The sequence below is a fragment of the Cibotium barometz genome, chromosome 36 (assembly GCF_041138505.1).
Source record: "Cibotium barometz isolate CiBa-2024 chromosome 36, ASM4113850v1, whole genome shotgun sequence".
Classification (NCBI taxonomy): domain Eukaryota; kingdom Viridiplantae; phylum Streptophyta; class Polypodiopsida; order Cyatheales; family Cibotiaceae; genus Cibotium; species Cibotium barometz.
The window spans coordinates 34,613,745-34,685,833 of NC_141081.1; the positions used below are offsets into that span (position 1 = coordinate 34,613,745).

Consider the following 72,089-nt stretch of genomic DNA (forward strand, 5'->3'; position numbering starts at 1 on the left):
CGAAGAGCAGCCGAGGACAAAAAACCAACGAACGACGTTGAAAAAAAGCTGTGAATGGCTGTACAAGGCTTGAATGACCCGCAATGCCAGGCGACGCCGGCAAGCGTGTGGAGGTGAACGTCGTCTGGGAAGCTCGCGTCGTCGGCGTTGGGGGCGTCTTTGCCTGTGAGACCTGGCCTGCGTGGCCAGCCAGGCGGCGGCGGCGGCCATGGGCGGCCAGCCAGGCGGCGCCGTCGGCCAGCCACAATGCCAGCCAAGCCAGCCAAGCCGGCCAGCCATCAGCAGCAGCCAACCAGCACTGCAGGTGCCCAGAAAAAAAAAAGAAAAAAAAAGAAAAGGGTTAAAAAAACCATTTATTTTTTTAAATATATTTTCATTATTCATTTTTATGAATAATGAAAATAACGGGCGGCCAGCCCTTGATGCCATCACATATGGGCCTGCCCAGCGCACAGTTGGCAACGGGCGGCCAGCCAGAATTGTGTGGACACTCCCCACGGGCAGGCGGCCACGTCCGAAGCGGCGAGGGCCGGCCCGGCCCGTTATTTTATTTTATTTTATTTTAATTTAAAAAAAAACACAAAAACGGCACACCCCACGAAACAAACCCACACGGTCGTCGTGTCGTGTGGTCGTAGTGCCCGTTTTCCACAAAAGAGACCCACCGCACATGGCCGTAACGCCGCGTGCTAAGAGAGAGACAAATTCCACGGCCGTAGTGCCGAGTCCTTCGAGAGAGAGCCGTTCTATGGCCGTTGTGCCTAGTGAACACGTCTATGGCCGTAGCGCCGCGAGGGTAGCACATGTGGTGATCACACATTTGGTTCATAGAGACTAAATTTAAGCTGAGCATAGACTTAGTGTGACCATCAAAGTCACGTAGTTTGGCTATAGTGTAAATCTAAAACTGCGGTGTGTTTTACTTGGGCTAAGAGGACCGGCAGTGGCGTCAATTGTGCCCAAATTAGACGAAGTGCTTATCACAAGAAATAAAGGTAAGCCTAATTGAGCCGTAGTGCTCATAACCCTTCACAATCTTTTAACAGATGCTAGAAGATTGTGATAAACTTTAGCAAATGAGAACCATGTACAAGCGTAGTCTTGATGTGGTTATGCCTTGAGTCCAAACAAGTTGCTTACTGTTTGTAGCAACAAGAGAGCCTTGGCCCATAGAGGCAAGCTGGCCCTTGTTGGTAGTAACAAAATAGTGTCACTACTTGGGCCTAGAGAGTAGTGACTAGTTTGATTTAGTCACGTAGATTGCCTTGTAAAAGTAATCCCTAAGGTGTGTATTACTTGGGATAAAGGGGCTAGCAGTGCTGCTAGCAGTACTCAATTGAATGGTTTATCTAGGAGTACTAATCTGGGGGATTAGCATACGCCTAGATAATAATAGCAGATTTAGGATTGATTTGTAGAAATCAAAGGTAAATCTGAAGGGGTATAGTCTTGAGATGTAATGCTCAATGCCCTTATAGAATTTGATCGAAGAGAACTGTTCTTAAGCTTATTAGCATGGTTTTCTCTTCTTTTTATTGCCATGCATCGACATCCCACTGCTCGAGAGTTTGTGGTGATCTTTCGAGGGGGGAAAGAGCCTTTTTATATGTCATATCAATTGGTTTGGTGGTAATTTGATGGTATGGGACATCAAATTCTCACGGAATCGATTGTAGTCTTGGTGGAATGGGACGCCAAGGCTTGTGCATGTAACTTGACTCTTTGGCAGTCTCTATGTACACTTGTCTGTAGTGATAAAGTGTGCAAGATAAAATTTGAACTTTGAAAATTACCAAATATAGCCATAAGTTGGGATAAAACCCAGTTACAGAGTTCGGAGAAGCTCTAGGTAGCAAGACCATGATGGTGTACTAGTGCTAACATAGTGATTTAGTTCCGGAGTGATCTAAATCTAGAGGCTAGCAGTAAGACTAGTTTGGTTGGACAATTTCATGCATGGGGGACGCCCTATAGCATTTTGCAAGTGTAGTCTTGCCTATGTTCAACATAAGTGTGCGATTGTGAGCACATTTTAGTTGCTACCATATGAATTTGGGAAATATATTACTTTCCTACATAAGCAATTGTAATATTGCATGACAGGCTATTTTGCTTACAAAGTTCATGTGCGTGTAAACCCTATAAGTCGTATGACCCTTGGGGAATGAGTGGAGCATTTCTAGGATTTAATAAGGTTTTACATGGCAATAGTGAGAAGTATCTCACTCCAGATGAGCCTGGTTGTTGTTAGTATCGGATCCGACATATGTAGTGTACATAAACTCGGGCTGAGTTAGGATAGAAGGCTAAGCCGGAGAGCTTAGTGGTAAATCCTACTGTATCTGGTGAGTTTTGACTTAACCGGAGTGTTAAGAAGTAAACTCAAAGTCTGGGGCTGAACTGGAGTGTTCGGAGGCAGACATATCTTTTGTTAAATCAGAGAATTTAGCAAAAGATGAGCTTGGGGTGAACCATGGTACCCAGGAAAAAAGCTCTTCACACTAAAATAGTGCACAATAATTTTAGGGTGATAAAAATCCATCGCAGGAATGTTTTACAACTTTCCATAGATGATAGATGAAGACCATGTACTTTACGGAGTTAAAGTACATAGGTGGTGACTACGGCCCCACATTTTTTGTAGGAAGTCACCAGTGGTGTGGTTAGGTCAGCCGAGACTCCACAAGACCTATGCACTAGTTTTTAAGTTGACCTCTATGATAAGGACATCCAAAATTCGTGTTGTAATACTAGAAATTGTAATGCAATGTGCAATGGAGGGGTCAATTTGTGTAGTCACTTCTTAGCACAGGTGACTTAAACATCTTGTTATAGATGGTTGTATATGGTACTCCCACTCGGGGGAGGTACGCCATTGGGTACGGAGTTACTCATAGACTAGTATGGAGCTACTAGTGTGATGCATCTTGTTATAGATGGTTGTATATGGTACTCCCACTCGGGGGAGGTACGCCATTGGGTACAGAGTTACTCACTACTAATACATAGCTGCTAATAAAATTAAGATCCTCGAGTGAAAGATACTCTAGATCAACATTTTAAATTACCGAACCACAATCCATGAGTATCGCGGTACTCATAAATATGTTGACGTTGCTCAAATCGAGGGACCGATTTGTTCGATGGTATGGAATAAGCAAGGAGAGTGGAGTAACTTAAAAAGTTACACATCACTAGTCCTAGTGAGTTGACGAGGTCATCCGTAGTTTGATGATCCCCTCTACCTATCAGATAACATTCAATTTTGCAAGCCCTGGCATTTAATCCGTAGTGATTGTGTTTGGTGTGACATATGGTTATGAAGTTCTTACAAGAGTACTCGTTTATTTGCTTGTCATTGGTTATAGCTTGGTAGAGATTGCCACCTGTGATGGGTAGGTAGCTTTGCCGCTATAATGAGGAGGCAGCAAATAATGTTCTCATAGTTATACTTCATACCAACACCAAACAGGGATAGGATGAAATTCCTAAGTTCATCATCACGAAGTACTGTGATGTTTGCATTTATATTGAATGTATGATGTAATGAACATTGGGCTTGTGTAATTACCCTAGCAACCTATGCTTCGCAGCAAGCTCAGTCATTATCTATGGATTGATAATGTGGTTATTAGTAGTTTGGAATTTTTTTTGATAGATGGTACAACCCACCCAAATAATTCATAAGTGTGTAACCGCTTATGAAGGGTAATAATATGCAACAATGAAGCACTTTGTTACAAGTGTGAAACCACTGATCTGTTGCAAAGCAGTTTATCAATAGTACCACCATATGTGCGTAGACACTATACCACATCTTCGTTGAAAGATGTTTAAAAGTTTCTTGGAAGGACTCAAGAATATAACATATGATATTAAACATGGTCTAGCTTTATTCTTGGACCTATGACACTAGCGCGTAGTCCGCTTGAGAGTAGAGTTTTTGAGGACAAAAACCTTTCTTGAGGGAAAGGAGGGATATCCTCAAATATCACATAAACTCGAATAGTTGTGTGAGTCCAGACAATACTTGAAGGGATGTGTCTGGTAATAGCAACAAAGAGTTGTAAGTGATTGGATGTAACTCCAGACACCCGTAGTGGTGCAAGAATCTTTATCAAACATCTCCACATACTATATGGTCTGCCCGCATATATAGTATGGCATAAGAGATAGGAAGTTTTTTTGTTATATTTGAAGGGAAATCTTCAAAAAGTTACAACTACTCTGAGTTAGAGTGGCGTTTAACCATCCGTAGATTGATGGTAGTTAGAAACTCAACAAGATTCTAGAGCATATGCTTGTGCAAAGATTGGCTCTAGTTTATTTCTCCTATGGCCGTAGAGCTTTCCAAGGAGAAATTTTAACAAGTTGGTGATGCAACATGGTAGCGTAGTCTACAAATATCTAGTAGCAAGAACTTGCGCTACTAGAGTGCTCTCCAGTACATTAGCTTCTGTGCTAATGACATGATGCAAAATCAAGGCATGAAATTTGCCTTGGGGTTTTGGTTGAAATACCAAATCATGGCTTGCGTGAGTACTACTAGACATTTGCTTACCAATGACTTCCCCAGTTAATGGCACGTCAGATTACCCATAGATAGCGGCGGTCGAGCTCGACCGGACACGTGGGAGAAATATGCTAATTACTCCATTGACGATGACGGGTACTTACTTTACAAGGGTAGAGTATGTGTACCAACTATTGGTGACTTTCGAGCCCAAATTCTTAAAGAAAGTCATGATAGTCCAAGTGTGGGTCATCCTGGGATTCAGAAGACCTATGCACTAGTAAAAAGACAATTTTATTGACCTAGTTTGTTTAAGAACGTCCAGACTTATGTGCTGAAATGCAGTAAGTGCCAGGTCAATAAACATGAATGTCTTAAGTTGGAGGACTACTCCATCCGCTGGAGATTCCTCAAGGGAAATGGGAAAGCATTTCCATGGATTTCATTACCGGTTTACCCAAGACGAGTCACGAGGGAATGACTCGGTGTGGGTGGTAGTGGACAGGTTAACTAAAATGGCATAGCCACAAAGAAAACTGTAAAAACGCCGGAGTTGGCAAAACTCTTTATTGAACATCTCTATAAGCTATATGGCCTACCCGCGCGGATATAGTGTCGGATAGAGATAGAAAGTTCAATAGTCATTTTTGAAGGGAAGTCTTCAAAAAGTTACATACTACTCTGAGTATGAATACGGCAGATCCGGAGTCTGATGGTCAAATTGAAAGAGTTAACCAAATTCTAGAGGATATGTTGCGTTCTTATGTAAGTAAGAAGCAATCAAATTGGGAAGAATATTTGCCCATATTGGAGTTTGCCTATAACAACTCCAAGCATTCAGCGCGACTGGATTTACACCATTCATGTTAATGTATGGATTCCAACCGAGATCTCCGATGGCTGTAGGCCTAGAAAAGGAGAAGATTCAATCTGTCAAGGATTTCCTTGAAGATATGAATGATATGCTCAGAGCCGCACGTGAGAGCATTCGTAGCGCACAGGATCGCGCTAAACATTTGCTGATAAAGGACGCAGACAAGTGACCTTTGCAGAAGGTGACTTTGTATTTTTAAAGGTTCCTGCGCATTCAACAACCATGAAAACGAGAAAGTGTGATAAACTTTCTCATAGATATTGCGGTCCTTTCAAGGTCCTTAAGAAGATTGGGGACGTAGCCTACAAACTTGAGTTACCGGAGAGTTCTCAAGTTCATCCTGTCTTCCATGTTAGTAACATGAAGAAATCAGTTCACGGGTTAGAGAACGTAGTTTCTCTAGATATTTTGGTGGAATTGATCACTCCACCAAAGATACCACATGAACCGGAAAGGATTCTTGGGTATCGAGACAAACAAACCCGACATAAAGTGTACCAGGAGGTACTTGTTAAATGGATAGATAGGGATGAGGAGGTAGCTACCTGGGAATGCCGTAGTGCAATTTCCAAAAGGTTTCCCCAGTTTGTTTTCGAGGACGAAAACTCTTCTTAAGGGGGGGTAATGTCACGTAGGCTGTAACGCCTGTGTGACCGACGGCGGCAGACCGGATGGCTATGTCCGGGGTTCAGTGGGAGAGGACGCCCATGCGGAGTCATGGGCGGCCAGGCTAGTGTGGACGGCAGGCCACACACTATATAGCCTGGGGGATGAGGGGCAATCCTCATTCTTCCTCTATGGCTGGGTGGTGAGCCAGAGGCCGTCCCCTCTTGTGGTAACGCTCGTAGCGGCGTTACGGATATCTAACATAGATGGTTGGGTGGGCTCTGGGAACTTCTTCAAGAATAGCTGTTGATTGCGAGGTTTTGGCATCGAACTTCATAGGTGAGGATGGGATTGAAGGAGTAGAGGCTTTATCGGAGTTGGTTGTTGACGCAGATTGTAGGTCATTGTGTAGAGGGGCTTTTGTGGAAGAGGCTTGTATCCTTTTGCATTCAGCATCATAGATATCCATTAAAGTTGGATCCTCTTCCTGGCAATACGGTATTGTCAACCCATTGACCATCATGATGACTCTATCGCCACAGCAAAGCACAGTGGTGCTTGGGCAGCAACAATTTATTTATGCCCCAAGATTAAATTTGCTTCTAACACATACTCAACCATTAAAAACTTACAAGTGAGGGGGTTAGTTTTAATATACATTGTATGTTCAAATTGTATGTTCAAAGTACTCCAGACATGGCATGTTCAAGTCTTGTGTAAAGGTAATCCTTTTAGGACCGTGAGTGTTGGTTGACCTAACAAATTCCATAGCTCGAGAGTCATGAGATTGTGTTCTCGTGTTGGATAAAGCTGTGCTTGAGCTGTGGTGATTTTATTTGAAATTTCTAATCCAACAAAAATCTTAGGGATTTTTTTAGTAAGATATGTTGGAAGTTCCAGCTCCTGTGCAAGGTTTCTTCCTCCCGTAATAACAATTGTACATTGTATGCAGGAGTGTTCAAGGTGACTGTTTGCATGGCTTCATCTAGTGAATACAACAATTTACTTATCCAAGGTCCGCCAATGATGACATCATACTCAAGGAAATCTAGGGTGACATGAAATGTAAATTCCATATCGCCACCATCGATTGTTTGGGTAGTGTATCTAAAGTAACCTGGAGCTTCAATGTTTTGTTCATTGGTTCCTTTTACAAGACTATTGCTTGTCGGGGTGAGTTTAGGTTGTCCCCAATGACACCCAAGTGTCTATTGTCATGATGTTATGACTTGCTCGAGGATTAGCTCTCGAGGACTAATCAATGCGCGTTTGCGTTGAACATCATTACATGTAGGGAATCCAACCATACCATGATAGAGTCTTCCAAAGGAACCATGGGTGTTTCGATTAGTGTTTCTGCTTCAGATCCTATGTCTATTTCATATTCCCATTCACTTTCATCCTCTATTTGGGTCTTAGCTTTTTCAAGAGTACCCAATGCGTACAATGGGACACTTGGCCCTTTGACAATTCTTAATGAGGGTTGTTTGGAAACTTGCGAATCCTGACATTCCTATTTTTAGTTCGTTATGTCCTTGTATAACTCTGGTTGATCCATTAAAGGTGCAAGTGTTGATATGATGCTGGCTTTATCATGAGAGAAGAGCATTCCTCCGAATAAGGTTTTGAGAGACTGTTTTAATCTTGTAAGGGAATTATCAAATTCCTTACGTGCTTTCTGAAGCCTATAGTTCGTACAATCTGTCTCAAATGACTCTTCTGTAAAGAGTATGTCTTCCTCTTGAAAGGGAAAGCGGTACTCTTCTAGGCTTTGAATTTTGGTTGCTCTTTTAGGATTGGCATTATGAGGCTCAATCACAACTGATGACCCTATAAGACATTCAACCAAGCTAAGCATGCTCTCCTGAGCTTGATTTTTACATTTTGCATACGTCATGTGATCATTATTATCTATTTGGGGTGGTTGGGTGGGTTCTAGTTTCTTGATTGGTCTATGTGGTGCATTGAGCGAAGAGTAAGAACTTGTTTCATCCTCACATAGTGATGAACTAGAACTTGTTTCATTCTCTGACTTTCTTTGGTTTGTCAGGCTTTCATTATGTTTACCCATGCGACGAGATCGAATTTTCTTTTGGGGTTTTCCTATGTCATACATATGGTTGTTCAGGTTTGTGTGGTGATCTTTGATGTGGATGCTTCTGCATCATGTATTGTTTTTGGCTCTTTTGTGTTTATGTCCCCATTTGGGTTTATGTCCTCTACAGGCTCCTTTTCCCGGTCTTTTAATTCAACCTTGGTTTCGACAATTTATTGTCTTTTGTTTTTCTTAAGTTTAGAAGGTTTTGTTTTCTCTTTTGGGTTCTGTTTTAAAGCATGTTCTTCTACCCATGTTGAGGTGTTGTCTTTTACATTCTTTTTGACTGGTTCTCATGCCTTGGCTTGTAAGCGTGTAATTCAAGGGTACCGTGGACAATTGCCCGTTTTGTACACTACTTAAGATGTTGAGAGTTATATTTTGTGAGACAAATTGCATTGAAGCAACTGGTCTTGGGCAATCTTGGAACATGTGATCAATGCCACATCGTTTACACATTGGTCTCGCAAGGTGTCAGTGACTATGAGCATGGAAGTACTCCAAACTATGCAGTCTGCCACCTTGTGAGGCACGATAATAGAAACATTGAAGTGTCCGATTAACTGCTTCCTGAGCAGTTTCTACCCTTTGGACTATTTCTATTTGGTGCACGGGAGATGGAGGTTTTGAGTCCATTGTGGATGAAGCGGGACACTTTTTACTATCATGGTCAAAGGTTTTACAATATGTGCAGTATAGAAGGACAGGTGCCTTGTATGCATAATGTCAAAGGTTTTACAATATGTGCAGTATAGAGAAGGACAGGTGCCTTGTATGCACAATGAGGATTGGGATGGTCGTATTGATTGCATTCAACACAAGGCATAGCAACTGCTCCTCTGCGGCCTCTGCCACGCCCACCGCCTCTTGCACCTTGGTTGATAGGGGTTCCACGGCCTTGATTTCCTCTGTTACCTTGGGCAAATGATGTTGCCATCTTGGGACAGTTGGCTCTAAAGTGTCCCGGCTCATTGCACTCAAAACATAGAGGGCCTTCTCTGGAAGAAGCAGCATACGAGCGGGGGACAAAAGAGTTGCCTTGTCGCCCTCTGTTGTAGTAGGGAAAATTCTGTTGGGGATTCTTGTAGGGTTGATCTTTAGGATTTGCCTCAGGGTAAGATCTCTTTTGATGCTTAGGTTTGTCAGTCTTCATTTCTTTCACAAGGGGCTTTGCTCGTATGAGAGCATCCTATAATGTGCTTGGCCTCATTGCTTCAAGGCGGGAATCTAAGGGTTCATTTAGCCCTTGGTAGAAATGAGCCACTTGCTGGGAAGTAGTCATAGATGGGGCATACTTCCTGTTGAGAGGTAGCAATTGCGGTTGTGCAATGCTACATTGATATGGGTGTGATGAATGATGGGTGAGTTGTGGAACACCTCGATTAAGAGGGGGTGTTGAGAGATATAATCGCGGTGTTGTGTATGTGGGAAAGCACCCTAGAGGTGCAAGATATTGTGGCAAGATAAGAATGCCACATGTAATATTGCATGGTGTGTGAGAGTTGACCAAAAGAGTGGAAAAGGAGTTGCCACATGGATAATGACATGTAAAGTGGGATAAGGCTAGAGAGCCTATATCATTGTATGGTTCATTGAGATATGCAAGTGAATAGAGCTATTGTTGAGTGTGCAATCTCTCTCTCTCTCTCATGGAGTTTTTAGTGTGGTTTAATCCACCTTAATCTTATGCTTAATCTATGTTCTTCACCATGATCAATCCCATTTCTAGATTGTTAACATGGTATCAGAGCTTGGGTGGGCTCTTGGTTATGGTGATTATTATGTATATCAGCTTGTTTGTGTGTTTGTTTGATTAAGCATGTTATTATGGTTCATTTTAAAAAAAATTATGCACACTCTATTATTGTTCTCTATTTGCATTTGAGAGGCCCAAGGCTTCTATGAAGGGAGACTGTCCATCTGAGTCCCTAAAACTTCCAACCCCAGAAGCCAAAAAGATATAAGAAATAGCCTCAGTATCAATACCACCTCAAAAGTTGTCACTTCACTAGTTCCTAACCCACCACTTGCTAGATGCACAACAATTTTACAAAGGAAGCCTCCACATCTTGGTGGTGCCCAGATCAAAGAAAACCATACCTTGGACCCTTGCAAATGCACCCTCAAATGTAAAATTCAAGTGGGTGTAGAGACCCAAAGTCATGCCTTTAATACCAACTCCAAATCTTAATTAGGAATAGAGAGAAGCATCTTCCACCTCCACTCATGTGGTGCTGATAACACCTTCAAAAAAGTCGAGAGAGACCATGGACCCCGAGCAGCAAGAGGAAACACCTTGCCCATGTGTAGTGGCCCTACCCATACTTATTCCCATTAAAGAAGAGCCAGCCATGGCACTGAACCCCAAAGAGAACTATGCACACACTTTTGTTGCACTGTCGAAACAACCCCATGGATCAAAAAGATCACCACCATGACCCCACAACACCCGTGTGCATCCTCGCAACACCAACTTGTAAGATAGAACTGGAAAGACACCGCTCAATCAAGCCTAGTAGTAAAGCTGATTGTGGTAGAATCCAAGCTTTTATCATGGATGGGTAAGCTTTTATTATGGATGGGTAAGCAACTCTCCGTCCTTGCCTACTAAGCGTGCATGTGGTAGGCACATTGAACCCTAAATCCCCATGCAATTAGACGGTCACTACCTTCACTGGGAATGATAAAAAACAAAAAAAACCAAAAATATATCAAGAATCATTTTTAAAAAAAGAGTTTGATTTGGCAATCTCAAAAGTTTGATCCCTTGATTGTGATTTAAAGTTAGATTGACATAGGTCAAATCAAACGATTTAAGGGATCTGGCGATTTGTAAGTCAAATAAACGATAACGATCAAAGATGTGCAATTAGTGAGGACAGATCATGATGTAGCGGGATAGATTGCCCCCACGATCCAAGATCGATAATTAAGGATGTTAAATCTTCTAGAAAGTAGGATCGTCTAGGAGTTAGATTTCCACAATCCAAGAAATGCGATTGAAGATGTGAGATTGGTGAGGTCAAATCGTAATTATATAAGTGAGGTCGGCAATCGAAGAGGTTGACTCATCACACAAAATTGGGATCACATTTTGGCTTTAACTTGGATCGCAATTTATGATGATGTGGCACCTAGATTATCGAAAGGGTTTCAAGGCTTTCGTTAGCCCTTGGTTCCTCATTGATGGGTTCTAGAGTTGGTATCACTCCTTCTATTATTCCCATCCACATGCTATCAGTGGTATTTTAAAATGTTTTTGGTTCTTTGCCACGTGGTCGAAACAGATTCAAATCCTCCATTTCCCTTTTTTCTGTCCTTGCTCTTCGCGTATCAAGCTCTTGTTTTCTTAAGCTCAATAGCCACAAACAATTGTCACACTGCCTTAGCCCTCTTCAAGTCCGTTTCCATTTCCTCTCAAGTGGGGAAGAAGACTTGACCTGTCTTAGCGGCGCTTTGCGTATCCCTTCTAACCTTGGGGGTCATCCCACTAATCCTCACTATGTTAGCATTCCTAGGGCCAAAAGGTTGGGTTGGTAAATTTGGTGTAAAACCGTGTCCCATGCTTCGAGCCCATGCTCACAGATTGCACTTCATCTTCCGTGTTGTGCTGGAGACCAAAAAATCCCTTTGCCATATCAAAGATTCCATTGGATCTCACAAGAGAAGAGTGTTTTTCTTCCTCTCCAAGACCTGAGAATCTTAGCCCTTCTTCCATGGATTCCTCACTACTTGTTTCAATGGTGGTCAGATTCCTCCAATCTGAAATAGTTAATTGAGTGCTCACCAAGCGGCCTAAGCCAACACTTTTTTGGTATAGGAAGAACTTGGGTGATTTAATGTATTGTTGTCGGGGGTAAGGTCATCTCCAATGAGTTTCTTGGACCTCAAGTGCATGAGAATGTGTTTCAACAGCAGGCGCAATCACTACTCCAACCATTTCACCTAGTTTTCTGCCAAGCTATCTTTTCTGGTCATGAAATAGTAGATCTTCGTGAAACAGTAGACAATGGTTCACATCGTAAAGCAACAGACTACTGCAGTTCACGTCGTGAACTGTGTTTCATGCTGCGGCAACTTGTGTTTCTCATTTTGAATTTTAGGCTCATAATTACCTTAATTTGAGTCACATAGACTCCAATGGTGCAATTAGGGTACTTCCTTATCTCTGGTTTAACAACCCTTAATTCATGAACTAGCAGTCCATGAAAGGTTATTTCATGAACTGCTAACACATGAAGCATTAGTACGTGAAGTGTTAACTCGTGAAATGATAACATGTGAAGTAGCAGGTAATTATTCATGTCATGAAATGCTTCGCGCTATTTCATGAGATAATTTTTTTTTGGTTGTGCTAGATGTGTGTGGATAAGGTGCCCTACTTTTAGTAAGGTAATCTCGAGATTCTCGGCAATGATTACGAAAAGTGTTTCACGCCGTGAACTAGCAGGTTATGGTTCACGTCGTGAAAGGTTTCTTGCACTTTCACGTGTTTACAGCTGCATCGATAGAATGATGTTTAGAGGGTGATTTCCTTATCCAAATGATCCAGAAAGGTTATGCCAAGGATTAGGAATGCAATGCAAAGACATGAACCAACCAATGGCTCCTTGTTTTTGTAGTTTTCGTGATTTAAGAAAAAAACAATACAATGCATGTCACCACAACTGCTAGCTCACACTGCTGTAGGAATTGGTGACAAAAAATGGCAAAATTGAATGTAAAACTAACTGTAGCTTTCCTCTAGGTACTACCAAAAGTACTCACCCACACTTCCAACACAAGAGAGAACTCTACCACACCTCCCAAGAGAGAACACTACCCATTCACAATCAGAAGAAGCAATAGACAACAACTATTGTTGGGCACTTACCAATGCTTCGAGCTCACATCCCTTGAGGCTCCCCAAGCTCACTTTTGGAATCTCCACTCCTCCAATCTCCACCTCCACGCTGTCACCGCGGAGTCACTCTCACCCAATGCAAGGCAATCTACCTCTCACTCTCCCCCAAACACATGCATAGAAGAGGAACATGTACTAAAGTACACTCTCACTCTCTCTTTCTCACACACAAGACAAAGCAAGAGCTCTCATGGCACAAAGGGGGATTGTGTTCTTTCATTATGAGAAATTGCCTTCTATACATATGGCCCTTATTCACACTTGGGTGCACAAAACTTACTAACTAAGGCCTTGGGTGGCTAGTATCTCAAAATGTACAACTTTTATAGTGCCTTTACATATAACACTTATTAATTTCCTCAATTGGAGGAGCATCTTTGTCAATCGAAAATGGGATTAACAAGGAATGGCTACTAAAACACTTAGACTAGAAGGGAAAATTTGAGAAGAGTAAGATTCACCACCGGCAAGCTATAGGAGAGAACCATAAGCACTATATTTTTTAACTCGGCCTTTTCTATTGTTGCTCAACACAATTGTGCAATCCAAGGTTTGCTCCTCCATGCCCAAGCCAAAACCCCTCACTAAGTTTTTTAGGGTCACCTACCTTTCAGTCGAGTGTTATGCCATACTCCAATTACTTCAAGTAGCCTATTTCCTAGACAAGGTTAGTCTCACAACCTTCAAAAACCTATCCCCATGGGACCCAGATCGCCCTCTTACACTCCATTTTGTTGAGTCCTACCAAGGTTAGCCTCTTTCCTAGACAAGGTTAGTCTCACAACCTTCAAAAACCTATCCCCATTTTGTTGAGTCCTACCAAGGTTAGCCTCTTTCCTAGACAAGGTAAGTCTCACAACCTTCAAAAACCTATCCCCATGGGACCCGGATCGCCCTCTTACCCTCCATTTTGTTGAGTCCTACCATAATATATGGATAATTATGGGGAGGTTGAGATGCCAAATGGGTCACTTCGTAGAATCCTACTTATTAGGATCTAATGTGTAGAGTCCTCCCAGTCCATGCATCCAAGTTCCAGAGTGGGAAAGGAGCCATGACCAAGGTTAGGCATCTAATTACTAATGTCAAGCTAAATTCCAATGGGGCTAAATTTAACGGCATAGTCGCCCTAGAATGGAGCGGCCTATATGATCACCTTCCTTACTCATTAGAAGGCCCAATACCACGGTCACCAACAACAAGGTGTCGCTCGCCATTCTTGCCAAGCTATGTTCTAGACAACCAATAAACTAGGCTGAAGCCTTCGCCCCACTTAGCTTCAGAGCTCTAGCAAGGTGAGGTAAGTTGCATACATGTCATGTCATTGACAAAGATCTTCCCTCCCCTGTGCCTTTCCCAACCTATGTGCACCTTGTGGTGCCTCGTTCTACCAACACCCCCAAGCTCCACCCTCCTCCAAAGGAACCCAAACAAGAACCATCTTGTAACCCATATGTTTCTTCCCCAAGGCCCATAAAACAACCCCAACAAAGGAACCTTCAACCCGGCCACTCGCCCTTGGCTCCATCCCAACACTCGCCCTTGGCTCCATCCCAACCATGACCTCAACCTCCTCCCACCACCTTCCATGGTCCTCATTCCACCCAAGAAGAAGAATCTCCTCTTATCTCCACCAGTGATATGTTTGCACCTCAAGACTTCTTCATTCCACCCAAGAAGAAGAATCTCCTCTTATCTCCACCAGTGATATGTTTGCACCTCAAGACTTCTTCATCCCTGTCCCACATCCATCGAGGAAGGCATGTGGAGCCCAAGTTGCCAATGCCTGTCAAGAGAGTCACCCTAGTGACCCATGAAATGGCTCCCACCACCCTCCCCAAATCTGTCACCCATTCCCACTTCCTCGCAACCTCCACCTCAAGACTTCTTCATCCCTGTCCCACATCCATCGAGGAAGGCATGTGGAGCCCAAGTTGCCAATGCCTGTCAAGAGAGTCACCCTAGTGACCCATGAAATGGCTCCCACCACCCTCCCCAAATCTGTCACCCATTCCCACTTCCTCGCAACCTCCACCACATTCGCTTTGGTCAGCCTCCTTCTGCCCCTGGGAGCATCTCATACCCACCTCCAATACACCCTCATGGATGTGATTGATTGGTCTCTCATGGGCTATCTCTTTTCCCATGGAACTATCCTAGGATTTTGCAACTTCCCCCAATACTTCTAATGTTGGCACTCACGGGTGGGTCAAGCTTTATCGGCCATGTCACCAAAACCTACAACTGCCACATCCTCCGATAATAGCAAGAGCTTAAAGGTTGGGATGCCTATATCTAAGAAGAGGACCAAAAACTTACCCACATGACCAATAATTGGTTCAATAATAGCAAGAGCTTAAAGGTTGGGATGCCTACATCTAAGAAGAGGACCAAAACTTACCCACATGACCAATAATTGGTTCAAGATGCCCATGATAAGAGTGACATGCTCGAAGTCGAACTCAAGAAGACCATGTGTGAAATCCATCCTCTCTAGCATGAGCTTGTGTAGATGAAACCACCTAGGGAGGAGCTCACCCACATAGGACATGACTGCATGCCCCCCACCATCAACGCCAAGCCCTTGAGAAGACTGACGAGCTTACGCGATAGCCCAGGCACATGGTATGGAAAGAGACCAACTCCTAAAGGAGATCAAGTAATAAAAATCCAAAAGGCCCAAACGGTTCGTGCAGCTAACCAATTTGCTAATCAATTTATCGAGGATTGTGATGCAACCCTCGCTGCTATTACAACACATGAAGCCACCAAAACCCTCACTGATTTTCCAAGAGGAGTGCAACCTCATAGTGAGAAAAGTAACTGCTAAGGAAGCAGCCTACCAAGGAGTGCAACCTCTTAGTGAGAAAAGCGTATGCTAGGGAAGTATCCTACCAAGAGGAGTGCAACCTCTTAGTGAGAAAAGTGTCTGCTACTAGGGAAGCATCCTACCAAGAGGAGTGCAACCTCATAGGTGAGAAAAGCGGCTATTAGGGAAGCAGCCTACCCCAAGAGCTTCTCCTCCATAAAGATACCCTGATAGTTGAGGCACATGCCTAAATTCATCACATGTAGACCCTTGCCTTTGCCATTAAAAGGGTGTGAAGCTAATCATGCGTCTACTACCAACCTCGACACTTGGCCAACCATGAGTTGATATCCCATGGATACCCTTACCCTCATCAATCACACTATCAATGCCACACATAGAAACCCACCCTCGTCACCATGTTCTTCTTCAACCTATCCATCTCCATGCCTAAATTCATCACATGTAGACCCTTGCCTTTGTTGAGATTCAAGCTCGATGTCAGTGTGAGCTAGCTATGCTATGTGCTGGCATGTTAGGTAGGAACATGTGTGAGACATAAATGACCGCGTCCAGCTGGTCATAGTGTGTGGACATTAGCTAGGGTTAGATGTGTGTGGACACAACTCATAGTGTGTTGTGTGTATTATGGATTATGGCTTTATGCATTGTGTGAGTAGGGTGATGGCTTCCCTCTATGGTTAGGGTTTGCAATATACATTAGGGTTTGCTCCTGTGTGTGTGTCTCCTCTCCCTCTACCGCTTTTTCAACATGGTATCAGAGCCTTGTGCTGTCTATTAGGGTTTATGAGTGAGTGATAGAAGAGGGAGAAGAAGCTGTGAAGAAAAGCTGTGAAGCTTGCCATTGATGCTGTGAAGCTTGGAGCACACTGATTACTATTAGATCTTGGCCTACCGGGTAAGGTATTCTAAACATCCTTGAGCGGATTGCAGGTGATTCAGGCAAAAACAAAGCAATTTAGAGCAACTCAAAGCAAAGAGAAATTCTGGTTTTTGAAAGCTTTCCATTAAAGCTTGGAAGCACTGATGTATGGTGGAAATACATGTAAATCTGGCAAAGACACATGTATCTGACAAAGAGGAATGTATTGGCAACTCATATGCAAGCCCTACAATGATTTTGGAGCATTTTACATGCATTTGAATGAGTGAAAAATTCTGGTTTTTGAGCTCTCACAAAACAGAGAAAAGCAACTCAAAATTTGATGCATTTGAAGCATGTTTTTGGCAAAAATCAAGGCATTGACTGGTTGCACACATACCTAAGTGTGTTGGGCACTTGATTACCTCATCAATTAATACTTTAATCACTCCCAAAGCCCTCAGGAGCAGGCGGCGCTGACTGGACAGCAGAAACAGAGCTTTTTGCATACTATTTGACAGGTGGAGGATCAAATTCAACTCCGGTGCTTGATATATTTCAAAATTGGTTTAGCAATTGGCTAATACACACACTTGAGAAGAAGGCTACATGTTTGGTTTGATCAATTATGCCTAATTGAGCTGGGAATGAGCTGATTAAAAAGCATGTCCACTGGTTGCAGAGAAACAGAGTGATTTTAATCGAGCAATTAATCTTTGGTCTTAAATAATTGGACAAATTCCTCTTACATGGAGTTAGTGGACATCATTGCTAAGCTAATGAATGTCTCGTTGCTCAATTTGGACAAATATTGAAGAAATTAGAGCAAAATTACTACTGGTTTTTCTGGTTTTTCCCAAAATAGAGAAAGGGGTTTTACAAAATTGATCTGTACACATGTCAGATGGTGTTGATATTCAACATTGAGGTTGTTTAGGTGTCAATGCAAGTTACCCATACTTGATTACACCACTACATTGTAATTTGGAGCCTTGGAAGGCGCATCAAATCAGGGTATCTCGGACTGCATGAGCCAGTTCATTTTGGATGCATACAGGTTGATTTTCTACATCAAATTTGAAGATTGTTGGCTACTTTGGAGTATCTAGAACATTCATTAGAGTGTGGTTGAGCTGAGGAAGGCTCGTTTACAGATTTGGAAGTGTACGCAAGGTGTTTTTGCATTGAGCAATATGTCGGATAATCCAGTACAGATTGTTGGTGAAAAGCTAGATAGGAAGAACTTCCAGGCATGGAAGTACAGGATCAAAAGTTTCTTGAAGGGAAAAGGTTTTTGGAATCTCATTACAGGTGCTGAGCCAGAGCCAGAGCTACCCTGACAACCTACACAGCAGCAGGTTATAGCTCATAAGCAATGGTCAGAAAGAGCATTGAAAGTGTTGCATTATCTGTCTATATGTATTTCGGATGCTATGCTCATACACATACAAGATGCTGAGAATCCCAAAGATGCATGGGATAATTTGGTAAAGATATTTGATACAGACAACACGAGTGCTCGCAAGTCTCATTGCGACAACAAATACATAATGTGAAGCGGAATAGAAGGAGCATCCATGATTATGTGCAAGAAATAAAAAAGTTTGTAGATGCATTGGCAATAATGCATGCCCCCATGCCTGATGATGATTTGGTGGATATTACCTTGCGTGGTCTTGGCAAGGAGTATAAATCATTTGATACATCCATCTCGGTTTGAAGTACAGGTTTACCAGACTTTGATGAGTTGGTTTCACTCTTGCTTGTTGAGGAAATCAAACTCAGTGATTCCTTTCTGGATGCATCTACTAGCCATGATGATAATGGCAGAAATCAGGCTTTCTACTCGCAAGAGGTTTTAGAGGTAGGGGGAGATTCGCACCACGTGGCCGTGGTAATGGTCGTGGATGGTAGGACAGGTCATCACAATAGAATTTTCAGCCTACATATGGTGCTAGAGGTGGTTGCGGATATACACCTCAGAGAGGCAGAGGTAATCCTCATGGTAGAGGACGTTGGCAAGGCCAACAAACATCTATGCAAGATGTGGAATGCCATTACTGTGGGAAATTTGGTCATATGGCAAGAGATTGTTTCCGCAAACAGAATGATTTGAGAGGGGGTAGAGCACAACGTGGTGGTCATTATGGTGGAAATTATGCACAACATGGTGGTGGAAATTATGCATCAAGCAGTAATGATGGCACTGCAAATCACTTGTTTGCCATGAAACATGTTGTTGGATCTATGATGACAAATGCTGAGAATGATGATACTTGGTATATGGACTCTGGAGCATCAAACCATATGACTTATCATGGTGAATGGTTTGAGCATATGAAGCCTATGGATGTGAAAGGCTATCTGGAAACAGGAGATGATACTCAGCATGCCATTACACATGTTGGAAGTGTACCATTGGTTATGCACAATGGTCAAACAAAGTCTATGTTAGATGTATTGTATGTGCCTTCTATCACAAAAAGCTTGGCCTCCCAGTTGGTCAAATGGTGGAACAGGGATTACAGGTTCGTTTTAACGAGCATGGTTACTTCGTTGAGGATTTCAAACATGGATGTAGAGTCATTGCTAAAGGCAAGAAAGAAGGCAGGTTGTTTAAACTGGATACTGGAATTCCTGAGTTAAAATCAGCCATGTTCTCTAAAAGCAGAAATGTGGTACAGGACATTGATATGTGGCATAAGAGGATTGGACATGTCAATATACAAAGGTTAAAGAATATGCAGGCAAGAGGCATTGTTAGTGGGCTGCCTAGATTCAAGTATGATGGGAATATGCATGTTTGTGAAGCCTGACAGTTTGGAAAGCAAGCAAGGTTGCGGTTTCCTAGAGAAGGAAATATGAGTAGCAGGCCACTTGAGATAGTACATACTGATGTATGGGGTCCTGCACAAAACCCATCTATCAAAGGCAGTTTATACTATGTGACATTCATAGATGATTTCAGCAGGATGACATGGATATACTTTCTCAGAGAGAAGAGTGAAGTGTTGGAAAAGTTTATGGATTTCAAAGCTTTTGCAGAAAAGCAATATGGCTGTTGGATTAAATGTTTGAGGACAAATGGAGGTGGTGAATACACCTCAAAGGCTTTTGAGCATTTCTTGAGAAAGCATGGAATAAGAAGACAATTGACTTGCATGTATACACCTCAGCAAAATGGTGTGGCTGAGAGAAAGAATAGAGTCATATGTGAAGTAGCTAGGGCGATGCTTAATGAAAAGAGCATGCCAGATTATTATTGGGCAGAAGCATGTGCTACTGCAGTGTATATACTGAATAAAACACCTACAGCAGCCATTCATGGAAGTACGCTAGAGATGCGGCTTACAGGTTTTAGGCCAGACATTGGACACCTCAAAGTTTTTGGATGCATAGCTTATGTACATGTGCCTGATGAAAGAAGGAGGAAGTTGGATCCTAAGGCAGAAAAATGTGTATTTGTTGGATATGCACAGGATTGAAAGGCATACAAATGTTACAATCCACAAACTAGACAAGTGGTCATCTCACGAGATGTGGTGTTTGATGAGCTTGCTAGTTGGTACAAAGCAAAGGATGAGGGTGTCATTGAGTCACTTGAAGCTGATGTGCCTGTGAACTTGCCACAAGCAAGTTCTAGTTCTACTTCTATGTTTGGGCCAGCAGAGGCTGAGAGTAGTACTGTACGTCCATGGTCAGGACGTTTAAGGCATGAGAGTGTGAGCACTAGGAGTAGTGTTGTGGATAAAGGAAAGAAGAAGGTTGAAGGCATTGGAATTACAGGTTATGAGTCGTCCAGTTCAGAGAGTTTGGATAAGGAACTTGGCATACCTGTTTTACGCACACTTGGTGCAAGGCAGGATAGATATGTGCCACCACATGCTAGAGTGACAGATGTTCAGAGTGATCTGCATGCATTGCGGAGATCACAAAGGGTCAGATATCCAGTTTTGACAGGTTGACATACCGTGATTTTGCTATGCATTATGCATATATGACATCTATGGTGAAGCATGTGGAACCTACATGCTATACAAAAGCTGTTGGAAAGCATGTATGGGAGAAAGCAATGGATGTTGAGATGGACGCATTGGTTCATAATGACACATGGGATTTGGTTGCATTACCACAGGATAAAAATGTCATTGGTTATAAATGGGTTTACAAAGTAAAGTGCAAGTCTGATGGTTCCATTGAACGACATAAAACAAGATTGGTAGCTAAGGGTTATGCACAAACCCAAGGTTTGGACTATGATGAAACATTCAGTCCAGTGGCAAAGATGGGAATAGTAAGAGCAGTCATTGCCATGGCTGCAGCTAATGGTTGGGAAATGCATCAGATGGATGTCAAAAATTATGTACATCCAAGATATCCCACTCATGTATGCAGATTGAAAAAGGCATTATATGGTTTGAAGCAAGCACCTCGTGCTTGGAGTGATAAGATGAGCAGATATCTTATCTCTCTTGGATTTCAGATTTCTACAGCAGATTCTTCACTCTATGTGAAGAAGACAGATCATGGGATTGTTTTACTTGGCATCTTACCCAGCCGCATAGGTCGAATAGGAATCCAACCCTTGTGGCATACACCCTATCCCACTAAAAGTGGCAAGAATACATGGCTGAAAAATCCACACTGACCCCAATATCATGCCAATCAAAAGGAGGTGGTTCTTGCACATGGAGGGCAAAGGGCTGGTTGTAACTTTCCCTACATTGAAGGTCCCACATCCCTCACCACCATAGAGATGTAACTCTGAATGAATAACTTCAATGGCCTCTACTACACACCAAGGTCCCTTATCTCACTATTGTCACCACATGTCGCTTCTTCCAGCTCATCATCCTCATCTTGGAGGAGGTGCTAAAGAACCAATGGACAAGCAAAGAATAGTTGGTCTTCAATCTCAATGAGGGTCCCAACTTTCGTTTTAGCAACTCGACCTTTACGACATGGTCAAATACTTCCACGGCCATATAGTGGTCACCTTTGAAGACATGCCAGATACAGGGTTTTGGATGCCCTTTGAGATCATAAGCCCATCCAATAAGCTCATGATGGATTTCTCACAAGCCCTTTGTCATATCTTTCTATGAAACCGATGCGGCATATTTGGTACCAAATGATAGTTGGTAAGTCTCACCCCACACCAAGCCCGGCCTACCTCTTGCCCAATCTATGAGACTGATGGCATATTTAGTACCAACGCAAGTTTGTAAGCCTCACCCCCCACAGCAAGCTCGGCCTTCTTTCTACCCAATACTTTATGGGCCTACTTTCAGTACAAAACCCTTGTCCATGGGTACCCAAAAAGAAGCATAGAGAGTCAAAGAAAACAGAATGCAAAGTGTCAAAGAAATCAGAGTGTCAGAGTTTTCATTTGTAAGAAGCTTCTACATAGGCCCATACAAGTCACCTACAATATCCACAAGATCTGCATGTAATAGACACATAGATACATAGACACTATTCTTTCATAAACTTGCATTGAGCCTCATCTCACTGACAATAGAGCAGTCTTTCACGTATATCTTTGGATGGGGGAACCATGGTGGTGGGCAGAAGCGTTGTCCATGGTATAACCCATTGCCTAGACCTTCTTATAATTAGCAAGACCCTTCCATGCCTTGTCTTTGACCACCCCACCCATTCACTCCACCTTGCCTCCAACCCACATGCTTTTGGCAATGCCAAGTCATGGAGACATAGAGACCACCTAGCTCCATTACATCTCTAGACATAACGATGCATAAATTCACTGCCATGTCTCTAACAAGCTATTGTTAACTTCCTAAGAAAAGGGATTTCAAGTAAATGTGAAAGAAAGTAGGAAAAAGAGAAAGCAAGAAAGAGAGAAAGCAGCTGTGTTGGAGAAGTTTTTGGTTAAAAAAGTGCACCCATATGGACACACCTCCTTCCCATTGTCCATGCACCTACATATTTCATGATGGACATCATAATTTTTTTATTTTTTTCACTTCTTATATCTCATGGCACACACAAACACATGCATCTGCAACTAACCTCATCAACAACACCAACCCTCTAAGTACATCTTTGGATGGGGGAACCATAGTAGACACAAGCCTAGCCCACGGTATGACCCATCGCATGGACAATCCTCAACCTTGTAGAGGTAGCTCCAAGAGCTTCAAATGTAGCATATGACCTCTGCTTTAGCTCCAATTCAACATCACCACAACCTCACCATGGTTGATGTATTTTCTAACAAATGCCCCATCTCTAGGCATCACTTCTCTAGCAAATTCCCCATCTCTAGGCATCACGCTATGAGATCTAGGCATAATATCCTATCGGGCCCAAACATCCCGAGCCTCCATCTACCCATGCTCATCATTCCATAGGGTCCTTGTTGAAATAATACAACACATCATGCTATGTCTATAGAAGCTTTTGGGCTAAAGAGTTGATGCAAAACCCTAAACTAAGGTGGATATGCTTCCTAAGTACACACATAATGTGATGAGAAACTAAACTAATTAAGCTTTAGACTCAAGTTCAATTAGAATACAAAATTGATACTTGTACTCATAGAAAGACTTAATATCCTGCTTGATTTGATTACTTGAAAGTGACCCCTTTTATATGAGGTGGATACATCTTGGCTTTGTTAGCTCATGTGGGATAACTCCGGCTTGCTCATGTGGCAACTTGCTCTTACACTCACTCCCTACCTTCCTTGTGCTCCATGGCACCATATTTCTCAACACACCCCCCCCCCTTGGTTCAATATTCTTAGGCTACTGCAAGATGGTTAGATGTGAATATTACAACTCCAATACCCCCCTTGGATGCATGATTACTACTCTCAGGTGGTAATATTTGGTTACAAAATTGTGATCAACCCCTCTTAGTGCCAACATAGCTACTTAAGATGGTAAGGTGTAATTGGGAACAATAGAAATTAAATGAGATGGGTGTCTACTCATATGGTGATCCCTTTTACAACATGTAGGCTGAAATGTAGGCTTGGGTAGTGAGGTTTGTTGATGTAGCTCTTAGAGTCTATCATTGAGAATCTCCTTTTTGCTCGATGAAGACTCCATGAAGTTAGCTTCTTGGTTCTTGAATCTACATACCTCTTCTTTTTGTGTCCTAGCTTCTTTCAATGGTGGATTGTGCTTGAGTTTGCATTCGCTTTGGTAATGTTCCATCCTTCCATAGTGAAAGAATTTCTTTCTTGTTTTGTTAAATAAAGCATTTTGCACAGTCGTGCTTCTTTTCTTTAGCTCTTTTTCTTCTTCAAGAAGAGAGGAGACACATCCTTTAAAGGTCGGTTCTGGAAAAAAATTTAGTGTAGTCACCGATGCATTGTACTCTTTTGGCATGCTTTTTAAAAGAATGGCTAATGCATCTTTATCTCCTTTCTTGCCATTTATGCCAGCTAATTATGTCATTATGCTTTTCATATCGCTAACAAATTGCCACTAGTGACTCATATAAATTCATTTATAGCCCATAGAGCTCAATTTTCAAATGAATTTCTTGATTTTTAGCTTTGGCTCTCCAAACGCCGAGTTTAACTCTTCCCATGCATCTTTGGAATTATCCTTGTGATCAATGAGCCTAATCGCTTACAATGTGAAGGTCTTACCCAAGTTTACACTTAGGCAGTGTCTAGTTGCTTACAATGCGATGGTGAAAAATGGTAAAAATAGCTCAAATGCTTCCCAACAATAACCCACAAATGATAAGATTTTATGCTCATACAAGGCTAATGCAACCCAAAGATCCCAATTTTTACCTTTCATTATTTTAATTTTTGCTAATCACTCACTAATGATGGTGATTAGGAGCTATAAATAGAGATTAATAAGCTAGAAATTCGGAGGGCTCAATTGAGCAAACCAAAGATGATTTTGATGGGGAATTTTGCATAGTAATGTTGCCCTTAATGAGGAGAAATGGCCCAAGCAAAACATTCCGGCTCAAACTTTGCATAGCTACTAGAAGGGCTTGGCTCACTTCTATGTAGGCAAGGAGAATGAGCTTTTGGTATAGCCGATGGCCTCCTATAGAGCACAAATTGTGCAAATCCAGTGGTGTCCCTGCTTGTAAAATTGCACCGTGGAGTGGGGAATCTTCTCCCAAAAAGACTTGAACAATGGTTAAGCAAGTCCAAAGAATCAACTCTTTGAATCTCAGCCTCTCTTGGGTGGAAGATAAGTTTAGGGTTAAGTGAGTGAGCTGAGAAGAGAAGTAGCTGAGATTAATGCAATGTGAGTGATTAGTGACTAATGAATTGAGTTTAATGGAATGTGAGCTGAGAAGTGAAGTAGACTTGTAATTAAAAGCCTTAGTTGATGCAATGATGAGGGAATCAAGCAATGACAAGCTATGAGACTTGTACTCATAGAAAGACTTGATATCCTGCTTGATTTGATTATTGGAAAGTGACCCCTTTTATATGAGGTGGGTACATCTTGGCTTTGTTAGCTCATGTGGGATAACTCCAACTTGCTCATGTGGCAACTTGCTCTTACACTCACTCCCTATCTTCTGTGTGTGCTGCCATATTTCTCATCAGTCCTAGTACTCATTAAGCCAAACACAGGGTCACTTCTACCAACTACCTCATGTTGAAGAGACCACACCATTTCTATAACCAACAGAGGCCCGGTATGAAGAACCTCTACATCGCCTATCACTTTCCATGCCGCTTTGATAAGCTACCGGCCATCAAGGCTGCCCAAAGCTGCCATCATCTTTCCCTACCATCTAGATATGGCTCACTTCCAAACTAACCACCTACCAACTCTATGGCATATCATGGATCATCCACACCATTCATTTCTCTGCACCAGCTTCACCACCGACGACTTGGATGATTCAAGGACACAATCATCATTAGGAGGGGGATATGTTAATATGGTTTCACCTACCGACCTGCCATAAGGTGCTATGCCATCTTACTTGTGCACATCTTTTGTAAGACGATACTAGAACATATAAAGCAGTTTTATCCCATAAGCCTAATGACAAATAGGGAAAGTCTATGGACTTAGTGTACATAATTGCATAAGACCAATAATAGAGGCCAGAATATTTTTAAGTTTGATCGGCTTAGTATAAAAACTAGTCACCTATATATAAGTCATTTTTTACAATAAGCAATAGACAATCATTCCCTTGTAATAGTTTACTTGTGAGATCTCCATCTTTCCTCTTCTTGCTTGCTTGTATGATTTGAATTCATGCTTGCTTGATGGATACATGCTTGAGTAGGTTTGATTATAGGCTTCCCTCTTAGATTAGCTTCTTCTTCCACCACATATTGTGAGAGAGAACCATTGCGAGAAGAACATCGCTTCTTGCCTCCATCTAGATAGATCTCTCCCTTCACACCCCTTTCGGAAGGAGCATCCTGGTGTGACAATGGAGTGAGGATGCGAGCTAGCACACCCACACGAGAAGTTGCATTTGTAGCTCGAAGACAAGACCCAATGACACATACTTCGGCAAGGCTAAAGTAAGCTCTTGACTTGCATATTGATCCTTATAAAAATGGAATAGAATAATCCAACACTCACTACTTATAAGAGTTTAAAAGAGTTCGGCTCTCTCATAAAGAGATGAAGGCTTACTAAACAAGTGGATTCACTCAACACAAGGTTTAGCTCTAAGATTGAGAACGCTCTTACACCATGATAAAATTAAGAGGAGTAAAATTAAACTACAATACAATAATTGAGCTTCAATAATTATAGTGTATGCAGTAAACACTGTAGCAAAGTACTAACATGGAATTGAATGTTGAGATTAATGTTAATGCTAATGGGATAATTACCCCAATCTAGATGAGATCCAAAAAAAAAATTTAAAGAGCGTCCTATGGGAGAATTATCCCAATCCAAATGAGATGCAAAAATTTATTCTAGAGTACGTCCTATGAGTGATCCTCTCATTGTGAACTCAATTACCTACATCCTTACTTGAAGGAGATCTCATTTATAGATATTTTGAAATCTACCAGCCATCTTTCCAATCTACCTAGAATGTTGTAGGGTTAGTAAACCTCACCTAGCTTACATAATTAAGTCAATCTTAACATAGATGATAACAAATCTATATTATAACCTAAGGAACAAATTTGTTGAAGACCTCAAAGAGTTGTGTTTGTATTGAATCTATGCGCAATGTAGGTAGAGTTCCTAAATTTATGCATGTTGATACTATAATGTGGAAATTGTGATATCTTTGAATTAGAGAATGGTCTTCTCAACCCAATAGTGAAATTGTAGAACATGTTGTGGTAAACATTTTATCTTTTTGAAATTATCCACTTTTAATGGTTGGATTTTGAGACATATGATCTCTACAATATTGTGGCATCCAAAGAATGGTTATCCCTACATCATAAAGTGATGCATTTTACATGTTGTAATGTGAACCTTGACATGCTTCGGAGATTCCACCAAGATCCAATGTCTTCATGTCATGTGTTGGTGTGACCTTCAATGTTTTAACACACACACACACACAATGTTTTTCTAATTGGCCATGCAACATAACAAAAGTCAAACTTCTTCTTGGTATTGAAAAAAAAAAGAAGAGAACAAACACCATAGCCTCTCAAAGGACATGCCAAAAATGTTTAAAGAAGGTGTTGCCTCAAAATGGAACACTTGGAGAATTCTAATCTAGGCAATAGGGTGCACAACAAGTAGAAAATGATTATTCATTAGATTAGTTGATAGATTTTTTTAGGGTAACCTTTGAAATTAAGGTTTCTTTCTAACCTTAATCAAGGAAACTGAAACGATGTTGCAACCAATGTTCGGGAAATACATTTAATTGAGCCAGATTGAAAACCTTATCACCATAATTTGAAGAGGAAATTGAGACGGCATTTATTTACGAATTTTGCAAAATATAACTAAAACTTGAAAATTTTGAGGAGGATTTTTCTCCTCCTCCCACAATGCAACAAGTTCTAGCCTAAGTAGGACCTATCTTTTCCTGGTTGCAACCTCTTCGTCGCTATGGTTTCTTAGCTTGGCCTTCACAGAGGAGAGAGTCTCATATTTTGCCTTTCGCCCTCTCTCTCACACGCACTCGGAGATGGGCTAAGCATGAAGGAAGAGGGGCTCGTCTATGACTCCTGTGTTGCTCTCTCTCTCTCTCTCTCTCTTCCAATGCAATAGGCAAAGCTCCTCTCTCTTCCGAAGCTGTAGGTGAAGGCCTTGTGCCACCATCAAGAATGGTTGTGGTGTTTAAAATTTTTCTTCCCTAGGAATTTTTCAAATGATTTTTAAAAAACATTTATGAAACTAGCTTTTTCATTGATGCATTTGGTTGTGACCTATGATCTTCTTCACTTTCACATTGTGTTTCCTCCACATTAGCTTTCTAGCATGGAATTTTTGCATTATCTATGGTGCAATTTCCTAACATGATAAAGCCTGCTTTTTAAAAAAAACAAACAAACAAACATGAGTATCAATGTATTAAAAAATCTACATTGAACCTTTGAATCAAATGGCCTTACGAAAGCATATATTTTTAAATGAACCGTTGCAAGCCTCCATTCCTTGCAGCATTGTAATCCTCTTGCTATCTTTGAGGAGTCTTGACTAATCACTTGCTTGAGCATCGAGTGCAAGGAAAATGGCCAATATTCATTGCCCCTTTGCTATTATCTCAAATTAGCACCTACATTTTCACAATTGAGTTGCATGTTCAATGTGATTTACATATCAGGGGAGTAAGTGCTAAAGCAGATCACTTAACTTCTACATGCAATCAATACTCAAATTTGCAGTTGTCAGATAGCAGAATGGTCCACCAAGGTAAGCAAAATCATATAGCTTCTGTCTGGGACTAAAGAATCACATCCACATGGGGCTGATGTACATAGCTCATATCCTTCGGTGGACAGCAGAAACAGCTTCACTCTTGGAATCAAATTTTGAGGCTCCCAATAATGATGGTTTATAGATAGAAATGTTTCGAGTCACCTCAATTCGTTCGCGTGGATCATACAAAGTTTCATCTCTCAATGCTTGCAAGATGGCTTCCGGACCTGATTCTCTGCATTTAAATTGAAAGTGAATAAAGATGCAGCCACACAAACTTCTTATTAGAGAAATCGTAAGGCAAAGGTTTTTTCCTCTAAGCTTGACTAACATGTTGACCCTGTCATAGAATTGCAAACAGATAGCATAATTATTTGATTCAATCTACCTTCAAAGGGAATGACAAGAACCCTGGGAAAGTACTGGAAAATAATATTCAAGGCAGCTGTACGGTGCTGCCATACGGACATACCTGTACAGACAATTCTGCACAGCCCAACTCTACAGACAGCAGCGCCTCCACATCAGCAGTCTGTGATTATTTTCCTACAATCCTGCTCACATTCCCACGCATGCATGTGACTGTGATGTTGATGTTTGCTGATCCGTGTGAACATTCCGGGTCAGATTTGCAACCGGAAGACAACAACTGGGAAGGGTGTGGTGTTTAAGGCTACAAAGACCTCTGTTTCTGCAAGTGGGCCCGAGGTTGTGGAGAACAACCCATGCTTGCTAGGAAAGACGGGGAATGGATGCTCTGCCATTTCCCATAATTGGTATTGTTTGATTGTGTGCACATCAAATCTAAGGGTAGGGATATTAAAGCATTGCATCCAGACTTTGAAATATAAAAGAGTATTGGCATGGGGGGACCAGCCCATACTTCGGTTCAAGACTATGTTACGTCCCGACAGGCCTAGGGTTAGGGCTAGGGGCGTGGACTAACCCAGATTAGGATTAGGGCTTAGATGGGACGTGGGGAGCTAGAGGGTTCACACCATAGTGGTTGAGTACTCTAGGTACGGTGCGGTATGGTACACAGCCACGCAGTAGGGCAGTGCCTTGGGCAGCGGGCAGCAGCCTGGGCAGAGGCCCCAGCAACGTGGGCAGGCCAGATAAAGCTTAGACAGATTGCATAGATGGTTGGGACTGGAGAGAGGGTAGTTGACGTGCAGAGGACACGTAGAGGCTGGATGCACACATAGGGGATGCAAGGAGAAGGAAAGCTAAAAGAGGCGTGCTTATTAAAATAGGGAAAAGCTTGGATTAAAAAAAGCATAAGTGAGCTTTTTTTTTTAGTGCTGAAGTAGGAGGGGGGTTGATTTTAAGCTTCAGCTTTTAAAAAGCACAAAACTAAATCAAAGATGCTTTTTTTAATTAAAAGAATCAATACCCTATAAATTCAGTGTAAAGCTTTTATAGCTTTATTAACATGATTAAGACTTAATTAATGAACATAAGACAAATGCTGCAAGAAAAGACTGAGTGATTGCATTGAGACGGGAGCCTTTCTTAAATAGAGGCCGAAAAGGTAAAGCTTTTATAGCTTTATTAACATGATTAAGACTTAATTAATGAACATAAGACAAATGCTGCAAGAAAAGACCGAGTGATTGCATTGAGACGGGAGCCTTTCTTAAATAGAGGCCGAAAAGGTACAATTGAAGAGACACATCCCTGTGAAGGGATATGGCTCTTGAATCAATGGTTATGTCCTTAGGACTTAGGGGTGTGTCTTTAATGAATAGGCATGTCCTTTGATAGTGACCCATGTGCAAGGGTGTGACCCTTCACAGGTGTCTTTACAGTTAATGAAAGATTAAAGAGTAATTAGAGAGAGATTAAGAGAATTAATCACAATCGTGACATTCCCTCCCGCTTAAAATAAGACTCCTACTAAGAAGAGATGGTTGTCTTTGAAAGAATTCCCAAAGAAGTTCTGGATATTCCTATAAGTCTTCATCACTTTGCCAAGTAGAGTCAGAATCATCAAGATCTCTCCATTTAACCAAAAATTCCGTAGTGAGCTTATGTCGTGTTTCTTTTTGTTTGACATCAAGAATTGTCTCTGGAATTAAGAGTATGTGTTCATCTTCGATTTCTAGAACATAATCCAAAACATCTAAAACTGAAAAATCACCGTTCACAAACTTCTTGAGCCAAGAAATATGGAAAGTTGGATAAATTCTACCCCAATAAGGTGGTAATTCCAACTTATAACTTGATAGTGACCTATGTGCAAGGGTGTGACCCTTCACAGGTGTCTTTACAGTTAATGAGAGATTAAGAAGTAGTTAGGAAGAGATTAAGAGAGTTAGTCACAATCGTGACATTCCCTTTCACTTAAAATAAGACTCCCGCTAATAAGAGATGGTTTTCTTTGAAAGAATTCCCGAAGAAATTTTGGATATTCTTGTAAGTCTTCATCACTTTGCCAAGTAGAGTTAGAATCATCAAGATCTCTCCATTTAACCAAAAATTCTGTAGTGAGCTTATGTCGTGTTTCTTTCTGTCTGACATCAAGAATTGTCTCTGGAATTAAGAGTAGATTTCTGGAACATAATCCAAAACATCTAAAACTGAAAAATCACCGTCCACAAACTTCTTGAGCCAAGAAATATGAAAATTGGATGAATTCTACCCCAAGAAGGCGATAATTCCAACTTATAACTGAGAGATGAGTTCTTCTTAATAATACGAAAGGGTCCATAATATCTTGGGCGAAGCCTTGAAAAGACTGATTTCACTGTCTTATATGGATGAGGGGCAATATATAATAATACCAAGTCTCCTTCTTGAAATTCAATGTGACGACGATGCTTATTAGCTGTGTGCTGATATTGCTCTTGTACGCTGACCATCTTATCCTTAATCTGTAACAAAATATCTTGCATTTCTTGAATGAGTTGGTTTGCTAAAGCCACTTCATGTTGAAGAACAAAGTTGGCAGGAACAAGGGAAGTATGGCCATAAGCTACTTGAAAAGGTGTCATTTCAATAGCTTAATGATAAATTATTATAAACAAATTCCACCAAAGGTAAATATTCTTCCCATGAAGCTAATCGAGACTAAACATAATGACGCAGCATTTCTTCTAGAATCTGATTAACTCGTTCCGTTTGTCCATCTATCTGTGGATGATAAGCAGAGCTAGAGTAAATTTGTACCAAGAGACTTGAATATCGAAGTCCAAAAATGTCCTTTCTCCAAAAGTTCAGTAAGTTGTCGTTGTATCTCCTGAGATTCCGTAAAAGAAACTTGATATGGAGCATGAGTAGGTGGAGCACAGCCAAAGTTATGAGAACACCCACTGTCGATGAGCACATGACTAGGGTGATTAGAAATAAAACCTTGAAGAACCAAAACCTGAGTAGACCGCTGGGGTAACGGTGAAGAGGCACATTGAGCTGTGGCAATAGCGGTGATCACCGAAAAGCTTGTACATGATATTATTCTCCTTGGGTAATAAAATACTCCAAGGGGGGGGTCGGCCCATTCCGGCCTCTATGCGGTGTCACACGTGCAAGCTCCATTTTCAGCATTTGTGGATATTTTGTCCAGCTTTTATGTTTTATGCAAAGTGATGATGGATGTGTGTTAAGGCTGTGGCCATGATTAAATGTTTTAATATGCTTTGATGGTATCGACAAGTGTGTCAAAGGCCCTAGTCCCCCGAGCAACCGCCGCGAGTTACATTGGTATCAGAGCATAGGCTTTCTTGGAAGCGGAGGCTTCCTTCTATCAATAAGGAAGAGAAAAGATCTCGAGTGGAGACCACACTTACCATCATTGCTATTAAGCATGGCCAGCCACTTCAGAGCCTATGAAGCAAAAGCATGAGCAGTAGACAGCTTGTTGATCTAAGGATTTATGAATTCACAAAATTTTATCTTGGAAGTGTGGAGTTGGCTTTATGTGCACATATTTAGCACTCTTTCCATATGGATATTGTGGATTATATTATCAAGCTTACAGGCAAGCTATATGGAGATATATCTCAGGATATCTTAAGGATATGGTGACGAGATATTTCTTTTGGCTTCATGACCTACCTGGCAAAGAAAAGTTAAGTATACTTTGAGTTTGCAAAGTTGGTGCTTTTGCTATTTACTATGAAGTGTTTTTGATGTTCACACTAACCCTTGTATAGCCATGCAAGGAGAAAGTTGGTGTTGTTTGCCATGAGATGATTTTAGGGAAACATTGTTTATGGCTCCCTTTATTGATATGGATTATATCTATGGAGATTTCTTTCTTGGACGAGATTTATATAGATATTGGGCTTCACAAGCAATTTCTATGGACGAATCTGTCAGAGTTTATAGAGAAGAAATCTTTGGATATCTCATGGATATGATGCTTTTATGGATAAAGTCCACCTCTACTCCAAGGTGTGGTTAGCACGGAGTATGTGGTAAGAGTTATGGTATACAAGGATAATGGTATATAGGTCTATGGATTCCTGGACTTCTTTTCTAGGAATTTGGATCTATCCTCAGGTTTATGGATTATTCTTTATGGCTTCCTTTATTTGGGATGCATTGGACTTATGGAACTCATGGTTCACATACCTTGTGTAGTGTTCTCTTGTCCTACGTGCTCTCTTGAAGATTGTTTCTACCATGTGTGGGTGGAACAATAGAGAGCAGATGGAAGGGAACATGGGCACTTCAAAGGATAGTGACAAGCACAACATACCCTGTGTAGTGTTCTCTTGAAGATTGTTTCTACCATGTGTGGGTGGAACAATAGAGAGCAGATGGAAGGGAACATGGGCACTTGAAAGGGTAGTGTGAGTTTGTGGCCGAAATGCCTACAAACTATTGGTAGCAGAAATGCTTATGGAACACCAGGCTATTTATGCCTGCGAGTGATTGTTTTATCTTGTTACTCGAGCCCACCTCTCATCCAAGGTGTGTGGTCAAAGTACCAACACGGAGTGCAAGTGGTAAAGTAGACATGATACCTGGTTGGCAAGGGACTTATGTGTACGCCAAGGGTCATGTGGATTGGCACATGTTTGTGTGCTTTGAGCTTGGATTATGATATCTGGACTTATGGGACTGTTTCGTCTCGCCCATTTATATGGGACATGGATTTATTTATCTTTATCCCATAATAGAATCACTATCTCCCCGTACAGAGGCCAAGAGGTTCATTGTTCATCTCACCATGCATGTGGATTCATGTTGGGATTGTGAGAGGGCAATTCAATGAACACTCCACCATACACGTGGATTCGAGTGAGTGTTTCATTGTTTCCATACCATGCTTGTTGATCAGAGTTGGGATTGTATGGGAGAACATGGGAACTGTTGGGATTGGGAGAAAGGATTGCCAGAACTATGGAGAACCAACTTTTCTGTCACCATGGTTTGTGCTCTTGAATGGCACCAGTTTGTGTGCATAGCACATGTTTCTGTGTGCGAGGCACTAGTTTCTTGTGCATGGCACTTATTTAAGTGTCTTAGCACCTGGTTGGTGATTTTCATTGGCATATGATTATCTCATTGATATTGGTGATTGAGACACAATTGGCTCTTGTGCCTGTGTCTAGCATATCTTCCACGGAATTCTCGCTTATTTATTTTGGGACATGATTTTGATATTGGTATTATGGAGACTTATTTAGTCTCACCCATTTCTTTGTGACATGGATTCTTCAGTTATATTGGATTTTTGAGACTGTCTCGTCTCGCCCACTTGATGGGACATGATTATATCTTGAATATATGGCTTGAAGCTTAAAGTTGCGGACAACTTTTAAGAAGTTGGGGAGGATGTCACTAGCCTGGACATTTCCTAGTATGAAAGGAGTCTAGTGGACTCCAAGATGCCTAAATATTTGGAAAGTACCAGCTTTGGGAATGGGGGATTATCCTAGAATACAAAAGGACCACACTCCTAAAATTTAGGAGAATTGCTATTTTTGGCCCGAATCCGATGGAAATTCTGTTCGCGTCATTACATCTGGAATTGAGCAGATACCAAGAGTTGGCAAAGTGCCTATGACAGAATGTCTACCAGTTGGGATATTTTTAGAGATAAAGTTTATGGAAGGACCCATCTCTTAGATTGGAACATGTGGCAAGAAAGTGGACCAAAGTGAGTCAAGTGGCCTGACACTTGTTAGAAAGTGGATCAAAGTGAGACAAGTAGCCTCACACTTGTCACTTCAGCTATTGTGTGGCTCTCCACTTGTCATTGTAGCCTTCTCTTGCCATTTTAGCTCATGGGAGGCCTAAATCTATAAATTGGAGCCCTCTCTCTTCATTAATAGAGGCTCTCTTGCTGCACACTAGCCTCTACCACCGTTACAGGCTGCCCTAATGATGGCTCCTCTCTTTCTCTCTCTCTTGAAGGCTGCCCATGAAGAATACCGGCTGTTGGGGACTGTTTTGGAGGCTTCCATCGCGAAGAAATACTAAAGGCAAGGGTATTTAATCATTTATTATGATTTCTAGCCATTGTACTTGTTGTACCAACCTTTGTACCTGCTGTACCAGCATTTGTACTTGCTGTACCAACTACCGTACCAGCTGTACCAACCACTGTACCGGCTGTACCAGCCATTGTACATGCTGTACCAGCATTTGTACTTGCTGTACCTGCTGTACCTACCACCGTACCGACTGTACCTACCACCATACCGGCTGTACCAGCCACTATACTTGCTATACCAGCCACTATACCGGCTGTACCAGCCATTGTACCTGCTGTACCGGCTGATTGGAGAGTTGTACTTGCTGTACCAGCTCTATTGCATGAAGACCCGTGGTTTTTGGGGAAGAATCAGTACCCACACGGAGGTATATGGATTATGTTGTTGGCTCGGCATTTCTACAGCCTATGTTCCGGCTCAGTTGCCTCGTGTTGGGCTTTGTTATGGCATTTGTATATGGATAATCCTGTTAGAAGTCATCTCCTGTCTATTTTTATACACCAGGGCCTTTGTTGTGGGTGTGCCCGCCCTTATGAGGTGTTTTCTCATTTTTCCCCACTCTCCGTATTTTTCCCCTATTTTTTCCCATTTTTCTGTGGCTTGGGAGGCAGCCCTGAGTTGGCAAGAGGATCCAGTTGCTGGCCAACTGCATCAGCATGTGAAGAAAAGATGAGAATGAGCTGTGAGGATATGTGAAAGGATGTGATATAAATGAATGTGGATGTGAATGAAGAGATGAGAATGAGATGTGAGGATATGTGAAAGGATGTGATATAAATAGATGTGGATACGAATGAAGAGATGAGAATGAGATGTGAGAATATGTGAAAGGATGTGATGTAAATGAATGTGGATGTGGATGTGATACAACTGCACACCGCAAGTAATCAATCATGTAAAGCATATGACGCTAGCCAGAGGTATATGGCAGCATTTGGCCTCTCTTTACAACAGGGTATCGCCCATGAAGAGGATTTTCTTGGAAGTATAGATGCGGGTTATGAGCCCTGCAAAGTCGTCGACGATGCAGGAGCATATTAACAAGCTGCAGGCTCTTCAGCAGGAAGTTCTTCAAGCTGGGAAGGAGATATCGTCAGAGGACATGGCCATAACGTTGCTGTCACATTTGCCCTCTTCGTACTCAGCATTTTACTCGTCTTTGATTACCAGTGGCAGACTCAGCACCATCACTTGGGAGGAGCTTGTGCCCATGGTCCTAGACTAGGAGGAATGATTCACGAACCCTCCTCAGGGTGGAGGTTCGGAGGCCTTAACTGGCCAACGATCGAAAGGCCGTAACACGGGCAAAGGGAAGGCTTCATCGGAGAAGTCTTCTGAGAAGAAGTCCGTAACTGACTGCGAGAAACTAAAGCTAGAGAGAACCTGTAATGATTGTGGCGAGAAAGGCCACTATTGGAGACAGTGTCCCAAGCGGAAGACCGAAAAGGGTGAAGATTCCTCAACAGCAATCATGAAGACTCCGGCTTTTGTGCACCTCGAGGTGGTGGACACCGATGTTTCCTTTTCTTCAGGCAGGAAGGAGATTGGAGGACTCTCCGCAACGGATACTCGGTAGTGGATTCTAGATAGTGGTGCTTCTAGGCACATGACTCCTTCCCGTTTCGGTTTACAGGATCTCTGCAGGCTTTCTGGTCACATTCTTACTGGGGATACATCCACTATCCCAGTTCACAGTGAGGGCAGGATGGAGATAGTTCCCGATAGCAGAGGGGGGAAGCATTCCTCCCAAGTGTTGTATGTTCCAGCACTTGTTCATCTGTTGTCAGTGCATCAGGTTTGCAAGACTGGCGTACGGGTGGAGTTTGATGAGCATTTTGTTGCTCTCCGGGACAAAGCAACAGGCCAAGTGGTTTGGGAAGGTGGAGTGGAGAATGGAGTTTACAAGCTTTCAGCACTCTCTCTCCCAGGTCCTCAGGTTTGTGGTGAGTGGCAGTCTGGTAATGGCCACTTAAGTGTGGATACGCTACAGGTGCAGGCTTTCCGGGACCAGATGGTGGATAGCTTACCAGTAGATGGCAGCAGTTGGCAGGAACTCTCCAGTACTGATGTTGGTAGTTCTTGTGTTCATCAGTCAGAGGAAACTGAACAGGTAACTTATGCTCTGATGTCTCGTAGTATTCGGGACAAAGAACCCCCTGTAGATAAGGATGTTCTTTCCACGGAGACCTTTCGGAAAGCCAGGCACGTGGCAATTGATTACTTGCAGAAGGAGGTGGTTTCTCCAGGCTTTGTGGTTCCGGATTCAAAGGGGGTGGTTGCCAGGTTTCAGAAGGCCTGGCATGGTCTTCATCAGGTTTCCAGGACTTGGTTTTGCACCGTAACAGGTGTTGATCCTTGTGAGCAGTGTGATGCCTCTTTGACTCAGAAGCAGAATGGTTCATTGATCTGGCTGATGGACACCAGATTGGACGTGAGCTTCCTGATGAGGCAGTTGAGCTCATGGTTGCAGATGACTCTTTGGGAGACAGGATTGCGTTTCCTGTGGTTTCTGCGGCATGCGAAGGATCATGGAGATTTAGGACCAGTCGGCTGCCTGTAGCACAGGCCGACTGGTATATGGGGCCATATAAATAGGCCCCCAGTCCCCCATTCCATTTTGTATCATACTCCAGGATCTTCTTGTGTATATAGAGCAGAGTTACACGCCTATATCTCTCTCTCTCTTGTGCTGTATTTTTCTGCATGCGTTTTGCTCATGTTTCCAGATCTGGTCATCATCTCCGCTGTGTATTTTGACAAATCCGGCATCTCCCGTGAGGAGAGTAAGGCCCTCAAAGCTTGTACATGATATTATTCTCCTTGGGTAATAAAATACTCCAAGGGGGGGGGGGGTCGGCCCATTCCGGCCTCTATGCGGTGTCACACGTGCAAGCTCCATTTTCAGCATTTGTGGATATTTTGTCCAGCTTTTATGTTTTATGCAAAGTGATGATGGATGTGTGTTAAGGCTATGGCCATGATTAAATGTTTTAACATGCTTTGATGGTATCGACAAGTGTGTCAAAGGCCCTAGTCCCCCGGTTGTTTTAACATGCTTTGATGGTATCGACAAGTGTGTCAAAGGCCCTAGTCCCCCGGGCAACCGCCGCGAGTTACATCAGCTCTATCTCTTGTGAATAAAGATTAAAGTGGATTGCTTCATGCTCACTAACATAAAGGTATAAAGAAGGTCTTGCTATGTGTTACACGTTCATACCAATTGCACGTTACACTATGTGAGACCAATAGTCATTTTCGTCGCTATTGGCAGCAGGTCCAAGCAGGGAGCCCCATAGATTTAGACCAATACTCAAGAGTCATGCCATATGTGAGTGTGAGAGGTGGTCATTTCCTTATCCGGAATGGATTGACGTTCTTGAATGAGAAGGTTTGTATACCGGATAACCCTGAGATTAGTAGAATGATCATGTATGAATGTCATCCCGCTCCTATAGTGGGTCATCCAAGGGTACAACGAACCTATGATTTGTTAAAACGAACGTTTTACTAGCTTAAGATGAAGGCATATGTTCAGGTGTGGTAAAGTGTAGTGAATAAGGCTGAACACCTTAGGGCTAGAGGTACATTACATCCTCTAGAGATTCCAAAAGGTAAATAGGAGAGTATTTCGTTGGACTTCAGTATAGGTTTGCCATGGATTAGTGGAGAGCATGATGCGATCTAGTGGCAGTAGACAGCCATTTGTCACGTGCATGCCCGTGCCATGGCTAGTCTTCAGCATGAACTGGCTTAATCCTTGATTGTGCAGCAAATAAGATAAGCATTTAGGTCACCATCATTAGCAGAAGCATTACCATTAGTCGCATAAGCATCATGACCATCACCTTGGTCTATAGCATCATCAGCATAGACTGCACATCATCAGAAGAATCATCTACATCATCATCAGCATGAGAGCTCATGAAGGAGGTTATGGGGCCTGTGAGCTGGCACCAGGGGCTCCATACAGCTGTCGGTTGAGTGGCCAGCATGTGTGGACGGGGCAGAAAGTACAAACACGGCATTTATGATATTTATGTCCAACAGAAGTGGCTGACAACATTATATGCTGGCCGACTCCAGCCTCAGCAGAATATATAAGCATTGCATCATTTTCAGCATTAAACAAGTCATTATTCGGTCATCATTCCATCTAGCATAAAGTAGAAGATATGTAGAAGGGCCAGGGTCAATCCCTTGGGGCTGACCAAAGCCCTCAATCATGTACAAGCATCAGTTACCTTTTTGTACCATATGAATAAAGAAAACCTGACACCTAATCTCTCTCCTATCTGTCTTAATCATAAGTAATTAGCATCAATGTTCTTAAGTATGCTTAGAGTTGTGGATCAGTACAGCAAGGCTTCCGCGCATGCAACACCATTGGGGTTGAGAGAGTTGAGCAACACACTTAAGAGCAAGTATTGAAGAGGGTTTGACTCAAACTTGAGTCACCTTAAAGATTGAAGCTCTTAGTGAATGAGAGATTTGAACTAGAACCTTGTGAAAGGCTTGGATTTGATGTCAAAAAACTTGTTGGGCCTTGCAAGAGAGGCCAAGACAAACATTGAGGTAGAATCAATTGATAAGGCTTAGAGAGAACACCTGATTAGCCAAAACAAGGTAGGATTAGTGACAGTTAATCACTAATTAGAATTAGAGGAGTCTTGTGGCTATGGTTGTGAGAAAACACAGCCCTGATGACGAGCTTCGTTCTCCTAGCTAAGACGACTATTGGCCAAGTCCTCTTAGGGCAAGCAAGGGCATATGTGGGCGCATCTACAACTAAGAGCAATTGTTGATTGGTTATTTCTTAGGCAAGTGCTCTTTTATAGATTCCATACAACTCAATACCACCTAGTGGTTTCATCAAAACAAGTGGTTTAACACAAAACTAGGTGCTAGAGAAGCTTCACCCACAAGCTAAGTTATTTGGTCCCTTTCACATGTACATGGTCCATTTGGCCCCATCCTACTAGGGATGTGTTCGGTGCATATTTCACATGTACATGGTCCATTTGGCCCCATCCTACTAGGGATGTGTTTGGTGCATATTTCAACAAATCTATGGTGCTTCCTGCCTGGACCTGCCGCCAATACCGACCAAAATGATTGGAAAACTAGTTGGAACTCATACTCAGTGGTGTTGCATGTGCAAAAGCCTTGCTTACTTGATCCTCAACCCTAAGCTTGATAAAGAATGATGATCAGATAGAGAGAGAAGAGAAAGAGATGAGCTTTGTGTTCAATATATTATATGTTACAAAAAGATGATAATGTCTGAACAACTTCCGAGGCCTTTGGCCTCACCAAAAGGTTGACTTTAGACCTTCTACTGACTGGCTATGACCTGATCCAAAAGGGGGATTAGATGATTATGACTAAATGTTGGCCTAGCTATTTATAGGACTCAATATGCACCAGTCGGCCGACATACTGCATGTCGGCCAGTTGCCTTATGTACACAACTTATATAAAATGCTAATATAATTTGAATATTATGGTTGGCTAGTCTTGATGATGCCCATGCCTGAAAACAAGCTGTCGGCCAATCTTTGTGCACTTTAGCAAAGCAAAGCGATGGCCAAACACTCCCGTGTATGGACTGATTATAGGCTGAGCCATGTGGACTTGCTTCTACTTCCTTGCCTGAGCCCGAGCTTGGTAGTGTCCTAAATATACTCTAAGACTCCTACCTAAATCATGGATTAGATCTGGGATTAGCCATGTCCATGGTTGTGCACGTGACACAATGTAGTCTCCAATCTCTGGAAAACTAGGTGGAAGAAGTGTCCAAAAAACTTCGAGTCCCTATCATTGACTATATCGAAAGGTAGTTCATACAACCCGAAAAGCTGCACAACAAACTCTGTGCCAATTTAGTGTCCTTCACTATCACTGTCATGTGCATCCCGTACTTGGATGCCACCATAGTTACCAAGAGTTTCGAAAATGCCTGATTTGAAACGGGTTTCAAAAAGGTTTCACAAGTTTCATATTTTTTTGAAACGTCCAAAAAAAATTTCATACAAAAAATACAAAAATATATATATTTTTCAATATAGAATATACATGAAAATATGTATTTAGGCCATGACCAAGGCTCAAGCGTCCTTGTTAAGATGGTCAACTAGTCACTACCAAGCCAAAAAGGAATGCCAAAAAAAAGTTTCATACAAAAAATGCAAAAATTATAAGTTTAGAATATACATGAAAATATGTATTTAGGCTATGGCCTAGGCTGAAGCGTCCTTCTCAAGATGGTCGACCAATCATCGGCAGGCAGGAAAGGACGTGCGTGTGCAAGTCAAGTACCAAGCAACAAGAAAAAATGCGCTTCGGAAATGCGTATGTATGAAACTAGCATGTAAGTTTTTTGGGCCTCCAAAATTTTAGGCGAATAAAAAACGAGTTTCTTATTCTGAAACGTTTCGTAAAAGTTTCGGTGGGTTTCATATGATTTGAAACGGGTTTCGTTGCTACTATGGATGCCAACGTGCCAACGTGGACATACCTGATACCAAGGTGCAGGACTTGGAGTGGAAATTGGTCCCATGTGAGCCCTAGTCTGGGACAAGCCAGCGAGGGTTCCACTCTAAGCATCCTAGGTTAGGTGTAGAAGTCCCGTATATGGTCTTGGTCAGGTGTGCATTGTCCTGCACATGAAGCAGTGCCAGTCCGTACTATGAGTCTCCCTTTGGAATGATGTCAGGTGATCTGAGTGTTTGGTTTGCAACCGAACACCAGGCATCTGTAGGAGAAGTATGTAGTTGCATGTGGAAGGGGGGCAGCCCTTAGGGCTACCCCAGAAAAGGGATTGAATCCCTTGAACTTGGGCATGGGGTAGGTCTTAGGCCACCCAAAGGGGCCAAGATGGCCCATGGCCTTGCCCACCAGCCAAGGAGGCTGTGGCTTAGTTGGCCAGCCCAAGGATGGGCTTGGCAGGCTGTCGGCCAGCCCATGGGGGCTTGGCCAGCCAGCCGATATGCCTTAGCCCAGCCAGTCGGCTAGCCCATGAGGCAGCCAGGACTGTAGGCAGCCAGGGCATATGGGCTGCCCAGCAGCCAGCGCAGGCCTAGGTATGGCCTGGACAGTATGTGCAAAGCAGCCAGCAAAGCATGGTGTGAAAGTGCTTGAATAAAGGGTCTTTTTCCTGGTCGTGGGGTATTTTATAAGTAGGCCGACTCATGCATGAGCCAGCTGACCAGCACCTAGAAGGGATATAAATAGCCAAGCCAAAAATTCAGTCATTTCATCTCATTATTCACAAGGGGTTGTGTTCCAAGGGCCAGGACAGCCAAGAGGATCTCTCAGCCAAGGTGAAGAGTGCATGTCAAGAACGAGATTTGATTTGCGTTATTTGTACATCATTCTAATAAAACAAAAACACCATTTGTGGTGGTGGGGGCCTACAAAGGGTATTTGGGACCCAATACTGTGTCCGACTCCCTCTCTCTCTCTCTCTCTCTCTCTCTACATACATACATACATACATACATACATACATACATATATATATATATATATATATATATATATATATATATATATATGTTGTGCGTTATCTTTGCCGCGACGAAAGATTGCTAAATTTTGAACATTGAAGTTACCGATTCTATCCACTGAACTTCGGCATGTTACATTGATGGAATATGCTATAAGAGGGTGCAAGAGGGGGCTTGTGGTGTTGCACGCTTTGGTGGCACTCTTGGTACCTGTGAAGGACACTTTTTCTTCAGAGATTGTGCGTTTTCTTGAGGAGAGCCCAAGCTACTGTCTTTGTTGTTGCCTTTCCGCTCTGTACACTCTTTCACAACCCTGTATACCTGGTTGCATCAATTTGAAGCTTATTTTGCTATTGTAAAAAAAAATGATACTAACAGAGTGATCTTGGCTAGTTGGTATTGATAAGGTGAGGCCATTGCATGGTGGACCCAATGGGCCCATGCCCACACAAGATTAGGTATGGTAGCTTATGTTTGGGACAAGTTTGTCTTAGATCTTAAGTGGCCGTTTCTCCCGCCCCATTACCTTGAGCGACTCGAAGACGAGCTCAGGGGGGTGTGTCAAAATGCGCAACCAATTGTGCAGTTTGCGAACGAAATTTCAAACTTAAGTTTGCAATTAGGCATTTCTGACAAGGACAAGAAAGGGTAGTTTCTTTATGGCCTTGACATGCAAATCCAGTGGGAAGTATGTATGTTTCTGCCAGCCACCTTTGAAGCTCATGGCCTTGACATGCAAATCCAGTGGGAAGTATGTATGTTTCTGCCAGCCACCTTTGAAGCTGCACTCTCGCTTGTCCAGAGTGTTGAAATGAAGTACAATGATGGAAAGCCCAAGACTTCCCAACCTTCCACTCCCAAGGCACCTGCCTGGGAAGGAAAAGGCCAGAACAAGATGGGCTCTTCCCTAGGACAGAGCATGGGAGCCTTTGGCTCCAAGAACTCTACCAATGCACCCAAGCTTACTCCAAATCAAAAAGCTCAGCAGGCAAGATTGGTGGGAAACTAAGTCAAGAAGAGACAGCTTAGTACAAGGAGGAGGGTAGGTGTTTCTTTTGTCACACACAAGGACACGCTTCTAAGGATTGTTCAAAGAAGACTAGCACTCTGTAGACTTCCACCCCAGCCTCCACGACTTTCATGGTGAGCCCTGCTTCCACACAAACCCCAATGGTTGTTCCTAGTTCTTCAGACCCCAGTTCTTCGTTTGGTGCAATCGTTAGCCGGGAGCTAAGTAGAAGGGCGTCCAAGACTAGGAGTATGAACGCAACAAACTACTCAAGACGTTTGGCTATATAGGTGGCTAGAGAGTCATTGTCTTGTTTGATAGCAGCAACATGGAGGATGTGGTAATGGAATAGGCCGCTCGGTGAGCCCAATTTCTATGGACTTCAGTAGATAAGAAGGTTGAGGGTTTTAGCACAGACATGACAACGAGCATCAAGTTTGAAGCTCAAGGTGGCAAGCTAGTGACTTAGGGCATAGAGTTTGTGCGAGATTTTATGGTTGCCCCTCTTGTAGGAGCAAACATAATTTTGGAAATTCAATGGTTTCACAAGTTTCCGTCAAACATTGATTGGGACAGGCATACTTTTCGGAGTACCCAGAATGTGTCCAAAGCCCCAGTGACCATTACATGTGAGCCAAGAATCTTGAACTTTCCTCTCATAAGCCACTTGCAGGCTAAGCGAGAAATATGGAAAGACGCACATTGTGCAATGATTTATATCTAGACTGTCTAGATGGTGGCGAGTGCTTCCAAGAAGTACCAGGCTCTCCATGAAAAGTTCCAGAAGATTTTTCTTTGGAATAATCTCCCTCCCCGGCTCCCTCCATCTAGACCGAAGGACCACAAGATAGATCTCCTACTAGGCTCAAATCCCCTCGAGAAAGTTTCCACACCGCTTGTCTAAGGTAGTGGAATCGGAGTTGGACCGCCAACTCCAAGAATTGATGTAATTTGGCTTCATACACCCTAGTGTGTCGCTGTCATTGCCATGGACATTTTCAGGGCTAAATCTCAGGTGCTGATCCAGAAGAGGCAGCCAGATAAAGAGTATGAACCAGGATGATAGAGCACAAAGCACTTTTGGTGCAGTGTAGACTAGAGACAGGCGTGGAGAGCAAGCTGAAGGTCAGATGGCTGTCGGCTACAGGACAGGTGTTGCTGGCTGCACACAAGGCTGTCGGCTGCTCACTGAAGTGGTCGGCTGAACGAGAGGACAGGGACAGCAGCAGGCACAAGGAGGAGGACCAGTTGGCTGTATTAAAGAGCATTTACTGCATTTATGGCTGGCCGACCAGCAGTCGGCCAGCATACCAAGTGTCCAAGACACGTATAAATAGCCAGTGTGCTCATTGTTGTGGCCATTCACTCCACGAGGGAGTGGGTCCCAATAGTAGAAGATTTTGGTGTGTTACCACCTTTTATGTAAGGCAGCCTATGTCTGTAGTAGAGGTACCTTTTTGTACCATATGAATATACTGAATTTCCAGCACTTCTCTCTCTCTCTACTCTCTCTCCATATCTGCGTTTTGCATCAGCATGTTTTCCAGGAGTGTTTAGGGCGAAAAGAAGACTCCCAGAGCTTCCGCGTGTTACATTGGTATCAGAGCATCAGGCTCAACAAAGCTAAACACTGATTCAGTCCCAGATGATGGTGTACAGGTCCAAGGTACAGGAAAGTACACGGATTCAAAGCCCAAGGCAAGGAACACAGATCGGGAAGAACTCCCAGGAGGTTTGTTGGTGGTGTTCCACAGTACCAGAGGGGATGGCAGTCCTGTGAGCCAGATAGGTTCTCAGGCAACGGTCCCAAGGGGAGGTTTATCCTCCAAGGGTGATGTGAGGGTGCCAGACTCTCAGGAATGAAGACCAAGATGGTGTTCAGAGTCAGGGCAGGAACGGATTGTGGACTAGAGGAAAACAGATGCATAGATCTTCGTCAGAGACAGAGTGGTTTGGAGAACAGGCTGGGTTTTCAGAGAAAAAGGGTTGCCAGGGATGGATGATGATAGAGGGACTTCGGGAAAAGATTGGGATGATGACAGTCATCCAAGAGCAGGTTGGGCTGATGACAGTCATCCAAGAGCACGTTGGATTCCCGTCATCAAGTTTAGCAGAGGGGGATGTCATGTGCATCATAGATGCCATGGACATTTTCAGGGCTAAATCTCAGGTGCTGATCCAGAAGAGGCAGCCAGATAAAGAGTATGAACCAGGTAGAACCAGGATGATAGAGCACAGAGCACTTTTGGCAGTGTAGACTGGAGACAAGCGTGGAGAGCAAGCTGAAGGTCAGATGGCTGTCGGCTGCAGGACACGTGTTGCTGGCTGCACACAAGTGTTGAAATTTGAGCTAAATGATGAGCTATGGTGGATCATACACTAGAATCAGCATAATTAACAAAGTGATTAGCAAGTGATTAAGACGTAATTAGTGAATAATTAGCACATAGATTAATGTAGGCATGGATACTCAAAAACCAGCAAATTCTCATTAGGGCTATGCCTCAATTTATAGAGTTTACATCAAGCATCTAATCCCATTGATTTCTCCATGATTCACTCCCTGAATATCTCCACCTCTTGCCTGATTCTCTCCACCTCTTCTCTTTTCCCTGATTATCTCCCAGAATAACTCCACACTCCTAAATTCCCTCATGCTACCCATTATTCTCTCCCAGTAGATTCTTCTAACCTTTTCACAGGTTCTTTCACAATTACATCTCCTCTTTTACAGCCTCTATCCAAGAGCTTGTTCCCACACACACCCTTTTCACTTGTATATTTCAACAAGGCTATCAGCTGCTCACTGAAGTGGTCGGCTGAACCGGAGAACAGGGGCAGCAGCAGGCGCAAGGAGGAGGACCAGTCGGCTGTATTAAAGAGCATTTACTGCATTTATGGCTGGCCGACCAGGAGTCGGCCAGCATACCAAGTGTCCAAGACACATATAAATAGCCAGTGTGCTCATTGTTGTGACCATTCACTCCACTAGGGAGTGGGTCCCAATAGTAGAAGATTTTGGTGTGTTACCACCTTTTATGTAAGGCAACCTATGGCTGTAGTAGAGGTACCTTTTTGTACCATATGAATATACTGAATTTCTAGCACTTCTCTCTCTCTCTCTACTCTCTCTCCATATCTGCGTTTTGCATCAGCATGTTTTCCAGGAGTGTTTAGGGCTGAAAGAAGACTCCCAAAGTTTCCGCGTGTTACAGTCGCCATTTGTAGCCTCGATCCTGTTCGTCAAAAAAAAAAAGACAGTTCTTTCCGATCGTGTGTTGATTATCGTGCCCTTAATAAGTTGACTAGCAAGAACAAGTTCCCGATGCCTCGAATAAATTACATTCTCGAGAGGCTGAATGGAGCCAAGGTGTTCTCGAAATTGGATTTCAAGAGTGGGTACTACCAGGTTAGGATTGTTGAGGTGGACATTCCCCAGACAGCCTTTCGTATGGAACAGGCCTACTATGAATTTGTGGTGATGCCTTTCGGCTTGACAAATGCCCCGGCCACATTGAACCTCATGATGCAAAGATTTAGGGACTTGATTGGAAAGCGTTTTTGGATGACATATTGGTATTTTCAGCTACGGTTGAGTAGCATGACATTGATGTGGAGAAAGTTTTGAAGTTGTCGGAAAGCAATGAGCTCTATGTCAATGAGAAGAAGTCGGAGTTTTATCTGTTTGAGGTTCACTACCTTGGATACATAACCAGTGCTGAGGGCATCTGACTTAATCCGGCCAAGGTGGCCGAGAGAGTCAATTGGGAGATACCACAAACTGCCTACAATATCCGATCCTTTGTGGGGATATGCCAAGCATACTTCACCCACATCGATAGATTCTTTGACCTCTCCGCAGATCTTATTGATCTGCTTAAGGATGTCGAGACCAGAAGGCACCGAATCCGAATGACTCCACGAGCGTTGGAGGCATTTAAGAGCCTCAAGGTGGCTTTATCAGAAGCTCCTTGTCTAGCGCTTGCCTTGTGGGATGAGCCATTCCAAGTAATCACCGATGCGAATAACATTGCGATTGGAGCAGTGTTACAGAATGGCCATCGATTAACTTACGTGTCCCATAAGTTACTTTTTGCAGAAAAGAATTACTCGGTCTATGATCAGGAACTCCTAGCAATAATTCAGGCCTTGAAACATTGGAAGCACTTCCTTTATGGCCGAGAATTTGAGGTTCTACATCGACCATCGCAATGTATTGGATTCAAACAATGCTAAGTGCACAGTGGAGTGACCGTCAGCATCGCTGAAGCCAAATTTTCCAACAATTTGGTGGTATGATCGAGTACCTTGATGCTTTGAGCAGGAAGGGAACAGTGACTGATTCAAAACACTAGACTCGGCCTTGTTGGTACGAGACTAGATGACATGAAGCACACGTACGCGGATTCCGAGAAATCTGGGACACATTGGGAACATGCATTGGATGCCACAGGACCATGCCACTTTTGAGATGGTTGGCTTTTTTACAAAGGTCGACTTTGTGTCATGAACTCGTTTAGGGCATCTCTTCTCTACGACACTATCACTGGTGGTCATTGGGGCATGAATTCGACTTTGGAGAAGCTAGAAAGGCAATATTATTGGGTAGGTAAAAATCATGTCATCTTCGTGATACTACCTTCCGCTTCAAGGGGCAAAACTTCCACACTTGGCAAACCCGCATCAAGCTCATCCTCATGAAGAAAGGCCTATGGAGCATCACAAGTGGAAAGGAGAAGCCGCCAAGGGACCAAGCTACTATTCCGGCATGGGAGACCAGAGATGACAAAGCAAGAGCCATCATAACTCTTGAGTTGGATGACACATACATTCACCACGTGGATGGGTGTGAATCTTCCAAGGCTTCATGGGATCAATTGGATACCCTATTTAGGGCTCAATCCAAGAGCTCTAAGTTTGGTTTGCTCATTGAGTTTTTTAAACTTGATATGAAGTCTATAACTTCTCTTGCATCTCATCTTAACCATATGGACATCTCACTAAAGGTGGATGAAGACATTGCTATCGCAGTGTTACTCAAGTCATTGCCTCCCGATTTCTACAACATCGTGACAACTTTGACCAACATGCCTATCACAAAGCTTGTTGATATTGAAGCTTCTTTTTTGGAGAAAGAGAAGAAGCTAAAGGTCAAAGCAAAAGAGCACACCTTGTCCAACACTTCATCAAATAAAGTGGCTCTCTACACATCAAACAACGACTACAAGGGGAAGGTTTTGATGAAACCACTAGGTGGTATTGAGTTGAAATCTATAAAAGGACACTTGCCTAAGAAGTAATCAATCAACTATTTTGCCCAATCTTGTTGTCTCTCTTGTGTGTACACAACCCTTCTACTATTTTTTACTCATCATGTGTTTCAACCTTGAATTAGTCTTTTAGCCACCATAGCCAACTTGCACATGATATTCAATATTTCAACTAGATTTAGACCAAGACTCAGAAGTCATGTCATATGTGAGTGTGACAAGTGGTCAATTCCTTATCCGGAAAGGATTGTTGTTCCGAAATTAGGAGATTTGTGTACCAGATAACGTTAAGATTAGAAAAAGGATCCTATATAAATATCATGCCATTCCTACAGCAGGTCATCCAAGGGTACAACGAACCTATGATTTATTAAAACGAACATTTTACTAGCTGGAGATGAAGGCGTATATTCAAGACTGTGGTTAAGTGTTGTCAATGTCAAGTGAACAAGGCTGAACGCCTTAGGGCTCGAGGTATGTTACATCCTCTAGAGATCCCAAAAGGTAAATGGGAGAGTATTTCACTAGACTTCATAAGTTCATTGTAGGTTTGCCATGGACCATTAGAGGGCATGATACTATCTGGGTGGTGGTAGATAAATTAACGAAGATTGCATGATTTTTACCTACAAAAGCGATAGTGAAGGCAACTGAATTGGCACAAGAGTTTATTGAGCAACTTTTCAAGTTGTATGGAAAGCGTTTCGATATAGTCCATGATAGGAACTCCAAGATTTTTGTACACTTCATGCACCTAGTTTTCCAAAGATTGGAGACTCCGTTGAGTATGAGTTCCTCTGATCATCTTGAGTCGGATGGGCCAACAGAGGGTGAATTACGTTTTGAGGATATGCTCCGTGCATACGTCTCCAAGCGACCATCAGATTGAGAGAAGTACATCCCGATGGTCAAGTTTGCCTATAATAGTGGTAAGTATGCGGCTACCGGTTACAGTGTGTTTATACTAATGTACGGGTACCAACCAAGATCTCCAATAATAGTTGGACTCAAAAGGTATTCAGATTCATGTGGCTTTAGCAAATATGCAAAAAATACTAATCAATGCACAAGAGGCTATCAAGAATGCACAAGAGGCTATCAAGAATGCACAAGATCGTACACAATTTTATGTTGATAGGCAATGTTCACCAAGGGAGTTTACCCAAGGAATGCTAGTTTATGTAAAAGTGCCCAACAGTTTTGAGACGTTATGTACCGAGAAGGTTGGGAAGTTATCCCCTAGGTACTATGGACCTTACAAGATCTCAAAAAAGATTGGTGAGGTTGCTTATAGACTAGAATTGCCTCCGACTATAAAAGTTTATACAGTCTTTTGTGTCAGTCGATTGAAATAGATGCTAGGAGCTGAGGATAACATTGTTACCCCTCATGAACCCGAGAGCGTGATAGATTTCAGGGAAAGGAAACGTAGGAACAAGTAAGAACATTGTTCTCATCACCTCAAACTCAACCTCAGCCTACCCAATAGGCAACTGTGATTGAAGACCATGTCCAAAGGATTTTCGCCGAGGCATACACATGCCATAACACTAAAAGCCCAAGGACAACTTAAAAATTAGGCGCCCCTTCAACCATGAGCACTGAATGGACAGCCCTCAAGTATCAGCTCGCAAGTGGTTGATCCATGTGCAAAAAGCATGGACAAATAGGTGCCCCCTTCTCCCCTCTCCTGCGCATGCACATGCGAAATTAGCAAATACTTCTATTTCTTCATGCCTCTTGCTCTTTCTCTTCAATCAATATCATCAGAAACTTTTTATTTGAAGGCCCTTGATACTTCTTAGTACATTGATCCTTTTGGACCAATGATTGTGACGTGGTGGTAAAGAAAGCTTACTGCTTGATAAGAAACTTGTGAAGAGCTTGCAAAATGGGGCACAATTCAACAGGGAGAACAGGCCTCTCTTCATCTGGATGCATGACACTTAAGCTGGGCTGGCTTAGCAACTCGAAGAAGGCTTCCACTGCTGATACACCCTGGAAAACAAGACAACATGGCACACATAATGTCTCAATGTAATGACTACCTCATCCCTTTGCTGTGATTTTGAGCTTCTTGCAGACTAGCAAATGCATGCATAAAAGCTTTGCAATACGTTACTCACCTGAATCATTCCCTTCCCCTTTATGTTAACTCCCATGTCTGGTCTGAGCTCTCCTTTGGCGACTTTCTGACCATACCATGCATTACGCCCTTTCAACAAGGTGACATATGTGTCGGCCAGCAGGGGACCTGCTAATTTCTCAGGCTCCTCAGCCAATAGATTTGTTATGAAGATCATTTCAGAAGTACAATGTGCAAAGTACACTGCTTTACTTGTTGCACTTTCATTTGTCAGGGCTGCAACCATGCCTGGAAAATCACCAACAATTTCTTAGTAGGTCCCTGACCCCATAGGATTGATGCCGTTGATAGCCTTACTTGAGACTTAAACATATGTGCTTTGTTTTTACTATCGTTAGGGCCAATCGGTGCTTGCTCACCTGCCCTTATGTAATCAAGTCATCTATAGCTTTCGATAGTATGTCTTATGAGCCATTGCAAAAGAAGCAACACTGCCAATCAAGGCAAAAGCCTTACCTGCACCAATGGCATAGACATTCTTGAGCCCACCCATAACTTCATGGGTAACAAGGTCACTGTTATCCCAAACAATGAAATGGGGCTGGCGTAGAAACTTGGCAAGAGGCTTTCTCCACTCCTTTGACCCACAGATGCGTGCATTTGCATACTCTTTGTTGTAAATTTCAGCAGCAATATTAGGACCACCAAGGTAGAGAATGTTTTCCAGCGGGACGTTGGCTGTAGAACAGATTATGCCAACACACGGACATTTCAAGAAGTATCAACAAAACCTAGATGCTTGATCTGCCCCACATGCTGAACATAGAATTTAGGAGGGTAGATAACTTCACAAGTCATAAATAATTAGCAAAATACACTAACAAACAGAACACAAGGGTTAGCCACTGACAGCAATATTAATCGCAGAGTCCAGGAGTCTTACTGGCCTCATGAATCATTTGAGTGGGGGTCATGATGTGTGGAACTGGTGACAATGACGCCTCCACACCCTTGGATAGAGAAATGATGACTGGGACTGTGCGCCTTTCTTTCCAGTATCTCCCAATTTCTTCGAAAATGGACCGGGTTTCAGTGGACGGGAGCCCATTGACAACAATATCTGCATCCCAGACAGCCTCTTGGAGGTTGGTAACAACCTTGAGGGGGCAAAGGGGGGTGTCCAGCATGTTGATGCAGAAGCCATCTCTCAGTATTTCATCTGCAAAGAGAGTTCTGTCGCCAAGGCGGCCTTCAACATACTTGAGGTATGCGCACTTGCGGATAAGGCGGCGCAGGACGTCTTCGCGGCTGTTGATCACCTCAAAGAGATGCTCTGCAGAGGTGCGGTCGAGGACTTTGCCAGGCCGGCGCCATAAACGGACCTGGACGTCGTCTCGGAGATGGCCGTATGCATCCTGCAAGAGGGCTATGAAGACACTACCCCATGCCCCAGCCCCCACGCCGACAATCCGCAGAGGATCGCCCTCTGCTTTGTGGAAGAGTTTTCGCATATCCTCTAGCCTTTCTTCCACCGAAGAATTGTGGTTTTTCACATGATCAGGAGCTACAGTGTAGCCATTGGGGTGCCCGTCCATGGTGGAGCTTTGATCAGAAACAAGCACACTGAAGATCAAAGCTGCAGAGCGCTTGTTGGAAGAGCTACATGTTTTGCTTTCTCTCTCTCTCTCTCTCTCTCTCTCTCTCTCTCTGTGCGCGCAAACCCTTGGCCAATAGTAGCTCTAGTTCAGTTCTGGCGTTGGCGAAGCTGGCGAGAAAGAGGGGGCGGAAATAACCATGACAGGTGTTTAGAATACCTTTAGATCACTTCTTCAAATTTGCTGGGCAATTTTTTATTTTTTATTTTTTTGCGAGAAATGGTACGCGTTCATTTTATTTTATGTCAACCTCCCACATTTAAGTTTCCTTCAATATGGACCAAAATATTTCTTTGCTATTAATTAATTAGTTGAGGTGGTACAACAGTGAGGTGTATAACCTTAGGTAGTACAACCTTAGGAGATAGGACATTTTAAAAAAAATATAGAAATTCTCAAGCTTTCTCTCGATCCTTCTTTAACCATCCTTAGCTACTAGGAATAAAATGCAAATGGGCTGTGGTGACCATTTTCAGGCTATGGCCTCTAGCACACGCAAGAGAGATTCGCCGAACAAACGTGGGGGGGAGAGAGAGAGAGAGAGAGAGAGAGAGAGAGAGAGAGAACGATCCGAAATAACAAAAAAATATGAACTGCATTCCGCTTCATTTTTTTTTTCACTGAGTTGCCTTTCGTTGGGCTACATTTCGCTTCGTTTTAACCTTAGGGTCCTAAGGTTAAAACCTTCGGGCCATAATATATTAATTAGCTCATGTAAGGGCGTTAATTAATATATTGTCGGTGTGGTCCGAATATGGTAGTAATTAATATATTGTCACCCATAAGCCACCTAAACATTACATCTTATCACACCTCAAGAGCCTTATTGTGGGTGTCCCAAAATAAGTTTGGTTATCTACCCACTGCACAAAAGATAAGGACTTGTTTTTTTCTTTTTTTATTAAAAGTTTGGCAACTAATCTACTATACTTATTAAAACCAGGACATGGTGGTTTTACAACACACACCCATCATCCGACAAGTTACAAGGATGTCTCCACCATAGCTAGCTTGATTTGAACAACCTTGGGGAATAACACAATTGCTCTATCCACTAAACTACTGCCGTTCACTCACAACGAGGGAGAAATCACGATGGTGCACATTTGTTTAACCTACAACCAATGGCATCCACACATTGCCAAAATATTTCCCTTTGTTAAAGATGGTGGGTCAACCAACCTGACAAACACTTTGAAGCTCCAGTGGTGATGTAAAACTTTTGAGGAATGGCTTCTACACATTTAACGGGGAGAAAGTCCACATTTGTATTTTGTAACCTATGACCAATGATGTCCACATCTCACCAGAATATTCCCCTTTTTCAAAGAGGGTAGGCCAACCAACTTTACAAACACTTTGAAGCTTCGGTGATGATGTAAACCTTTTTATGAGGCATTACTTATACACATTTAACATGGGAGAAAGTCCACATACAAGTGGCTTCACTCCATTGATGACATGCAACTTGTGAAATGCATTTCCCATTAGAGAAAGCAAACATACAAGTATCTACACACTATTTAAAAGGGTGCAATTGTATGAGGGTTATATCAAGATAAAATTGCTTCACATTGTTAAACATTTGTAAAGTGACTATCTAAGCTAAGTATCAGCATGCCAACAGGAACTCTCCCTCAATCATGCATCATTATAATATTTGTAAGACACCCTACTTTCTATAGTAAACAAGGATAGATTTTAGCAATTGACTCAATAGACCTCAAGCGTGAAGGTTTTCTTAGCCTTAAAAGGAGAAGTACTCTACATCAAATATATAAACCAATATCAAGATGATATTGTCCAAAACTGTAAATAATATGCCCTTTGCATGTTTGTTGTATACAAGTAAATGTCCAACTTTAACTTCGCATTCACTCTTCTTGCACATTCATCAGAAGAAGAGAGATCCTCCACCTCTCCTACTCCACAATGCTACATGTATATGAGCCTTCTTCTAAATTAAGCCTTACAAGCCCTTAAAAGGAGGGTCATCCTTCATTAGAGGTATACACCAATATAAAGAATGATATACACCAATATAAAGCCCTTAAAAGGAGGGTCATCCTTCATTAGACGTATACACCAATATAAAGAATGATATAGTATCCTCCACCTCTCCTACTCCACAATGCTACATGTATATATGAGCCTTATTCTAAATTAAGCCTTACAAGCCCTTAAAAGGAGGGTCATCCTTCATTAGAGGTATACACCAATATAAAGAATGATATACACCAATATAAAGCCCTTAAAAGGAGGGTCATCCTTCATTAGACGTATACACCAATATAAAGAATGATATAGTATATACATGTGAAATAATAAGCCCTTCACATGTGTCTTATATACAAGTAAGTTTTAGTTTAGGAAGTGTACTTTAACTTGATCTTCACTCTTCTAGTGCATTCATTAAGGGGGAGCACTTGGACTCCTTTCCATGCCCTACTCCACACTAGTACATGCATATAAGCCTTCTTTTAAATTAAGCCTTACTACTGCCAAGGAGACTCCTTGTAGAGGTCTACTAGTACTCGGTCTTGATTTTATCAAATATCATCTTTATGATTGTCATGTTCTTCTTCCTAGCTTTATGTTAAAAATGAAATATTTCTAGTCAAGAAGCTCAATAGCATTAATAAAATTTGATTAGCATAGTGAATGTTACTAGGAGTAGAGCTTTCCCATGGACAAATATAATGGCACTTTCTTTTGATCACAATAGTGAATGTTATTAAGAGTAGATGTTTCCCATGGACAAATATAATGGCACTTTCTTTTCATCACAATAGCATTATAGACATTGCATTTATATAGACAATTATATTTGAAACTATATGTGTTGGTTCTAGCATGGCCACTCCCTCATTAAATTCTTTGCCACTTTATTAACTTTTTTGGCCCATCATGTGTGGTGTCATAAATGATCCTTTAACAACTCTCTAGTGATAGTTCCATTATATTTCCTCTTGTTTGTTCACCTTCTTCCCTGATGTTGCCACTTTCCTTTTCTTTGGGTAATATTAAATGTAGCAATTATGGTGAGAGCCTCATTATGCTTAATCAACAAATACTTTATAATAATATGACCACAATCATTTCAATTGATCCCACTACTATATATATACTTTTAACAAGCTACAATGTTAATATAGCTTTTATGCTTAACTATAAGGTTTTTAATATCACAACATTATTATTATTACTTCATTACACTATGAAAACTATATTTGTATACAAGTTTAATACAATGTAAAGGTGAAGGTGAAGGTTCATTCCTTGTAATTCCCCATAGTAGAAAATGTTGAGAATTTTATTGTTTGCCCATTGATCGTTTTCATGAGATAGTCCTAAAAGTTAATAGGGGAGACGTACTCATAATAACTAGCTACTATGTCATGAAATCCCTCTCTCATAAATACCAATTACCCTATATATATGGTTTCTAAGGTTTTGAGGTGGCCCACTACCACAAATATATGTAATTTTGCATACTCCTTTCATGAACCATTGGCTAGATAGGATTCTTCTACCTCTATAGTTGGCAAACATGAAGTGGCACAAGATAACGATCTAAGATTTTTTGGTCCCGCTTGCGGGAAAGTGTGGGCACATGCACAGAATCTAGACAACTATTTGAGGTCAATTTAATATCATAAAATAACTGTTTGAGGTCAATCTAATATCACTCTTCTTGCACATTCATCAAGAAGAGGGATCCTTGACCTCTCCTACTCCACAATGCTACATGTATATGTGCCTTCTTCTAAATTAAGCCTTACAAGCAATTAAACGGAGGGTCATCCTTCATTAGAGGTATGAACCAATATAAGAATGATATACACCAATATAAAGGCCTTAAAAGGGGGGGGCATCCTTCTTTAGAGGCCAATATAAATAATGATATAGTATAAACATGTGAAATAATACGCCCTTTACATGTGTCTTGCATACAAGTAAAATTCATGCATATAAACCTTCTTTTAAATTAAGCCTTACTACTGCCAAGGAGACTCCGTGTAGAGGTCTGCTAGTTCTCAATCTTGATTTTATCAAATTCCCATGGACATATATAATGATACTTTCTTTTGATCACAATAGCATTATAGACATTGCATTTATATAGACAATTATATTTGAAACTATTTCTATTGGTTCTAGCATGGCCACTCCCTCATTGAATTCCTTGCCACTTTCTTAAATTTTTTGGCCCATCATGTGTGGCGTCATGAATGATCCTTTAACAACTCTCTAGTGATAGTTCCATCATATTTGTTCACCTTCTTCCATAGGTTGCAGCGCTAGTTTACTTGAATTTTGTTAATACCACTTTTCTTTTTCTTTGGGTAATATTAAATGTAGTAACCATGGTGAGAGCCTCATTATGCTTAATCAACAAATACTTTATAATAATATGACCACATTCATTTCAATTGATCCCACTACTATATATATATATACTTTTAACAAGCTACAATGTTAATATAGCTTTTATGCTTAACTATAAGGTTTTCAATATCACAACATTCTTATTACTACTTCATTACACTATGAGAACTAAAACTGTATACAGTTTTATACAATGTAAAGGTGAAGGTGAAGGTTTGTTCCTTGTAATGCCCCATAGTAGACATTGATGGTTTTCATGAGATATTGCTGAAAGCTAATAGGGGAGACATGCTCACCATAACTAGTTACTACAACATGAAATCCCTCTCTCAAGAGTATCAATTACACTATATGGATGGATTTTGAGGTTTTGAGGTGGTCCACTACCATAAATCTATGTAATTATGCATACTCCTTCATGAATCATTGGTTAGATAGGATTCTTCTACATCTGTAGTTGTCAAACATGAAGTGGCACAAGATAATGATCTAATTTGTTAACTCGCGAGACGACATGATTTTTTGGTCCCGCTCATGGGAAAGTATGGGCATGTGCATAGAATCTAGAAAAACTATTTGAGGTCAATCTAATATCATAAAATAACTATTTGAGGTCAATCTGATATCATGAAATAACTCAAAAAAGCACCACTCTTTCAAGTTAAGAGGAGAATCTTCTTCTTTGCTCCTAAGGGGTGCCCAAGAAATACCTTAACTTGGCCGATATCCACCCCATTATCCCTTAGTGATCCAAACTAATTTTCCCTATTTTGTTCAGCTCTTCTATATATTTTCATATATGGACCCACTCCTTTAGGCTCAATTGACCAGCCCACTCATGTCCTCCTTAAGCTTATTCAAGAGGTGAGCACTAAGGGTCTGCAGGTCAGCCACACGGGGATTAATGTGAAGAAATTGGTTTCTAAACCTGCTAGTCTTATCTTGAGCCTCCTAGATATAGATGACCGTAATTATAACAAGGGCCCGATTGGGTTCTATTGAGTAAATAAGACCTTTTTTTTATATTTTGGATGACCGTGTTGCCTGATATTATCTTCTCTTGAGAATGGAGCACTACTCATTATTTATCTTGGAGATAATATCAGGCACATCAACCAGGTATTTATGTTGGATTACCCTCATCTCGAAGCAATTATTTAGCCAAAGCATATCGAGCACACCAACATGTATTTATCTTGGATTACCCTCATCACAAAGTGATGATTTAGCCGGAGCACATCTAAGGCACTACTTGCCTAGGTTGCCTTTCCCATTGCACCCACACTCTAGAGACTCACCTACTTCCTTGACTTTTGGGTAAATAGAAGTCTTAGAACAGATTGTAAGACATTGTTCTTTAATATTTCACCATCTAGAAAATCAAGCAAAAACTCTTTTTACTATGGTGGTAGTGGGCTAACAGAATCTTGCCTCTAGTAAAGGAACATAGACCTAGTTGGGGTGAAAGGGGCATACTTGCACTCATGCTCCACCAACAAACCATTATGGAAGTGCAAACCCTTCAAGGGCATAGGTGTGTGCAATAGAGTAGATGCCTCAAATTCTCTTCAATCAGCTTAAAAACCAGCATTCCCATCCTCCTCCTCTTTGTCTTAGGATATAGCACCTCATATTCTCTTTAATTAGCTAATACAATAGGAGTATTCCCATCCTCCTCCTCTTTGTCTTAGGATATAGCACCTCATATTCTCTTTAATTAGCTTATACAATAGGAGTATTCCCATCCTCCTTATCTTTTCCTTGAAATATAGTACCTCTGCCCTATTTGTTTTCATGCTTATCTAATTCATCAACTCATAACAAGAGCAATTGGTAGTTCCCCATAGTCCTCCTCATACTTAGCACTCCCTCTTAGGCAATCATGGATCCATGGGTGCTCCACTTTCTTATCACACCTCTAAGAAGTAACTTAATGCATTCACTTTTGGAAAGAGAAATAGAACACAACTGTCGTAGGGCACTTACCATTTCTTCGAGCTCTTGTCCCTTGAGGTCTCCACGCTCACTTGAGAAGCTCCAATCCTCCAAGCTCCACCTCCATGCTGTCACCGTAGAGTCGCTCACACCACCACACAAGGCAATCACTCTCTCTCACTCCTCCATACAAGCATGCAAGCATACAAGTATAGAGAAGCCTCAAATGGAGGAGCATATTTGTTAATCCAAAATGGGATTAACATCCCCCCCTACCGGATGTAGGTTATGTCTTCAGAACTTGTTACCGAGGTCTAAAGACTTGGTCGCCGAACTCGTACGATAGAAGTTCTGGCGTGATTGAAGCTTTTTGAGGGTTCTTCTGAATGCATCATGTGATCTCCATAACCTAGTGTCAACCATATCCTCGAATGTGACATGCATGTATGTGGGTAGACACCTTAGGCGAGGATAATATAACATCATGCCTCTATCACTACGTCCTTGATTCATGTCGAATTACAGGATCAACACCATATCCATCATATCTTACTTTGGGTTGATCTATGAGGACCATGATCAGTTTTACGAATTGAACACTGGTGACAATTACCGGGTTCGGAATGCGGCGCCATGCATGTATCCAAGTCAGCATTACTTTCTTTGCTCTCCTATATCTGTAAATGTTGCTGGCAATAATATAGGGAAGTTGTAGCAGACATGTGAATCTCTTTGCTTTGCCTCTTGAAACTCCAATGGTTTCCACCTTCTTTTTAGTGGCATGTACAAAGAGTCCACTCTCTGTGTTGGTGGTGTACACACATATTGATGGTTATATTCTAGAATGGTAAGGTACTCTTTCCTCCAATCCGGCTGTATACCAAAATCTTCTAATTTGGGGTTGGCATTATGTGTGTGACAATGGCTGTATAACCCCCTCGTGTGTGGACTGGATTACCCTTTCTCCACTTGCGGAAGCAGTAACTGATCATGAATGTAACAATTCTGATTTCCAGTAGATCTGCTAAGTGTGGGTTTGCTAGCTTTATATGTCGTGCCACATTTGACCATAACGTGCCCTCTCCAGCCAAAGGCAATAACTCTTCTAATTCTGGTTTTGGTGCTCAGAGAGGGTATGGTACATATGGCTGCTTTGTTGGAGTAACATCCTAATAGGCTTCTGGCAGAATCTGCCGAGTAGGTTCAAAAGGTGTTATTTGCATTAACACTTTGAACATTAACTTTGGCTTGAGAAGAGGATTCCCAACTCTTATTAAGCCCTCGTACTCTACAGTAGACAAAGACTCAAGAATAGAATCATCAGTAAATGGCTCAAGAGTATCTTGGGGTAGAGTGTGACTAACCTCTTGACTTGGCCATGGAGGAGACGGGTCGGTGCCAGTAGCAACTCCTCAGGGGCGACGAGAGTGTTAGTGGGAAATTCTAAAGGTTGAGAAAGAAGTCTAGAAAATATACAGTCAGCCTGAGATTTTTCAGTAGGTGAAGCACTTGGGTATGGAGGATTAACTAATTTACTTGCAACATTTGAATATATAGGGTAAGTAGGATTAGGTGTGATGAACTTGATGCTTCTTCTTCACTCTCTCCGAAACTAGGGGTGCGTGGCTGGGTTTGTGGAGCTTCATAAATTCTTGCAGCTTAGTGATATCCTTTGGAGATATGTTAGGATACTCAATTCTCTTTCTTGTTGGAGTTGGAGCACTCTTTGTTCTACCTCCTTAAGGGTTGCAAATAGTGAATTCAGATTGCCTTGTAGTTCTTCTTCCTTAGCTTGGGAGGTATGCTGGAGCTCCTTTAGCTATGTAGCCTAGGCAGTTGCTTGTTCCTTGTTATGTGGTACTTCCCTTTGAATTTGCTCCTTTGCCTGTTCTAGCTGCGCTTTTAAGTCTCTATTTTCCTTGATTTTTTGCACTAAGGTTGACTAAGAACAAGATTATTGTTTTCAAGTGTTTGGTATCTCACTTCCTGCTCCTCGATAGCCTTTAAGCTTTTTAGGATTATATCTTTGTGTGTTGCTTTTGCTGTTGTTAGATACTCTTGAAGTGTTTGAACTTGATTGGTAGCATCGTGGACCTGCTTTCATAGCATTGCATTTCGGTCATGAAGCATATGAGTTGTAAGAAGATGGCATCGCCATACTCTCTGCTCTTGTTCCCAAAGAGAAGCACTTGTTGTTGCTCCTCCTTCCAGTCCAGAGTGTGGCAATTGCAAGAGTCCTTCCAGGCCTTCCACAGTCTCATGAAAGAATTTGTCATAATCCATGTTATGGAGGAAGGACATCTCTAGAATCCCCTATGCATCATCCAGATGGATGCCTTTTATTAGGGCTTGGTGTCTCTTCAGTCCTTTGTCATTTCCCTGTATCCAGTGGCTCTTTGGAGAGTCCTTCTTGGAGTGATGTGGCTTCTTTGTGGCCTTGGTGCTCTGCTTCTGGCAATGCTTCCTATTGAGTCTCTTTATGCAGCTCAACAGAAGCAGGTGTATTTGACATTGTTGAATTTTAAGAGGAGAAAGGTTTTTAAAAATCAATTGTGTTGGAGGGGGGGTTGATGATGTGTCTGTGTTGCCATCCCCTGTGGAGGTGTTACTTGTGTCTGTGTTGCCATCCCCTGTGGAGGTGTTAGCAAGCTGAGACTTGCTACTTCTTGCTGCCCCGATACTTCCTGGTATGATGCTATTTCCTGGGCTAGCTCGGCCTCTATTCTTTGTGTTTCCTTAGCAACGTCAGACATAATTTGTGTCGTCTTCTTTTCATTCTTCTTCTTTCTCCCTCTCTTGAGCTCCTTCATGATTTTCTTTGTTTCCATTAATATGGCTTGTCCTTCCTGCATTTCTTTAGAGGTAAGTGGTGGTGGTGCTATCTGTATTGCCAGTTCCATCCTTTCTTTTGGTTCTGGATCTGGAAAAGGCCACTAAGCTATGTGATTCAGCACCTTTGTCATCAAATAAGGGTTGCATATCTTTGATTGGTGTGCCTTTAGATAATTCTCCATTTCTCTATGGATGTAATAAGCCCAGTCATCTTCTTTTTCTTCATGTACTTTAGCTATCCTATTAAGGGGGAACCTGTTGTACCTGTCTATTGGCTTAACTTGCATTATGAGTGACATTGCTCTGTAGGCCTTTTCTGTCACCTCATCCTTGATGTTGTCATACTCGGCCCCATTGGAGTTGTAAGAACTTTTCTTTAGCATGGCATCTAGGGGCATCTTTTCGTAATTATGAGAGTGTATCTTAAGTGGTGGTAGTAATTGTAGGGCTTCCCGTATTAATTCTTCTATGATTAAAACCTGCTTTGTGGTTCTATTTGCTTTAGTTACCATTCCCCTCTTAGTGGCCTTGTCGTATATCTTGAGGTTCTCTGCACACAACTCTGTATCAATGGTTCAGGGAAGACATTCTGCCATCCACCCTATGCCAACTCTCTCTAGTTTTTCCTTGACTTCAGCAGCCTCCAAAATATGTAAGCACTCAGGGCTGTGGTACTGTAGAGCTATCTTTCCATACGCAGTGTGGACTTTCTTGCTTATGATTGCACCATGGAATGCCTATTCATACTGACCTAGATAGCTCAATTTCAGGCACTATGTGGCTTTTTTCCTTCTGCTAATTGGTGATCCAATTGCACTGGCATGTGTCACTGCCAGAGTCTCTTCGGCTTTCAGGTCAGAGGTAGCTAAGGTCGACATCTGTAAAACAATGAGAAGAAGGTTAGTCTAATGACTGGTGAGGGCATGTGCCATGCCTTATTGTTTTCTCTTCTTCTTCCTTTGGAAGTGTCTCCAGGTTATATTTGATGAGAGTGTTAGTGGTGTGAGCAAATAAGAAGGTATGAATTTCAAATTGAGAAGGTGCACATTGGTGTGATAGTGTAGGTTAATGTACTGTGAGATGATATGGTAAAAAACCCATGAGGTGGGTAAACACCATGAAAGTGTAGAGTGAAGTTCTGTGAAACATGTTTCCGTGAAATGGTATTTCCGTGAAACGTTTAAAACCATGAAAGTGCCTAAAACTGTGAAATGGTCTAACCCCATGAAATGGTATTTCCGTGAAAGTGTAGGGTTAAGTCTCATGAGTTAGTCTAAAATCGTGAAATGATATTTTCGTGTGAAACGGGCTAAAACCATGAAAGTGCCTAAAATCGTGAAATGGTCTAACCCCGTGAAATGGTATTTCCGTGAAAGTGCAGGGTAAAGTTCTGTGAAATACGTTTCCGTGAAAGTGAAAGGTTAAGTTTCGTGAAAGTGCAAGGTTAAGTTCCGTAAAATATATTTCTGTTTATATCTTGGTTAAAAGTAAATGGGTGAGTGTAGTTTATGAAGTGGTAGGTCACGAAAACAAAAATTCGTATGTAGCAACCAATTTTTGTGAATATATAGTACTGTGAGAGTGCAGGATGTGATTTTACCAATGGATTGCGGGGTTTGTGAGATGATGAGAATGTATGTATTTGAAGATATGGGGATCAATCAACCACGCCTATGCAATTAATTAAACTTTTACCATTATTAGTGAACCTTCGATTATGCAATTTATGCTCAAGAGAAGAAAAGAACTGAAAACACAAAAAGAAAATGCAAAGGCAAGGTACAAGCTCCCACCTCAACCCGGATATGTCCATTTTACAGGTAGATGCTACGAGAATCAAAATCGTGGAGATGCAAGCTCGCGGATCACGCATATGATGAAGACGATAAACACAAAATCACGAAAAGGGAAAGAAAATTGATTTTCTACCTAAATGAAGAATGCCACATGGCTTCCCATGATTGCTTAAAGAAAATGTGACCATTTCATGGCATGAACCTTTGAGAACCGGTTTACGACGTGAACCTTTAAGAGCCGGTTCACAGCGTGAATTGTTTTGACTATTTCACGATGTGAACCATTTTGAACCAGGTCATGATGTGAACTATTTTGTGCTGAGCCCCTACGTTCCTTTCATGCTAAGACACTCAATCATGCATTCAAAGGTTAGATGAAGTTACGGATTCTCGTTTTTACCTTATATCCATTTTTGAGTAATGGAAACCTTTATTTTGTTTATTGCCATGGAAACCAAGGTGGTACTTTGGCACTTTTGGACATTTGTTGTTGCAATCTTTTTAACTCCATGTGAGAGTGCTTGATCTTTCCCTCCATCCAATTGAAGAGTGCCTCTACTGAATCTTGTTGATTGCCGTTTGTATTTATGTCCATTTGTCGCACCTTTTCCTTCTTCTTCTTTCTAACATTGCCCAGCTCCTCTATTGTGGTGGGTACAAGTAGCAGATTTGTTATCTTTAGTTCCTCTTGTTGGATTGGCTTCTTCCTCCACACCAATGTTTGTGCATTCCTACCATTTGTTTTAGTCGGGATTTGACTTTGAATGCCCTTACTGTTCTTTTCTTTTTGTATCTATAGGTATTTGCAACAATGGGCTCTTGGTGGACTTTGGGCACCCATATTGCTGTACTACCTAGGTAATAGCTTTGTGCCACTAGCAATTCCTTTTGAACCCATTGCTTATACGAGAACCTTGTGGAGTGCTGTTTTGTTTGGAATACTGCCAACTTAAATTTGAAGACCATTTATGTCCCTTGTCTGATCTTTGAACTTTTTTTCCTTGATTCCTTATTTACGCCCTTCTCATCATTATATAGCTGGTTTCCAAGTTGACCCTCAGGCACCCACTGCTGAGTACCTGGTAACTTTGGTTGTTTTGTTGAGATATCGAGCTTAACTAGTGCTATGATGGACATTGATGACTCGCTTGGGTGATAGCTTCCACATCTACACCACTGGCATGGTTGGTGAGATTATGGGTGATATGCAGCCCCAGTGGGATGACAGGCTGTGTGACAGCCATTTTGGATTACTAGAGACTGGCATAGTTATAACCAGCTCATTTAGTCAGGTTCACATTATGGGTCGACCCTTGTATGTTGTAGTAATTGAGTACTAACCCATATAGTGTGTACTCTTATCTTTATGTTATGTTGGTTGAGTAGAGAAGAAGAAGATAGAAGAAACTTTAGCTATCCATATCTCTCTTGTGCCTTGCTCTCTCTTGTGTGTGTGTTTGCTTGCTCTCTCTTGTGTGTTTGCTTGCTCTCTCTTGTGTGTGTGTGTTTGCTTGCTAGGGTTTGAAGCTCTCCCTCACCCCCACATTCTCTTTATGTTTGCTTGCTAGGGTTTGAAGCTCTCTCTCTCCCCCACATTCTCTTTATGTTTTTTGCGTATGGATTGGGGGGTTGATGTCTTTTCTGGTATGTGAGCTGCTGTTTTATCGTGCATGGTGTTTCCATATCCTCAATCATGGCTTGCTTCCTTTTGTTTATTAGGCTCCAAAAGGGCACGTAATGACATTGTTGTGCCATTCTCTTTTCCCATTGGATATTATAGTTATTGGCACAAATCTAAGATTGTCCCAGGATCATTTCCTCCTCCATCGATCCTGCAGGCATAATAAACACCTTCCCAACCAAGGGATTATTTCTAATGGAAACATTAACACTTAGAAATCCCTCAGCTTTCGTAGTTGTCAAGTGTACACTTTGTACTTGTGTATTGGTGACCTCAAGGTGTGGTTTGTCTAGAGCTACCCTTGTCTCATATGAGATCAGATTATGACTGATCCCGTATCTATCAATGCAATGCTTGTTGTATGAATTTTAGTCGTAGAGACTCCCACCCTGAGTCGTGCTGGCTCAATGTCCACTTTATCCTCGTGTCAAGGAGAGTTAGTGAAGCCATGTTCACATGCAACATCCTCTTCTAGAGTATCTATTTGGCCTTGGCCTCTCTTGCCTTAGCTTCTTCTTGAGCTTGATTGATTTTTTCTTTTGCGATCTCCTTCTGTTGTTATAAAAGATTTTCTTGCAAAAGCATCTCTTGGGTCAGTGGTCCAAAATATTTTTTAAGCTTGCTTCCATTGACGTATTCCTCCATTTGTATGCCCTCAATTGTTTCAATTCTAACTGACCCTTGAGGTGTGATTTTGGACACTCAGAAAGGTCCTAACCCTCTGTACCTAAGTTTCTTTTTTTTGGTGCTGCCTACACCATACATGAGGACAAGGTCCCCCGTTTCTAGTTCCTTTTGTTTCAAGTTATTATCAAACCAATGTTTTCTTCTTAATTTTTCAACCATAAGACCATGTGATGTAATTAGTCTAGTTTCATCAAGTTTCTCTAAGTCTATTAGCCTTTCAGCTAATGCATTCTCAGTCAAACATTCTTGCACTGCAATTCATAGGCTTGGAACTAGGTACTCCATAGGCATTACTGCTTCAACACCATAAGCTAGATGGAAGGGAGTATATCTCGTCGCTACCTTATACGATGTTCAATATGCCCATAAAGTTGTGGTTAGCTTACGTTCCCAATCTGTTTGACTTACTTCTAATGTTTTTGTCAAGATAGTACACAAAATCTTGCTTGTACTCTCCGCTTGACCATTAGCCTGTGGATAATAAGGGGATGACTTCCGGTGGACTACAAGGAATCCAGCAAGTAAGTGATCAATCACCTCATTATAATGAAGTGTGAACCGATAATCCCATTTTGGATTAACAAGTGTGCTCCTCCAATTGAGGAAATTCATTATAAGTGTCATGAAATGGCATTATAAAAGTTATACATTATGAGATATTGGCCACCCAAGGCCTACTTAAGTAAGTTTTGGGCGTCCAAGTGTGAAGAAGGGCCAAGTGTGAAGAAGGGCCAAGTAAGTTTTGGGCGTCCAAGTGTGAAGAAGGGCCAAATGTATATAAGGCATTTTCTCATAATGAAAAGACACAATTCCCCTTTGTGCTATGCTTGTATGATTCATGCTTGTGTGGGAGAGTGAGAGAGAGTGATTGCCTTATATGCGACGGTGTGAGCGACTCTATGGTGACAACGTGGAGGTGGAGTTTAGAGGTTTGGAGCTTAACAAGTGAGCTTGGAGGCCTCAAGGGACTCAAGCTCAAAGTATGCGACGGTGTGAGTGACTCTACGGTGACAGCGTGGAGGTGGAGCTTAGAGGTTTTGAGATTAACAAGTGAGCTTGGAGGCCTCAAGGGACTCAAGTTCAAAGTATTGGTAAGTGCCCTATAATGGTTGTGATCTATTGCTTATCCTTTACGTGAATGCATTGAGTTCCCTCTTGGAGGTGTGGTAGCCCATAACATTTTTGGCACTGCTGTCGGGGAAACACCTTTGTTCCTTCCTTCCTCTTGGCGTTTCAGCTCCCATTGCATAAGATTTATGATTGCCTTTGGATTTTGGTAGTGCATTGTGTAGAAATGAATGGATAAGAATTGTGTGGAAGTAAAAAATGAATGAATAAGAATTGTGTAGGAAATGAATGGATAAGAATTGTGGAAGTAAAAAATCATGTGAAATTGGTTGTGTTTGTTGTGTATATGTGTGGTGGAGTGGTCTTAGAATAGAGCTTCACGGTTTTTTCTAGTTAAGTTTGATATTTGCATCATTGGAAGCATCAACGTGAATGAGAAGGTTGGTGTTCTATTTTTCTTCTTTTCAAAAAATCCACAAAAATCTAAAAAATAAGGAGCCATTAACTGTGCCTTGAACTTGTATTCCACTCCTTAGATGTGGCACAATCATTTTGGGAACAGTTGGATAAGTATTTTGCACCTAAAATCATAATAGTTGACGCGGGAAGTTTCCACGTGAAACTACAAGAAAATGTTCATGTCGTGAACCGTTTTCTATAGTTTCACGCTGCGAACCGCTCTTGACATCAACGCCCCATGTGATTAATGCCGCAAATCACGAGATTACCTTGCCAAAAATAGGTAACCTTATCCTGACACCTCTGATGCCACGAGGTTTACCAAAATCAAGAATCGTGAAGTTGCAAAAAACTGTTCATGACGTAAACTATTTCAAAACTCTTCACGGCATGAACCATTTTTTGTTCACGAGACAATCACAACCACCACAGGCTAAAATCAACCAAGTATTGATTGAAGAGCCATCAGAAGATCTAGATATGGTATGTGAAGTAGAACTTAGCGGAGAGTACTATGAGGAAACTATGGAGGTCACACCTGAATTCTATGTCCTACAGAATAATACACCAGTACCTATGTTTCAGACCACAATACAGTGGAAGGGTAAGGACTTGAACTCGAACATGAGGAGAGGACTGCTACAATGTTTTGGTTGCGGAGGGCTGCATCGAATTGCTGAGTGCCCAAACAAGAGTGTAGTCCATACTCACCAACCCCCACAAGTAATTGCTGACATGCCAATACTCACTTGTACTAAATGTGGTATTGATCATTTGATCAAGGATTGTCCATACCGCATAAGTGGTTCGACTTCCACTGCTAATCAGGCCGAAACATTAGTGTGCAGCCTGGAAATATCACACCACTCAATGTCCTGACAACACGAGCCCAAACCCAATTGGGAGACAAAGGAAAGAACCGAGCAGATACGACCATTTCTAGAACTGGCCACAGGAGAAGAGCAAAAAAAGTGGGTAAGGGTGACACAAGGGTCACAGTCCAGGATGGATCCGAAGAAGATACTATCGACACACCGGATCCACCCATTTGAGAGAAGAAGGGGATCAAGGGATCAACCACAAAAGAGTCGGACCTAGAGGAGCAAAGGGAGCGACCCTCAACTTTGAAAGGAGTCGGTGCATGCCCCAATGCCAATGAGGAGATAAGAAAGCTTGAAGATGCCAAGGCCTTAGCAGAAGAATGTCAACGGCTTCATGAAGCCAAGCTAAGGGCTAACCGGGTCATCAGGGATACAATGTATCCACAAAACGAGCCAACAAGGGAAAGGGAATCGGACGTACCTACTCCTATTCCAGAAGTAACAGAAGAGGGATCTCAAGCAAACATAATGTCCAGAATGTTTAAGGAAAATGTGGTGGGTGATTCCATCCATTCCTTCCCTATGGATGAATATGAGACACACCTGGGAGGAACTATCACACCAGAGAACCCAGAGACATCGAAAGTCTCATGGTTGTATTGTCCACCCTTGTATAAATGCCATTGGGGCAATTGTTACGTAGTTCACCAACCCTATGGACATACACAAAGGAATGGGTAGAAGGTGGACTAAATCCAGCCGATACTATAGAGAAGGTTCTGCCACCTCAAGTAGAAAGAACCTTAAGACACACAAGGAAAACTCGAGCCGTCTCAAGATACCAGTTATTTAATCAATTGGGATGTTATTACGAAAGTGATGACACAAATGCTACAATCTTGATTCATCGGATACCAGGCACTGGCTATCCTGGATGGTGGGGCGAGGGTTAGCATCATCATAAAGCGTTGCTGGGAGAACTGGGGAAAACCCAATCTAAAAAGGGCAGATCTAATCGTTAAAATGGCTGACGGAACATCTTCAAGGCCCATTGGACTTCTGGAGAATGTGAAACTCAAACTCTTTACATTTTGCTACCATCATACATTTGTGGTAATTGACTTTGATGCCAACGTGACTCATATGACATAATATTGGGGAGACCCTTCACGAGGGAATCCCAATTGGTGCATGATTGGGCATTAGATCATGTGTATGTGTGTAAAGATTCACAAATTTTAAAGATAGATCTGAGAACAGGGAAAGCATATCCCATGGAAGGACAATTGTTCGGCAATGATTTGGTCACAACAGAGCGGACCGCATTTGTACAAATATGCCAAACCACAGTGGGAAATTCCAAGGAAGAAGAGGAAACGGAAATGTATGCATCACTTCATCCTCCGGACTTCAGTGAAAACTGGATGCATGTGCTAGCTACTATAGATGTGATGCAACCCAGGGGGACCCAGTATGTGGAATTTGGAATTATCCCTACAACCTCTATTTGTATGGTTAAGTGGCAAACCATTGATGAAGAGTCAGAAGAGGAAGCCTCTAGCATAGAAGGGACCGTAACACAAGGCCGTACCAATGCTCAATGCCGTAGAAGATGGCGAAAACAAAAATGATATATTGCCCGATAAAATACCCTATTACGAAGAAAAGCCACAGATGATGCTAATGGCTGAGATGCCTCGAAGCCACTAAGGTACATGAGTTTTCTAAGGATTGGGGTGAGGAGTTGAGTAAGATATCACTGGAAGGAAAACACAAGGAGACAGTCACCCTTCAAGAGCTAGAAACACCTAAGCTTACAAAACCTGGGCGTCAAAAATGGAATAAAGCTTTGGTAGAAGCTAAAAGTGAGGCTAGAAAAGTCATGGCTAAAACAAAAAGTAAGAATGAGGATAAACTAGCCTTGCTCTCGGTGCCAAACCACTTCAAAACCTACACTGTTGATGAATGGAAAGTGGTCCGACTGACGACAATAAGGGTTAAGGAGGATGGGCTATCCACATCATACGATGGCCCGACGGAGGTCAAGGAAATTGATATTGCGGACCAGGAGAGGAAGCTAGACCCGTATTCATTGCTAAGGACTTGACTTCGGCTGAAGAAGATCATCTCATTGCCCTTCTTAAAGATTTTAAGGACTGTTTTGCCTGGAATTACAAGGAGATGAAGGGCGTACCACTTGAGGTAGTGCAGCATACGATTCCAATCATGGAAGGATCAAGACCAACCAGGCAGAAACCATACCAGATGAATCCTAAGCATGCGGCAATTGTAAAGGAGGAAATAGACAAGCTCATTGTTGCTGCGGATTTCATCTAAGAGATAGAACACATAGATTAGTTGTCACCAATCGTAATAGTGCCAAAAAAGAATGGAAAACTTAGGGTAAATGTCGATCTTAAAAGGCCAATGCGCAGCTACTAGGAAAGACCATTATCCATTACCCTATACGGAACATGTTTTGGAGAGAGTGGCAGGTGAAGAAGCTTACAGCTTCTTGGATGGACTTCAGGTTACAATCAGGTGTCAATAGCACCAGAAGACCAGCATAAGATAACTTTCAATACAATGTGGGGGACATTTGCATATAAAGTCATACCCTTTTGTCTCACCAATGCCCTAGCAACATTCCAACGATTGATGTGCATAGCCTTGCAGAAGTGGTTGGAGGTATTCATTGATGATCTGTGTGCACACTCTCGATGGGCGGACCATCTAGCTTGCTTAATTAAGAAAGGTGTTTGAGCGATGTCGATTATATCGTATATCCCTGAACCCTTCTTTAAAGTACCAATTTTAGGTTAAGCATGGTGTGATATTGGGACATATTATCTCAAAGAATGGCCAGGCGGGCATTTTGTTGGAGAAATCACAGCTTGCAAGGCACTTCAAGAAGCAGGATTATGGTGGCCTATATTATTCAGAGACGCCATAGAATTTATCAAAAGGTGCGAAGAATGTTAGCGTTTCGCTATCCCACAATAAAGGGTCAAGATGCCGCTCACCTCTATTATTGTAAGACAACCCTTCAACAAATGGGGAGTAGATTTTGTTGGACCTATTAGTCCTGCAGCAAGCCCGATATGTGATCGTTGGCCACGGACTATTTCACCAAATGGGTAGAAGCCAGAGCCTTGAAAGCGACCTGATGCAGGAACAACAACAAAATTCTTATACGAGCAAATTATCTCGAGGTTTGGCTGTCCATTAGAATTAGTTAGTGATCGCGGCTCACATTTTATTAATGAGGTGATTGATCATTTACTTGCGGGATTCTTAGTGGTTCATCAAAAATCATCACCTTATTATCCATAAGCTACTGGTCAAGCAGAGAGTATAAACAAAATTTTGTGTACTATCTTGATAAAAACCTTGGAAGCAAGTCGAACGGACTAGGAACATAAGCTGACAACAGCCCTATTGGCATATCGAACATCATATAGTGACGGGATACACTCCCTTCCGTCTAGCTTATGGTGTTGAGGCAATAATGTCTATGGAATACCTAGTTCCAAGCTTAAGGATTGCAGTGCAAGAATATCTGACGGAGAATGCATTAGCTGAAAGGCTAATCGACTTAGAGAAGCTTGATGAGACTAGGCTAATAGCATCGCACGGACTCATGGTTCGAGAAACTACGCAAGAAGCGTTGGTTCGACAGAAATTTGAAACAAAAAGAACTAGAAACGGGGGACCTTATCCTCATGTATGGTGTAGGAAGCACCATGAAAAAGAACTCAAATACAGAGGCCTAGGAACCTTCTGAGTGTCTGAGATCACACCTTAGGGGTCTATTAGAATTGAGACAATTGACGGCATACAGATGGAGGGTTACGTCAACACGGAAGCAAAATCAAAAAATATTTTGGACCATTGACCCAAGAGATGCTCTTGCAAGAACATCTCTTAAAACAACAAAAATAGCTC

At 42.0% G+C, this 72,089-nt stretch overlaps 1 protein-coding gene across 1 annotated transcript; it reads right to left on the reverse strand.

Annotated features, from left to right (window-relative positions):
- Positions 1 to 28,294: 28,294 nt before the first annotated feature.
- On the reverse strand, positions 28,295 to 52,582 carry LOC147617850 (putative glycerol-3-phosphate dehydrogenase [NAD(+)] 1, cytosolic). Its single transcript, XM_086776110.1, has 5 exons — positions 51,765 to 52,582; positions 51,338 to 51,559; positions 50,862 to 51,109; positions 50,594 to 50,733; positions 28,295 to 28,743 (listed from the first exon to the last, which is right to left on the reverse strand). The coding sequence occupies exons 1-5, from the start codon at positions 52,414 to 52,416 to the stop codon at positions 28,572 to 28,574; spliced, it is 1,434 nt and encodes a 477-aa protein (XP_086632236.1). The 5' UTR covers positions 52,417 to 52,582; the 3' UTR covers positions 28,295 to 28,571.
- Positions 52,583 to 72,089: the final 19,507 nt, after the last annotated feature.

Excerpts from the sequence above, each read along its gene's own strand:
- LOC147617850 (XM_086776110.1), bottom strand. The coding sequence starts at position 52,416 with ATGGACGGGCACCCCAATGGCTACACTGTAGCTCCTGATCATGTGAAA. Across the intron at positions 50,734-50,861 it reads AGGGGAAGGGAATGATTCAG|GGTGTATCAGCAGTGGAAGC; the intron begins GTGAGTAACGTA and ends CTTGTTTTCCAG. Across the intron at positions 28,744-50,593 it reads CACAAGTTTCTTATCAAGCA|AGAATCAGGTCCGGAAGCCA; the intron begins GTAAGCTTTCTT and ends ATTTAAATGCAG.